The following is a 60,948-nucleotide window of genomic DNA, read 5'->3' as shown; positions in this document are numbered from 1 at the left end:
TATAAACTATTTAATAGGCACCAAAGTTTTCAATTCTAAAAAGATACCCTGTGTTCTTTTAGATCTAGCCATGTATCCTGATTGTGTCTTTCCCCAACAAAACAAAAAAAACATACTCCACCTATGGTTACCGTATCATAATAGCGCGAAGAAAACAAATATTGGCATTCAAATTTGAACAGGTCTGCTATGTAGTAATTTTATTAATATCAATCTTTCGCACAGGCTTTGGCCTTTTTATCATGTAATTCTGTAACCAAAATCATTATATTTTCATTGTGTTCAATGAATTGTGAGAATGTGATCTTTGTTCAGTGCATCAGTATTCAGAACTGCACTTGATCAACAACATCGTTATTATAAGAGTCAATGTATAGAAAGAGGGAGCAGTATCTGTCAGAGAGAAGAAATGTTATGAAAAGCTTGTGATGTGAATCGTCCAGTCAGCAGAGACATCCAGGGAGAGGGACTCCAGGGTCAGTAGACAAAGCTTGTGGTTGTAAGTGAAGATCACTTTTCTCCCATCCCCTCCTGTATCATGAAACATGAAAATGTTTGTATGACTGATTAATATTTACAATGAAAGGCAACAAATACACAAATTACAAATCATGCACATGGTCTATAGGCGATTTCCATGTTCCAAAAAGGTACAGGATAGTGGGATATCACAAGAAGGCATCCGCATTTTAAAAACCTCTACTGAATTGATTAGAGAATGGCGAAAGACAGATCTCTCTTGGTGGGGACGGATTAACGCGTTAAAAGCTTATTTAATTCCGAAATGGACTTATTTGTTTCGGACGCTTCCTGTAAAGATCCCAAAGAATTGGTTGGAAATAATTCATACCTCTTTTATAAATTTTGTTTGGAAAGGGAAAATTCCTAGGATAAATTCCAAACTATTGGGTGCCAAACCCAAAAATGGGGGAATGGGATTCCCTCTGATTCAACAGTTATATGATGCAAGCATCTTGTTACATATATCTAAAATCCATCAGCAGAATATTAAAAAGGAGAGATGGTTTATAATAGAACAAAATGCCTTGGGAAACACCCACCTCAACAAATTAGTATGGTCTATAAAGGATAGAGATACACTATCCCAAATCCAAGGGAAAAATATGGTCTTAGAGGCAATCATTCCAGAGTGGCTACGTATTAAAAAAAGATTAGGTATTAAAGGAAAATTGATAGACTCATTAAGTATAGACGTGCTAGAAAAAACGATTGATAACATCTCTCTTGCTCAATGGACAGATGCTGGTATACAATCAATATCTGAAATTATGGTACAGGGAGAATTGATTCCCTTCCCAGATCTTGTAGAAAAACTGAATCCCTTTTCTCCATCCATATTTAATTACCTAAGGATCAAACATTGTATTAAAAAACACGTAGTTTGCACACAAAATGAAACCCACAAGAGAATTGCATCTATTTTTAGTCTTACCAAACCTATAAAATTATTATCAAAATGTATAGAACTGATGAGAGTAATTGAGGGTGACTTATCTACTATTCTGGTAAAAGAAAGATGGGAAAAAGATCTAAATATCACAATTGCAATAGAACATTGGTTAAATATGTATAAACAACTCCTTCCGAGAGTCCATGATCTTTCATTATTAGAGACTCATTACAAAGTCGTCAACAAATGGTATAGAGTCCCCACTAAAATTGCCCATATGTTTACTACGTGTTCTAATATCTGTTGGCGTTGCGGGCAGGGCGAGGGAACCTACCTACACATATGGTGGTCCTGCCCAATAGTGTTTAAATTTTGGGCAGATATTTTAGATTTTTTGAAAACCGTTGGTGATATAAATCTGCCGAACTCACCTTTATTTCTTATTCTACACCAAGGTTGGCCCCCAATGTCTCCGATTCAGTTAAATCTAATGATACACACTTGCTTGGCAGCTAAGAGATGTATCGCCAGAGAATGGAAACAAGCTAGACATTTTGTTTGGTCTCATTTTGAGAAACAACTGTTGTATCAAATTACTATGGAAAGGGAGATCTCCCGAACTCTCCATATATCTTCAAAAAAATTCTGTTATTGGGACACATGCCTACAAAAAATCATTGGATCTCGCTCTCAACTGACCTAGTAGTCCCCCTGATGTCTGGATATTCCTTGCCTGCGCCCCAGCTCTATCTCGTTGAATAGTGTCTTTTATTATTACTACTTCTTTTTTTTTTTTTTTTTTTTTTTTTTTTCTCTCTTGTTCTGCTCTCTTTGTGGTCTGTTGATTACATAGTCGACTGGGGGTAGATTGATTGAGTACTTTCCTTTTTTTACAAATGTATACCTTCATTCAGCTTGGGACCCTGACAGCCAATATATATTATCGTCTATTTTCTTTTTTTTTTTTGTTTCTTTTTTTTTTTTTTTTTTTTTTTTTTTTTGTTTTTTTTTTTTTTTTTTTTTATTACATAAAACAAAAACAGGACATATAAATGGTTGTTGATTTAACATATATGTCATACTTATTACATTCTTTAAGAGAGAGTGCAGGTCCGGCTAGTAGAAGTTTTTAGAGAGAGATCAGGAATTATATTTCGTTTAAATGTTCAGGGGTATCTCAAGGGATTTTGTTATTACATTAGATATATCTTTCCACATTTTTTTTACTTTCGTTGATGAGTTTAGGATCCAACTAACTTTTTCTTCCATTATTATTTGGTGTTTCACCTGTGAAACTAATAAGGCTCTAGACAAGTCTACATCTTGTTTCCAATATTTAGCAATTATTTTTTTAACTGCTAAAAAACACTGTATCGTAAACGTTTTCTGGGTCGCGGTAAGAGAAGGCCAACTTTGATGTATCAATGCTGTTGTTGGTTCTCTTTTAATTATAATATTCATAGTGTATTTTAGAAAATCAAAAGCTATGTCCCAAAAATTTCTAATTTTTTTACAATGCCACCACATATGCAGATAGTTTCCTTCTTCCATTCTGCATCTCCAGCATATACTAGAGTGTTGAGGATATATATGGGATAGTCTTTTAGGAGTTAGATACCAGTTATTACAAAGTTTAAACTGTAATTCAAATAAAGACAAATCTCTTACAGCCTTGGAAACATTTTTGAAAGCTTTATACCAATCCTCTGGATTAATCTGAATTTTTAGTAGGTTTTCCCATTTTTTTATAGTTTTATATTTTTTTATCGGATACTTTTCTGCTTGAAGGGCATCTAGGAATCTTGAAGCACCTTTTTTCATTTTCTTTTGCTCTAATATCTGAATCGCTTTAATATTTGCTGATTCATTGTCTAAGATACAATGATTTTTTAAGAAATTTTTAACCCTTAAATATTTAAATGTATCGTCATTTGATAAATTAAATTCAGATTTTAATTGCTCAAAGGGTTTCACACTTGTCTTAAGTACCAGATCTCCAATATAGTTAATTCCTCTTTTTTTCCACTCCGAAATAGTTAGGTCGGCCATACAATGTTCTAAAATTTTAATATCAACTTGTCTGGTTAATTTATTCCAGAGACCTAATTTAGTTTTTAGTTTTGTCCAGCTAGGTATTAGTTGGTTCAAAATCATATTATCGCTGGTTATAGATATTTTTTTTTGTTTGCTTTCTTTTTGTATCCCCCAGACAATATAATTTAAGTCTCCTTTAGTGCAAGATTCTTCTTCGATTTTATACCAAGTTTCTTGGTTGGCATCATCAAGCTGCATCCTAAGAATATGAAGGAGGACATATGTTTGCTGGTGTATTTTAAGAATTGGAGCTCCTGTACCTGCCTGCGAGATCTTCTTCGCCATTATATCCATACTGATCCTAGGGATTTTCCCTTTCCAAATAAAATTATTAAAACTAGATTGAACCATATCTAACCAGCTGCTTGGAATTATTAAAGGAATTAATCTAAATAGGTATGTCCATTTTGGTAGAAGGTAAGATTTTAAAGCATTAATCCTTCCCCACCAAGAGAGGCCAACCTGACTCCACTCTTTTAAAATTTTATTAGTGAATTTTATTAGTTTTAATACATTAACTTCCATAATCCTATCTATATTCTTGGGGATCTTTATACCTAAATAGGTTATTTCTTTTTCAGAATCGTTAAATTGGTATTCTTTTTTAATTGAATTTTTTGTTACTATATCTATATTTCTATATTGTATCATAGATTTGTAAGAGTTTAACTTATAGTTAGAAACTTTGCTATATTTTGTTAATTCAAGCATTAAGCTCTTTAAAGATGTTAAAGGATCTGTTAAAGTTAGAATAACGTCATCAGCATATAAAGAAATTTTTGCTTCTTGATCTTTAATGGGATAGCCTTTAATCTCTCTATTGTTTCTTATGTTAATTGCCAGAGGTTCTATCGATAAAATGTATAGTAATGGTGACAAGGGGCATCCTTGTCTTGTACCATTTTTTAAGTAGAAATAATCAGAACAGATATCTGAACCCACTATCCTCGCAGAAGGATTTGTATATAACATTTTTATGGCATTCGATATCCAACCTGTGATCCCAAAGGTTCTTGCTGTTTGTTCCATATAGCTCCAGCTTACCCTGTCAAACGCCTTTTCGGCATCGAGAGACAGGGTAATAAGAGGTAAGTTTTTTTTATTGGATCCGTCTATTATGTCTATAAGACGTCTTGTATTATTTCCAATATCTCTATATGGAACAAAACCAACCTGGTCACGGTTGATTATAGTTGGTAATATTTTCTGGAATCTATTAGCCAAGATTGAAGAGTAAAGTTTAATGTCTACATTGATCAATGAAATGGGACGGTAGTTACCAGTATCTGTGGGTGATTTGTCTTGTTTTAAAATAGGCAATATATTGGCAAATAACATCTCATCAGGGCACTTCCCTTCTATAGCCATTTGGTTAAATGTTTTTGTTAAATGAATGGCTAGTTCAGACTTAAGTGTTTTGTAGAAAAAATTTCCGAAGCCATCAGGCCCTGGAGTTTTATATTTTACCAGATGATTGATTACTTTAGTTACCTCATCCTTTGATATAGGTTTATTTAACAATTCCCTTTGTGAGGCTGTTATTTGAGGGATGTCGGTATTATTCAAATAGGATATAATGTCATTTTCTGGAATGGATGTTGGTAAGTTATACAAATCATGGTAAAATATCTTAAATCTATCCGTTATGTCGTCTGGAGTTAAATAGGACACGCCATGGTCTATAATTTTTGTTATTTTATTCTTAGCTCTGGTCTTTTTCAGTCTATTAGACATAAATTTATCTGTTCTGTTGTTTCTATAGTATAATTTGACTTTCAATTTCTCCATATTTTTAATTACTTTGTCCATCTCTATTTGATTAATATTCTCCTGTAACATTTTGATTTCTTCTGATTTACTTTTAGTAGGGTTTTCCTTGTTAGCCCCTGATAACTTATATAAGGTTATATAAAGATCTGCTAAAGCTTTATTTTGTTTCTGTTGATTTTTTTTTAATTTTATAAAGTGCCCTCTGATGACGGCCTTATATGCACACCAAATAGTTTGTGCAGTTATACCTTCCGTTTGATTTTCTTGGAAAAAATGTTTTGTTGTCTCCAGAATATAATCTTTATTAGCATCCTTATACAGTAAAGAATCTTCTAGTCGCCATGTTTTTTTCGGTAACAATAAATTTCTGTCATTAAACTCAAAAAAGACTTGACTGTGGTCTGACCATACGTTGTCTTTTATATACGTTTTTCCTATTAATTTTTGCATAATAGAGTTGCCTAAAATTAAATCTATTCTAGAATAAGAGCAATGTCTTTTTGAGAAGTGTGTGTATTCCCTAACACCTGGGTGCATTAACCTCCATAGATCGTAGAGGTCATTTTTTCTGATTTCATTACTCATTGCTCTTGCTTCTTTTTTTAGTCTTTTGTCTACCATATTTGGTCTCATTAATTTTTTGTCCAGATCAACATCCAAAACACAATTAAAATCCCCTGTTATCAGGAGATTACCTTTTTTAATTTTTTCTATTTTTGACATTATTTTGGAAAGAAGATTAGACGGAGCCTTATTAGGTAAGTAAAGATTTACAAGTGTAAATGTTATTTCATTTATATTTACTATTAGGATGATATATCTACCTTCCTTATCCCTTTCTTGGTATTGAATATCTATATTTAATAAATCAGAAAAAATAATTGCTACTCCCCTTTTTTTTTGAGTCGTAGAAGCATGGACAAATCTTGAAAAAAATCTCCCTCCCCATTTTCTGTTGTCATTATCTAACCAGTGGGTTTCTTGGAGGAAGGCAATATCAATTTTTTCTTTTTTTAGAAACGCAAATATTCTGTTTCTTTTAAATGGTGTATTTAGACCCTGAACATTCACTGATACGCCTTTAATCATCTTTTACAAGATGTATAAAGGGAATATTTCCTGATCTCCCCCATCCACAGTCCTCCTGCACTCAATTAACATCAACCATGTAGCAAAAGACAAAAACACATGACATTTAAAAACTAGTACCTTGAGAATAAATTCAAAGGTTCTCTCCAACATATTGGACATGGCTCTTACTATGCGAGTCATGACTCTACGAAGATAACTGAGCAAAAGTCAGCAAATTCGGTCCTGAGATCCAAAAAAAAAAAAAAAATGGAGCTCATGGCAGGGGAGATTTAGGGGATTAAGCAATGAGTAGTAGAGAATGAAGGATTATTCAGATATGGTAACCATTATGTAGACAAAAAAAAAAAAAAAAAAAAAAACAAACAAAAAAAAAAAAAAAAAAAAATTAAATAAAAAAAAAAAACTCTGTCTTATGAAGACATCCTAAATAGTCTACATATTATAGTATAGTATTAACCACAAGGAGATAGTTTTGACATTGATCATACGATATGTCAAAGGTATAAATCAATTAATTTCTAATGTTATAAAATAGAATAAGAAAAAAAAAAAAAAAAAACAAAAAAAAAAAAAACAACAACAAGATTATTTTGCATTAGTGCCCTCATAATGTGATGAGGATTATTCGCCAAGCAATATCCCATGTAATAAGATGTATATAATAGTGGTATCATTATATTAACAATTATTCTTCATTCCTTGATACCGTATGTGATATAATTATAATTATAGCCTAATAGTGTTCAAGATATACATTGGATATTATACATATAGCTCTCCAAAAAAAAAAATAATAATAGTGTAAATCAGTTAATTTCTGATATTATATAAAATAAAAAAAAAATAAATAAATAAAAATTTAAAAAAAAAATAATAACAAATAAAAAAATAAATAATAAAATAATTAAATAAATAAATAAATACTGGAATCGTTTTATACTAATACTCTTATGATATATAAACAACTATTCTTCATTCTATGGTATCGTGTGTGATGTAGTGGATAGTATAATTATAACCTAATAGTGTTCAAGGGGTACGTTACATATAACTCTCCAAAAACATTGTGTTTAAGATTAATAGAGAAAAAAAAAAAAAAAAAAAAAAAAAAAAAAAAAAAGATCCGTGTATTTATAGTAATAGTGTAAATCAGTTAGTTTCTGATATTATATAGGATAGGAAAAGTGCTGGGATCGTTTTGTACTAGTACTCTTGTGGTATGTAAGCTACTATTCTTCATTTAATGATACCTTATGTAATAAATGTGTAATATAGTTATAGCCTAATGGTGTTCAAAAAATACACTAAATATTGTGCATATAGCTCCCCAAGAACAGCTATATTAAAATGTGTAAATAAAAAAAAGAAAGAGAAAAAAAAAAAAAAAAAATGTAAAAAATAAATAAATAAATAAATAAAAAAATAAATAAAAAAAAAAAACAACAACAAAAAAAAAAAAAAAAAAAAAAAAAAAAACAACAAAAAAAAGAAACAGTGTAATTGTGGTAATAGTGTAAATTAATTAGTTTCTGATATTATGTAGAATAAGAAAGGTGCTGGAATCATTTTATACTGATACTCTTGTAATATGTAAACTACTATTCTTCAATCAGTGATACCTTATGTGATAAGTGTGTAATATAATTATAGCCTCATAGTGTTCAAGAAATACATTAAATATTGTGCATATAGCTCCCCAAGAACAGCTATATTTGGAATTAGTAAATAAAAAAAAAATAAAAATAAAAAAAAAAAAAAAAACCCAAAAAAAACAAAACCATCAATAGAGCTATAATGTGTTCCCCAGCAGCCTTAATACTCTACTTTATAACATTATAATGATTATATAGTTATATGTTTTAAAGTGGCGGCTTCATAAAAGTTTTTTTTGTTCCAACCAATTTTTCAATTCTGCAGCTTGGTAAAAAATAGTAGGATGACCTTCCCAGATAATCTTAACTTTCTTTGGGAAGCCCCAACTATAAAGGATTTTATGATCACGTAGAATTTTTAATTCTTCAAAAAAAGATCTCCTCCATGCGCGGGTCTGAAAGGATAAGTCTGGAAAAATCATGATGTTTTTATATGCATTATCTTCTGTATTCCTTTTCCTATTTGCTTGTAAAATAAGTTCTTTATAAGAAAAAGATTGAAAATAAATAATAACGTCTCTGGATGCTGCTTCAGGGGCATTTTTAGGTTTGTTTAAGCGGTGATATCTTTCCATTTGAGTATTAAGTTGCTGAGTATCTTTAACCATAACTTTAAAGAACTCTTCGAGATACATTTTTAGTTTATCTTGAGTTATTGATTCTGGAATATTCCTAATCCTCAAATTATTTCTCCTCATTCGATCTTCAAGATCACTTATTTTATCTTCCATTATGGATACTTTTTCTTCCAGCCCTCTCATTACATGTTTCATCTTTGATAGATCTTCTATGTTTATTTCTATAGCCTTTAATTTGTCAGTTAGTTGTTCCAGTTTGGTATTCAACTCCTCAGCATTTTTATTCATCTGTGTTTTTAGAACACTTGCTTGAGAGTCTAAAGATTTTTTTAAATAAGTTTGAGATAGTGTTAGAGGCTCCGTTAAACTTTCGGAGGAGTCATCCATGGATGAGGTTTCCGTGTTTTTACTTGGTGATTTATTTTTTTGTTGATGTGGAGAAAAAAAAGCCAGAGTTGAGGCGGAGGATCTTTTATCTGATCTCTCCATTTTAAGTTCCTTTCTTTCTTTCTCTTTTTTTTGCTGCACAGTCTGTGAATTTTTTGGAGGCATTATATTTCTATATTTTTTCTTCTATTAGATTTATTCTTAGTCGTGAAGTATATCTTGGGGTATATAGGAACTATATGGACAATTGACGTTATTACTAATTAAATTTCCAAGAAGAGTTCACATAAATTCCCGCATTTCACAGGTTCGACAGATTTTCACGGTTCGTAGAATTTATAAGGTAATAAGCAGAGCAAAACAAAAGAAGAAAAAAAAAAAAAGAAAATAGAAAATGCAGCCAAACTACAGCCAAACAGTCTATGACTGAACACAAGAATGGAATGCATATACCGGGGGTCAGCCTGATGTCATGCGTCGTCAGTCTCCTTCTCTCCGGCTTTAACAACCTCCCGGCATTCCACAAGTTTCTCCACTCTCCCGATGTTATTCCCTGCTGAGGATTTTACGTGGGTCGCATAGGGTCACATGGATCTGGCAATGTTGTAGTTTTCCGACCATCAATCAGGTTCGACCATACCTCAGGGACATCAAGGGCGTCGAGGTCAGCAAAATCGCCTTTCTGCAGCCGGCTATACAGCAGCACAGCGGCGTTATAGCCGTTGTCCACCATCAAACGCCATCCCCCGTCCTCTTTCTCCTCATGCTCCAGCCCCAACCTCCCCGCCTCCTCCGACGTGCACGTCCATCCGTCACGTCATCACGTCCCCCACCTAAAGGATCTGCACAAATTCTCTATTATCGTCTATTTTCTATTGTCCAACACAGAGGTTGTTTCTCTGCGGAGGTCTATGTTGTCTTTTCCATTTATGTATAATAAAATTCAATTTAAAAATGAAAGAAAAAGAAGGGAAAAGAGAAGAAGGCATCCGTCTTGTGCCTATTCTGCATCCAACACTGATATTTGCTTCCTTCCAGGACACTCAGCTAGTGGGACTTGGGGGTGTTATGTCCTTGAACCTGTACTGACCGAGGAGACTTTGGAGGAGGCTCAGATGTCCTGTTCCTAACAGCTAGATGCTGAGAACAGAAGAAGAGCTGAACAAACAGGTTTAGCTGTAACTAGGAGCATGGAAACAACCGCACTCTTTGAGATTCCAGTAGATACTCCACTTTAAAAGAGTCACAGGGTAGCCTATGAATATGAGTTTTGTACCTGCACTATGCACACTGATTTTAGATGGTCGTCTTTTGAAACCCAACATTAGCACCTTCTCCAGAATGGACTCTGCAGAAAACTGACCTTTTTTGTCTGCAGACCTGAGAGATGAGAGAAATGGAAATGATGACAGAAATGACTGCAGCATTTCCTATTAGTACTAAGGTGCACTATTAGTTAACAATCACAAGAAACGTTAAGCATTGGTAATTGTTATTACTAGCAAGAACTGCAATAGTTTCTCTGTGTTAGAGATAATAGTGTGGATAGCCCCTGCCTTGTACTTAAGGAAAGGTGACCCATTTGTTCCCAAACAGCATGTCTGTGCCATCTTTGTCCCCAAACAGCATGTCTGTGCCATCTTTGTCCCCAAACAGCATGTCTGTGCCATCTTTGTCCCCAAACAGCTTGTCTGTGCCACCTTTGCCACCAAAAAAGATCAGTAGGAGTGAAAATCCTAGTGGTGTGTGTGGGGTTTATCTGGAGGAATTCTGACCTTTTACTGAAATGCACTGGAAGGCCATGTTTACGAATGAGCAGAAGAAGACAAAAGAAACAAGAAAGAAGAGAGGGGGAGAAGCAGACAAAGAAAGAAGACAGAAGCAGGAGGCAAGAATAATGCAGATAGATTTGCGGGGTGCAGAAACACTGTTCTTTATTTTCTATTCCAAAAGAACATGGCAAAGGGCTGCCTTGGACCCGTGTAAGGGCCGGCTCTGCTTAAGGTAATGACTATATTCCACATGCACATTTTTTTCCATTTCTCTCTTGACATGCACCTCTGCCACATCAGCTCCTACTGTTAGGCATCACTGGGGATTGAACAGCAACCCTGCCTTTTTGTGGGCACTATACTTAACCAGCAGGTGGCTTTAGGGTTGCTGCCTCCCTATTGACTGTGGCTTCATGCTGCCTCTGCCTCACCTGGGGCTTGCTAGGTGATCATTGCCCTATAATCTTCCTCGGCATGCTCTGCAGACCCCTTGGTGTCCCAAAGCTAGTGTCTACAGATGGCGCCACAGAGAAAGTGAGAGGCAAAGGTAGACAGCCGTCTGCAACTGGACACAGCAACACCTGTCTGTCTTGAACACAGTCCCGAGACTGATCCAGCCCTTGCACATGGACTCCTACCTGACCTGGCACCCAGGCCACTGACACCTAGTTCTCCGTTGGACACCAAAGAAAAATACAGTGATATTTGTTCCCAATTTTTACATATCCAAGCCCAGTGACACAATTTATTTTCTTTTGTTTCTCTTACCTGCAGGATAGAATATTTTTCTGGAAGGTGAACCTTCTGTGGCTGAACATATGTTCATGTAGATACTTAAAAGAATGTCCATCATCTATAAACAGCTCTCCGTCAGCTGAACCCTTGAATCAGAGGATACACACAGTATTAATATGTTTTATTAAGATAAATATGTCCATGCTCTACACAGAAAAATACATGATGCAAGACTTAACGGGGCAATTAGCCTTCAATTAACTAAGTATATTAATAGTTGCACTGCAAAGTAGGCCCACAAGTGCTAAAATACTAAAATATGATAATGGTATTAAACTATTATGTAAACACACTGGAAAGCTATTGTATTTCAACTTCCTCTGAAGGCCACTTTCCAATGATTAGGAGAAGGAGATAAGCTCGTAAAACCAGGACCTGCTTCTGTACCAGTTCATCTTAACATGTGCTAATCTTATTGCCATATTGTATCCTGGCAATTATAGTTAGAGTTAATTTTCACTATGCCTATGTTGTAGTAGCAGTACTGAATCTGCTAGTGTTCTATAAACAATTGTAATGTAATTAAGGGGATGCTGGATTTTTATGCCTCCCCAAAGAAACATCTAAATTCTGTGTATTAAGTCACTATGTTTGTGAGGCCATGGTAGAGACATAAGGCAAGCAAGTAAAAGGTCATGGCATTAAGTGAGGAGCAAAAATATGAGAACAGCCAGCACTTGCTATCCTTATGCCTTCTGTCTTCTTTCACTCATTTGGGGTAATAAGTGCTGTATTTAAGAGACATTGTGTATAACAAATAACAAAAGGTAACAAGAGACCATAGTTCCAGCATTCATGTTATAGGGTAAGAGACGGACATCTTGCCTTGGAGTCCAGAGCTATGTGTAACTTGTAAGGACTTCCCTCCATCCAGCCTGTTGATTTTCCCACAGTGCAGTGCATGGGTATAATGGAACCACCTCGCTGATAAACTGGAATCTGCAAGACAGTTTAAGGAATTAAGCACAAAATATAATTCATTAACCACCATGAAGTTTCCATACTGGGTAGAGGCTTTTATTTGTACAGGAAAAAGGCAGAATCAACGTTTTTCACACTATGGACACTATCCTTCTGAGCTAATCCACTTCCCGGCTTCTGCGGACAGTGGAGGTCATGGACAGGTTGGGGGTTCCCTTCATTTTCCCTTTACCTGCCAGGGAGCTGTATAATCAATGGAGGTGTGGACTCCCACATGGCCACACCATGATACGCTGCAGCTGGGAGCTGCAAGGTAACTCCAGGGCCAGCCCAAGACACTGTGCTGCCTGGGTCCAAGGAAGAAATGCTGCCCCTTACCATAAACATGGCTACCAAAACCATGCTCACATTCATTATGCTACATCATTATTAATAAATTCACTCTCTCATGCTCTTTCACTCAGGGCTACTATAAAGGGGGTCCAAGTGGCCTGGCTGTCTTGGGGGGGCCTGCTTGGGAGACAAAGTCTTCTTCTATTTTTTCTAAAAGAAAAAAAAAACAATTGGAAGAATGGAGGCTGTCCCTGTGACTACATCCTTTTGTGGAAGTGCACCGGGAGGCCAGGTTCACGGAGAAGAAGATGAAGAAAGAAGACAGAAGAAAAAAGTCAGAAGCAGGACGCAAGAATAATGCAGACAGGTTAGCGGAGAAAGAGAGGTACAGAAACACTTCTCTTTCTCCACAACTCTATCCCGAAAGAACATTGCTTGAGGTGACAAACTGCCACCTGTGTCCTTCAGCTCTTCAGGAAAGGTCCCAGCCCTCCCCACCCCTAGGCACACTCTCACAACAAAGGTGTTCCTTGAAACGTTGGAGGTATTGTATGTGAGCTGCACTCACCTCTTCTAAAGTTACTCCCACTTTCTGTTTATGAGGCCCCCTGATGCACTCGTAGTTTCGAAAGTTGTACCAGCGCTACATACAAGAGAAGATTACAAATGTGAACAAGGCATGCCAGACAGCCATCATGTGCAAAAACATTCAATCTTAGTCTTGTTATTATCAAACTAGTTATTACCGTATTGTTTACTATTTTATAAAAATTGGGAATGTAGTCTTTGGAAATAAAATAAAAATATTATTATCCTGATGGGTAATAGCAATAGGTTATTAATACTGTACCTCTCCAGAACCAGGAAACAGCACATCCAGAGAAGAGGTACCAGAATCCATAACTGGCACAATCAAAAGGGCACTACCTGGGAGAAGACACATATCTGACTGACTTGCTGGAGTTAAACAATACGCTTGTTAATGCAGCATGGTCTTTACTATTAAGATTTTAGATGTTTGTGATAACATCTAATACGCTTTTAGTGATTAGACTATATGAAAAGGTGGCGGGTTGCTGATATATGGGGCTGATATGTCATGACCTTTACCAACAAAAAGTCGCACCCATGAATGTGTATTCAGTACTCTGATTGCAGGCTTATAACAGAGTTGAGGTTTGGTTCTGACAGCAATGTCCTGTTTGTTCTTAAAACACACAATTCAAAATAGTGCCTAACAATAAGAGCATTGGCCTGAATGAAAGCATAATCTTTTCTCCATATTTATTAAAGGGATATTCCAGTATCCCAGGCAGCTGGTGCTTACCTTAAGAGCAAGCTGCAGCTCCAGAGCTGCATAGGAACGTCTTCTCCATGGTACAACATTTCATGCTGCATTTTGGATGTTTTAAGAAACACTTGAACTTGAGCATTTGGCCGTATCTGCACAAGGGGTTTGGATAGACACCCCCCGAGAGTGCTTGCCACGCTAGCGCTGGAGCTGACAGGTCGTAAGCATATTACTTGACAGGAGATGTGTTCTGTCAAGCATGGCAAATATATGGCAGGGAAAGAGACAAATGCATTCTGCAGAATCCCCTCATGAATTTGCAAGGGGGAAGATTCAAAAGAGACCACATAGCTTTCATAAGCATTAAAAAGTGCATATAATGGTTAGAGTGTCCCTCTAACCCTTTCAGTGCTAACCACGTATGTGATATGTGATTGAAAAAGTGGATCCCAAGAGGCAACCAGGTATCTCATATGTAGTGGCATTGTAAGGTCCTCTCTCCTTGATCACTTGTTGACCACTTCTGTAGCATAGTGTAAGCTGCCGATCAGCTCCCGAGTCATTGGTTTCATGTGTTCTGAATTCTGCCCTTGTTTACTGGTACAGGCCCGTCTATCTTGGTCTTGGTTCCTCCTAGGTCCTGATAACATTAAATAGGAAGTAGTGCTGCCATATAAACTACATTCCAATTAAATCTGCATGTCACATTGATTCTCATGGATGACCAATGATTAAAATGTGAATTGTTAGGTTGTTTTTTAGGATGTTTACTCTTTATTTTCAATTGTGGGGCCGATTTAATTTGTTAGCTCATGCAGTCTGGAGTGTGCAGTATGTTGCAGAATTAGGTATTTACCTACCTTGTCAAAAAGTTGAGCCTATTACACACAAAAAATGTAATTGTTTGTGGAATCTGGAAAAACAAGCCTTTCAAAAAGATCTAATAACACAACTCACCTAACATGTACTGGTTCTCTACATCAAACGTTTCTGGGTGCTTGGGAAATTCTGCCCATAGAGGCCTGCAAGTAATGGGAAACATTATTTAATTGGTGGTATTGGTGGTGAAAGTGAAGGCACTGGACACAGATATTATTATTACCCACCTCATCACTGGTTCAGCATTCACATGGGCCTGGTAGAAGAGCAAGTACCAGTATGGAAGCAAAATATAGCGTTCCTCTATGGCCTTCCTAATCAAACAAGTGGTGCTTTCTCCAAATAGCCAGGGTTCACGGCGATGGCTGTCACGGATAGAGTGCGCACGGAAGAAAGGTTGGAAAGCACCAGCTTGGTACCAGCGGACAAGGAGCTCAGGTTCTGGGTCACCAAAAAAGCCACCAACATCAGCTGTGAGCAAAGTCATATTATAGAAAATTATTTAATGAAGACAACGGAATAATCTGCCCCTCTAGCAGCCTCAATAATGGAAGATAATGGAATAATCTGCCCCTCAACTCTTAGTTGTAAGTGTAGCACTCCCTGTCAACTGATCTACAATTCCTGTGTAAAAAGCCTTGAATACTCTATAATTACTGTTTACAGAACCTGGCTAGTGTCCTCGCCTTGACTGATACTGACCTCAAATTATCTGTTAATCCATTATACAAAAACAGTTTGCTCAACAAATCCTAATCAAAATCAAAAAGTTTGTGCAAAGAACACATTTTAATTCTGGGAAATAGCTGAATGAAATGTATGTGTGTTTTTGTTAGGTCTCCTAGATTGATTTTTTTTTGAAAGTGCTATTCAGAATTTGATAAACATCTAGTATGGAAACCATTACCAAAACAGGTTTAAGTTCTAGACTAATGAGATATTTTTAAAAAATTATTACAAATACATGAATGCCTTGCCACTTACCTCCACAGAAGGAAATCCCGGTCACATTCAGGGTGAGCAGCATTGGAATGGAGATTTTCAGGTAGTCCCATTCTGCCTTGTTGTCTCCAGTCCAAACAGCACCTAACATAAGATACAAATATAATGATTTACACAAAATCAAAAAGAACGATGTAACAGGAAGGGGGTTATTCATTGTCCACCATTGCACAGAACAGCTAGCAAAGCAGCTATATACCCACTATTAAAATAATAAAGACTTGCTAAAAAAGAACAGACCAGCCTAATATTAAAGTCAATTGCAGTTGGGAGTCTATTTTGCATCAATTGGTAAACAATTATATCTAGAAAATTAAATGTTGGAAAATAAGGCTTTTGAAGGCAATCGGAGAATAATATGAATATTGTATTTGCGAGTTAAGCTGACATTGTGCGGTAAAAGCAAGGAAGGAAAAAGGAACAGTGAAACATATACACAAACATTTTATATATATAAATAATGTGTAAATGTATGTTTTATGTAGTCTATTTTTTTGGACCAGGTACCAAGTACATACCAAGTGCACATCTGGCAGGGACAGCAGCGAGAGAGGTGAAGTCTGTGCTGGCTGAGTCTCCCAACCTTCTCTGCTGATCACTTTTGCATCTCTCCTTTCCCGCAACTCACTTTATCTCTTGTCTTATATTGTTTTTCTGTCTTCTTTCCTCGTCCACTTCTCCCCGGTATCAGCTCCATTGACCAGTCCTTCTGGAGCGCTTCCGCATTCCCCCATTCCTCCAAACGGGGGAGAGGGAGTACACAGAGACACTGCGCTTTTGAGGAAGCACTGCAGGAGGCCTGGTTAACAGAGCTGATACCAAGAAGAAGCTGACAAAGAAAGACAAGAACAAGAAAAGGCAAGAGAAGAAGCAAAACTGCGGGAAAGAAGACAGGGACACAGAAGTGGTCGGTAGAGAAGGTACGGAGAGCCAGCTGGCACAGACTTCACTCTGCACGTAGATTTTTAAATTCCATTGCCAAGAGAGTTAACGTTTGCCCGGCAATAATGCCCAAAGTGGTTCACCTCAGTTAACCTACGGGGCAGTGATAGTTGGTTAAAGGGCAATACTGAGCTGATAAATGTTATTTGCTGGATGTTAAGCAGCAAGGGTAGTTGGACGATGTCCAAAATGCCAAAATGGAGAAGTTATGTGTGAGAAAAACCTTATGATCCAATAGCTTGTAAAACCACCTTTCGCACCAATAACTTGTAATCGTTTTCTGTGTGACTTTATCAGTCTCTCACACCATTATGGAGGAATTTTGGCCCACTCCTCTTTACAACGTTGCTTTCTTAAGGTCCCACCTCAGCATTTTAACCAGGTTGAGGTCTGGACTTTACATACTTCTGAGACGGTCAGACAGCACCTTAATTGCACGAGTAGGGTTACCACCCAACACCCTCAAATGTAGCAAAGAATCACTAGGTGCTCAGCCATGTGAATACATTAGTGTAGTTTTATTTCCACAGGAGTGGCGTGGCGACGTTTCAACCTAATAGGGTTTTTCTCAAGCCATGAGGTCTGGACTTTGACTGGGCCTTTGATTCTGTTGTAGATTTTCTGGTGTGCTTGAGATCATTGTTCTGTTGCATGACCCAAGTTAGGCTTTAGATGGGCAGATGGCCTCACATTTGACTCTAGAATACTTTGGTATATAGAGGAGTTCATGGTCAACTCAATGACTGCAAGGTTCCCAGGTCCTGTGACTGCAAAATAAGCCTGTGCTTGACAGTTGGTATGAGGTGTTTGTGCTGATGTGCTGTGTTTGGTTTTCACCGAATGTGCCGCGGTTCATTATGGCCAAACATCTCCAATTCGGTCTTGTCAGTCCAATGGACATTGTTCCAGATGTCCTGTGGTTTGTTCAGATGTAACTTTGCAAACCTAAGCTGTGCTGCCATGATCTTTTTAGAGAGAAGAGGCTTTCTCCTGGCAAACCTTCAAAAAAAACATTTCTGTTCTATCTTTTTCTAATTTTATTGTCATGAACTTTAACATGTAACATGCTAACTGAGGCCTGTAGAACCTGAGGTGTAACTCTTAGGTTTTTTGGCAATTTCCCTGAGCATTGCAATGTCTGATCTTGGGGTGAATTTGATGGGAGGTCCACTACTGGGAAGATTGGCAACTGTCTTGAATGTTTTCCACTTTTGAATAATCTTTCTCACTGTAGAATGATGGACTACGGAAATGGCCTTATAACCTTTCTCAGATTGATGGGCAGCAACTATAGCTTCTCTGAGATCTTTGATTATGTATCTCATCATTGCCATTGTGTAAATACACACCTGAATGCTCCAGACCAGCAAACTGCTTTTATAGAGGTGGTCACACTTGCTGATGATCAATAAGTCAAAGGCACTTGATAAGCAGCATCTGCCTTCTTCTTAGTATCATAATTCATATGGAAGCAGTAAAGATTGACTTAGTTTTTCTCACATGGCTATGTATAATATGTATAATATGACATGCGTTGTTCATCTCAGAGTGTATTTACCTAATTGTTAGACCTGACAATAATGAATTATTGTAACAAGTTGCTTAGTTAGGGCTATAGATACCCTATGAACCCTTCGTCTGTCCCTAGGATAGTCTCCAGCCTCAGGAGGCTAATAGATGGATCCTTGTCTTAGATCACAAAAGGATTGTGAAGAACAAATTAAACATTTTATTGTTGTAAAACATAACCTTATATATCCACATAATTGCATTACCATTGAAAAACAGGTACATGTAGACAACCCAACCTTAATTCCCTTTTAGCTACTGAATCTCCACCTGGCAGCAATCCTGTTAATGGGATTAGTTCACACAATGGAGTTCATGCCTGGGATATCTTTGTTTGGCAGTCAGGCTGGAGCCATCTCAGTTATTATGTCCAAATATGTAAAACCATAGAATTCAAAAAGGGTGTACTTTCACAAGACTGGATGTAGGGTTTTGGAAAAGTGACAGGTCTGCTTCAATTCTTACTTGAATTAAAGTGCCAAAGGGGAAATGAATGAACGGCTTCTGTACATTTGGTAATCCAAGCATTAAACCTAGAACTGTTTTCTGTTAAATTATACATGTAATGCTCACTTTACACCATAGCTTAGATGCCTCAGCTGAAAATGAACATGTCTAACGTGAAAATCCAGAAACCTACCATATCTCTGGGAACCTGCAAAAAAAGACCTTGTAAGTACAAACGGTCTTTCTTGACCTCCGGACCGCTGAGTCAAACCTTCTGAAGTGGACATTTGCTACAGGAACAAAAAAATAATATGTAATTGAGCACTACGTTCACAAATGTTGGAGAGCTTGTTGTAGTAATTATTAGGAGCCACGTGCAAAAAAAATATATGATGTAACACTGTTGCTTGAGGGACAGAAGTCTCGCCAGACATGTACTAGTTACTTCATCAATCTTTAACACAGTTTCATAAATATTTTAAAGTCAATGCTGATAAAGTCTGTTCCTCTTTCATTAGTCATAGTGTCCATGACGAAAACCATTGTTTCCCACGCGACGGTATAATATGGAGTCAGGGCTAAGATAACAGAGCTAGAACACATGCAAGTAGCTGATTTGCAGCAGCCTGGAAACATTACATTACATTGCAAAAATTAGAACAGTTTTATAAAAGCGGACAGTGCAACATTTTTGAAAAGTAATTTATAATCTGGTAAAATGTCTCATATATTGCGCTTTAAAATTGTTTTCTCGTTAAAACTGATTTAACAGCCCTGTTAGGTTATGTCTCATCTTGTTATCTTTCAGAATATTAAACTGCGGTTGAAAAATCGAATGCATGTGGCAAAAAAAGCACTAGCGTCCATATAAAATCTCCAGTAGGCATTAAAAAACAGGATTTTTTGAAACATGAATTCATCAAATCAAGGCGAGCTATGCACAACCTTTACATTTTATTTTACACATCAGTGTCTTCTGTACCTGGTAGAATCCATAGAGGTTATGGACGTCTCGGTGCTCCCAGCCTTGGTGATGCAATGCAGACTTCGGCATCGTGACCTCCGATTCCTCAAACACAGAGGGCTCGTTCATATCATTCCATACAAACAAGATATTTGTGGACCCCTAGTACAAAGTTTGACACAATGGGACATCAGATGATCATTTGTCCAACACTACCTGCTCTGCTAATTTGTACTTCGCTTACTATCCTAAAAGTAGAGCAAAACACTCAGCCGCAAAGGGCCTATGTTCTAAACAACAGCAACTGACAGAGACGTTTTCTGTCCAAGCCACAGCCACAAAATCGGGGGGGTAGATCAGGATCCCCAATGTGCTGGTACTCAATGGAGCGGTTACAAGGGAGATCTCAGATCTCTCTAATCAGCCCATTTACACTTTGGGGGCTAGCCTAAAACAATACAGCCTCCATAAAAAAGCCAAGGGTGCTGACCTGAGTCAGCTGTAGGGAAGCTCCCAAGGCAAGTGGCTAACAGCCTAGCCAATGGAAGGGAAAGCAAAGGCTCTAAGCTGTACCTATTAGCCAGGATTTGCTTGGCTATAGCATTAGTTCATACGATTTCCAGTAGAAGTAAATAACCAGGTTCATTTCCTAATAAATAGACCTGCCATAGGGCATGGTAGGAATGAGCAGATTCCATTACAAGTTCTCTTGAAATGTTTTGTTAGCAAAATAAAGATACAGATCATAATATAATGGTGACATAATCATAATGGCACTTACTTTATAGACATCTAGCGCAAATTGAGATGAATACCAGTCTCGTGCAGCCGGGTTTGTGAAATCCAAGTAACTAGAGGAACCTGAACCAAAAGGAAAACTTTAGAGATTAGAGCAAGGCTGGAGCGCCGCAACCTCACACGAGTTGTAGGTCTTAACCAAACACTGATGCAAAAGTGGGATTAGTCCAGTTACCCTGCAAGGGAAATCACCCCATAGACAATGCAAGTAACAGGAGGCCACTTAACACAATTAGAAGGGGCCACAATTCAATCTTACACAATAAAGCTCTGGAATGGACTCCTATGGACCACACGTACTGTGGAGACCTTTAAGAATAGACTGGATTACATTTGGTAAGAAAGGGTCTTAATTACACATAGTATTTGTTAATCAAGGGAGTTATTCTGACTGCCCATGGAGCCGGTAAAGAATTTCATTCTTGACAAATCCAAATTTTATTTAAAAGTTTTTTCTTCTTTATCTTAAAAAAGGATGATCTTGAAGGATATATGGTTTATTTTTCTTTAAGCTTACTAGCTATTTAAAATCTGGTTCCGGACAGACCCACACTGAAAATGAAATATGTAATATGCCGATCATAATTAGGCTTGCCTGTTGAGAAAGGGGAAGAAAACCTTGGAATATTGGCACACTTTGGGTGCACGGGTGAAACTTGGTGGCATGATCAACATATTACATTTAACATCAAATGTAACTTAAAATGTAGTGCTGCTGTACCTTTAAATTACGTAACACCTAAAGGGTTATGTTTTTAACAACTAGAATATGTAATATGTAGAGAGAGAGAGAGAGAGAGAGAAAGAGTTGATAATTATTATAATCAGTTGCACATTATAAAATAATCTATTTAAAGTGATGAGCCGGGGCTGTCCACCTGACACTTCAAGCTGGCTGAAGATGACGGGGTTCACAGCCTGATATTGTCATTGTTCAAATACCAAAAGTGTAAAATGCAAAGTCAACATAAAGAAATGTTTACATGCAATTGCAATATGGGTTATTGTATATGTAATTACTATGAATCAACTGACATTTTAGAAAGAGGACTTTATATAATGTTTGTTGTACGTTTGTTATTGGAGAGGGCATGAGGTGAATCTGCGTGAATACCCGGTACCCTTAATGCTTGCCTGCTGCCAACTCTGCTGTAAGGTGGGTTATATAACCTTAGAAAAGAATAAGGCATACTTCTCACCTGGCCAACAGTTTCCCACAAAGTCCTGTCCTTCTCTCGTCTTCACAAAGAATCCTTTATCTTTGGCTAAAGTATACAAAGTATAATTTGGATCGACCTTAACGTGAGGATCAGAAATGACAACCAGCTAAAATGCAAAGAAGGCTTTTTAAAATGTGAATAGGGACGGCAAAACAGCAACATTTTCAGTAATGTCCATAGACAAAAAAAATCTTATGTATACAGATACTATGTTTCAATTTAAAGGGGTACTAAAACCAGCCTTCCTTTTGTTACCAATAGGCTCCTTCAACTCCTGAGGCTGCCAGCGTTCCATACGCACACAACTCTTTAAAATGTGACTTTTAGTTATTTTCATACATAAAATAGGCATACTGTAATGCTGATTGTATAAAGAGAAACTTGATCAAGTTTGGACAAGTTTAAGGATCCTGAAAATTGATGTACAGGCTACGGACCATTTTTAATGCATGTTAGAAACGACCGGCTGGCTTTCTAATCCTTATAGGCTTGGGTTTCTTACCTTGCGTCTTTTCTCGCGTAGTTTTTCCTGCATCCGTTCTGGACTGTGGAATCTCTCCGGATCCCAGGTAAAATACCGCTTCCCGTCAGTGTGCTCGATATCTAACCAGATGACATCATAGGGGATGTTGTGTTCATCAAAGCCTGAATCCACTGCCTCCACATCGGCTTCATCCTCATAGTTCCAGCGGCACTGGTGATATCCCAGAGAGAATCGCGGAGGGAGCGACTGAGTGCCTAAAATACACATAATTCTACTGTAAACCCCACAATCCGGTGTGCCTGGTTTCAAGAGATTCAACATGTATGATAAATAAGTTAACATATAGATATAAACTAAACCATTACATAAAGGGTCATTTGCCGGCAATTTTGATAGCACAATGTATAGAATTTCTTTGTGTTCGTGCACCAACCCATTTTTTCAATGATTTTGTTGTATTAGGACTCTATTACTTCTCCAAATATAAATCTACTGCCGTAAACCTAAAATATTTTATATATATTGTATATTTTTGGGGTTAGTAATCACAAAATGTTGTAGATTTATTGAGTGGCGTAACTGGTGGAGGTATACACTAATTTGTTGCTTACTTGTATGTACAGATGGGTAATTTCAGCAACTCTTCAAAATGTTTATTAAACTGCTTTTTTGGGTGTGTTTTACTTTTTGTGTATATTTGCAGGTTCCGCAAAATAAGCCCTCCATTTTACCAAACAGGGGCCTAATTGATTGAGTCTGGAGATTGCTTTACATTGCAGGATAGTCTCCGTGGATTAAAAGGCAGCATAGTCGCACTGATTCAGCTCCATGGCACGCAATGCTCTGGTTTAACTCCTTAGATCCATGGTAGGACGGGACTCGCAGAGATTGGGGTACTTTAATGTAGCTAAGAGGTGGGCTAAGCAATATATGGCCATATAGTGTCCTCAAGTACCATTTGTTGGGCGTGCGCTGATTCCTTGCTTTGTTAGCTCGGAACAATAATTAAGACAATTACCTGTCAACTGTGCATACTGTTTGAACACATCCTGAGGCGTAGGGCCCATCATCAGGAACGCATCCACTATTCCACTCTCGGACATCCATCTGACATTTAACTGGGGGATGGCTCTCTGCTTTTGTGTGCGCGCTGAAGCCTTGGAGAAGAACAGATAAAGATGTTAAGTCTGGAGCACTTTATTCCCAAATTACATTCAAGTACGCAATGTGTGATTGATCTTAAACACTTTACCATATAACATATAGATTGTCTGGCTGCTCCTTTACTTTTGGTATTGGCCCAAACTGTGCGTTATTTTATATTCATCATAACCTGATTCTCATTGCATGTACTTCTGGATAAGGTGGCTACTATAAATCATCTACATTTTCTTTGGATTAAAACATAACGAATGAAAGCCAGAGCCTAGGCTTGACATGCACATTTTGTCTTTGCAGCAATGTTATCTGTACGTTTAACACCTGGAGAGCTGCCTTGGAGTGGATTTCCACCAGTGTCTCGGAGGAGTTTAGCCAGAAGACGCCACAAGTGTGTGAAGGTTTGTGAGCCAAGAGAAGGGGCACAGATCCATATATACCCATTTTGTCAGCTACACGGTACCCAAACACATCCAGATTGTACAGACGATATGCCTCACTCTCCCTAGAGGTAAAAACAAAAAGACATAGGTACCTATCCAAACCAAATGTTATTGTGGGCAAATAGGATTGTGCCTCAGTGAAGACAGCATTGAGAATTAGGGCTAACCATAGATAACATGTAAAAAATACATAGTACAGTGCTGGCTACCAGTTTTTAAGGCAGTAAGCAAGACATTGATGTCTATTTACTAAAGGGACCGTTGACAAGAGAGCTTGTAGAGTGTAGTGTCAGTTCCTTAACATTATGAAGCCCCACAGCTACAGGAAGAGCTTGGCTGCTCCTGTATAATGCATAATTAAATTAGTAATATTTCTCCAAAGTGTCCTCACCCATTAAATGATGCATTATGCCGGATATGCTGCCCTAGATGGAGAAACCTGCTGGCACAGGCCCTTCATAATGAATAGGAAAGTGAGAGTGCCAAAACCACAATTCTCCTGCAAACTCACCCTTTAGTGAATAGACCACCATTCACATGACTAGACATACATATGTGGTCCCTCTACATGTTTCGCGAAGAGGCTCTATAATTGGCTGGTGATTGCTACGGTTCCATGGCAGTCTTCTGGCTTTTGATTGGTGGGGGGTGGTATTTAAATTTACCCAATCCCTGCCAGTTCTGCCCACTCCTGGCTTGATCTCCCCTATACCTGTCCTTAGTCCATGGACCAAAAAGGAATTTTGGTCACAATTAACCAGATTGGTATTATTGTTTATATGAAATTGCCCTATTAAAAAAAACCAATAATACTACTTACTGTATTCTCTCGAACATAGGCCATTTCCACAAAAGAGCAGAGCTTCCGCTCACACTCACTCCCAACTGCAGAAACAGGGAGAGGCTGTCCCAGTGACTACGCTCTTTTGCGTAAGTAACCTAAGAAGCCCCCGTTCCTCCAACAGCTCGGCTCTTTTGCGGAAGCGCGCCAGCAGTCAAAACTGAACCCAGGGAGACAAGCAGAAGACAGACAGTGGAAGATACATGAAAGAAGTCAGAAGAAGAAGATGCAAGAGAAGAAGCTGAGCCGCATGAAAGTTATTATTTTCTCTTTTGGGGCATATGCCCTATTCTGCCTTATGAGGACGGCTGAGAATGACACCAATGCACATGTATACACGATAAATCAGTTCCATCCAGGAAACCCTTATGAGGCCACAAACACAAAGGCTGTAGGGAATAAATCATCTTACCCGGTGTCTTGTAGTCTGTGAGTATCTGCATGTTCTGGAATTCCGTATACATATTCAAACCCATGCAAAGAAAAATCCAGACCCACTGAGGTTGGCCCTGTGTGACATGAATTGCCAAGGTGTTCAATTGGCAGTATGAGCATTTTTTATTTTATTTACTGTATAGTAATATGTAGTTTTACCATTGGCTTTAATGTCCAGAAAACTTGCAAATCTTTCTTTCCAGAGTCCAGACTCATTCTGGAACAAAAGAAAAAAATGGTAGACCAAGTGAATCATATAGAAGCCTATGTGGAATGTACAAACAAATTAGGGTCTTATATTTAATAATATATCAGGGTTATATCAGCTTAACGCTTTTTCTCTAATACTTGGTGATATTGTTGGTTAAACATCCATCCATTCATTTATGCTGTGGTTTTCAGTGCAGATAGCTAAATGTTTTATATTCAAATATATATCAAAAAATACATTTTAAAGGAACAGTCAAAAGGTGCAAAGACGTAACACAAAAACATGAGAATGAGATTCTATAGCTGTGTGCATGAAGCTATTTTCCCAACTGACATGGCTCATCTGTTGAAATAAGGATACATGAGTTCCATAAGGTTAAGTTCAACTTAGTTTAAAGACCTTAAAATTAACTATTAATGAAGCACATGAATCTCTTTACTGCATACAAGGTTCTTTTACTTGCCATCAATCAATATCATTTTACTCAAAAACAACACACAAGCATGGGGTGCTCCCCCTTTAATCAGGAAGGTTTATTAAAATGTATTACAAACGCTGGCAACAATCTTATTGGGAACAACCAGTGTACACTTCCTCATAAGTGTGCTTTGGGTCCCAAAATACCCTAAGCTAATCAGGTCACTATAGACCCAGGTTACTAAATAGGTCATTTAAAATGAATTAAGGAAGATCCAGGAAGCCCTGTAGAAGCCAAGCCAGGCTTCAGCTAGTCAGGTGGCTCAATCACTACTAAAGGTCCCACTGAGCTAGAGAGAAGAACCACTGTTGTCTACTAAATGTGATCTTGAAACAGGTACAGCTGGGAAATTTCTGAACCCAAGAACAGAATATTTCATATAGCAGGACTGGGCAACAGCTGGCGATGGGTTATAACGCCCATGGTTTGTATGGAACATGAGAAAGTGACCTATTACAAAAAAAGGTATATACATATCTTCTTCTCTTTACCTGAGCTGAATCCTGAGAGTCGTTTCCCACACTGAGAAAAAATAAAATAAAATATAACAATAGAATTAAACTAGAATTAAGCATCATGTCGCAACCCAAGAAATGTCAACACAGAATGCGCACATTTACTGAACAAATAATTGATATGGAGTGACGGATGTGAGTTCACAACAGAGTTCTTGTTTCCTGGTGTGAAGAGCTATTTTATTGTCGGTCTAATGTGAGGGGTCTAAGGTGGATGATTTTGATTGTTCTTACATAGGAGATCCTCCAGGGGAAGAAGCTTTTCAAAATAGTGTGTGTTATGTTTCTAGATCTGTTATCTTAGCCCAATCCACTAGACAAACACCATGATTCCTTTTCATATCGCCTTTGGGACACGATAAAATGGCTCAATCTTAGCCAACCAAAGAAATCTATGGAGGAAAGATAAGATATTGGATAAGCATTCTCTATGGATCTTCCCCTTTCATTGTAAGCAAGCTTGTGTATGAAACATTGTAGTCTAGGGCTATAGGTTAAGCAGCAGAGGATAATAAAGTGAAGGAATTTAATCACACACAGGATAGACATAAGACCATCTTGAATCTAAAATAAGAGGTTTGCGTCTTTACATCGGGAAAACCCGACAGACTTGATGGGCTGAATGGTTCTTATCCGCTGTTTATGTTTCTGTGTTTCTATATCCACGATACAGCGGACACGTTCTCAGTTGGATATATGCCAATTTCTCATATTCATTTATTTACTCGTCCCCTGAGCTGTAGAGCTATATATATCCAGGAAACCGCATTCGTCCATCATCACCCATATGCCATTAAGTTTGCTTTTCCATCTAGCATATGATTTTACTCTTTTCTACTAGTTTTTCACCTCCCTGACTTCTGTTAAGTTCCACTGGCTTAGCAATGTGACTATTTTTATAGCCACTGTTTAGTTAGTTTTGGGTTTATTGTAACATCTCCCCCTTGGAAGCCATGGAAAAGAGTGTCAACATAGGTGATGGGTTCAGAACAAGTGGAGGAACTCTGTTTTCCTGAGCTATATAGTCCATAATGTTTAAACCATATATCTGACAAAATGTTTAAATAATCAGAAAAATTAAACATAGTTTTGTGCGGGTGGAAAGTCCACTTAATATCGTGGCAAAATAACACAAAATCATGTTCTCCTACCTTTCCTTGGGTGGGGAAAGCAGATGTTCGAAGTACAAAAGTCCCTGTGAGTTTACACTGATAAGGGGCTTGTTCTTGTGTGTTATGGAGATGGAGAAAGGCTGAGCAATGATGTGTAGCTTATATACCCCATGTGGATATTCCAGAACAACAATTCCTGATTCCCGTTTGGACACAACCAGCCTGAGAAGAAAGAGAATTACATAAATAAACACGTAAGTAAAATGAACAGTTTGTTACATCCATTTAAAATACATGAAACTGGTTGCCATTTGAACTGTGGGACTATTGGCCAATTCTGCCAATTCCCACTTATATAGTGTTTTATACCTGATCACACCTTACATCATGGCAGTGGTCTTTTCATTTATTTTCTTTACATGTATGTGAGCTGGACTGTATGGGGATGAAACCTCCTTCACTGTGTATGACAGCAAGCTAAGCTTAAAATGCACTGTTTAGCGTTTACCTACTAACCTCTCAGTGGCCGGCTCTCCCACCAACACATCAGGAACCTCATATCTTGGCCTCAATGGAGACACCTCATTGATTTTAAGCCTGAAGATACCACCCTTCAATGCAACCAACTCTACATGTAGAGGAACCTGCACAGGAACATGATCATTTTAGTTGTGTAGTTTATGCTTAAAGATGTAATATCTAGGAAAGAGACCGAAACTAAAATATATTTGGGGCATGTACCTTTAGTGCCACTCTTTTTGGGGCATTGTGACAGACAAAGTGCCCTTTGTGTAGGTTCCATTTTTGACCATGTTCTATTAATTGTCAAGAACCTTATCATGTAGATGTATATATCTGTGACTCCGTCTCATTGGGAAAGCAATACTTTCGGATTATGTATTTTGATTATTAGGTTGACAACCTCTATATTCAGAAACGGCACCATCAAAACATTAAAACCTCTGTCCATTCCTTTCAGGTAGAGTTTATGTCCTGTTGTCTCAACAAATGTCCCATTGCTTAGGATTGCCAGCAGCATCTTCATGCATGGTGGCCAAATTGGGCACTGAGTATGGAGAAAAGGGGGTCATGTTGAGTGCTCCTTGGACACAAAGCTCAGTGATGAGGGTGTGACATCGTATGAACGGCGAGTGACCTCATACACATTTAATGGTCCCAGCATGGAACCTTGGAAGGTTGGTAAGTACAGTATCTACCTGGTATCTACCAGGAGCAAAATGTTTTAGTCAGTTATACATTATGAGAACAATACCCACAAATCTCAGTGTCAGAAGGCTGGCAGTTTAACACATGCTCACCTTGGTTTCCTGGTGAAGGATTTGAAAAGTTGCACCTGAATCCTCAACCATCAGAGTATCCAGATGAGCGTGATAAAGGGACTGACCTGGTGGTAAGCATTTCTGCCTTCTGTACAGAAAGCATACACAATATCTAATAAATCACTGAGGACATTGTCTATATCAATAATCAATAACCTTAAATAAAAAAAAGAATGTCAAACTGCACCGACAGTATGCATTTTTTTGGGGCCATTCACCCAAAAATGTTTATTTACTATAACCTGACTGCCCCAAGTGGACCTGTATGTCTGAGGATTAAAGTAAAAAACTGTACTGTTAAATTGTTACCTGTAAAATCCAATCTCATTGCAACTCTTGAATTTGCTCTTGTCTTCAACAAGAACTCTGGAATTACAAATATATTGGTATTAAAACACTATTCTGTAAAGTAATGGTAGCTCTGATGGATTTGGATTTCTTACACTGTTTACAAACCCTGGGGTGTTTCAATCCATGATGTCATCATAACTTGAAAAAAAAATGTGCTTTTTACTATTTGGGGAAAATACATATGTAACATTCAAACACCTGCTAATGTAGTAATTTTTACATATTTATTTATAAAATTGAAGGGATTAACTCAGATATCAAGTTCAACATTTGCAATTTATCGGAAACTTAGTTCAAGACACACAAAAGGAAAATCCACTTGATCCCTTGCTACATTCTAAGAAGAGGTATTTTGTTTGAAAATTCTTATCAATCACTTATTTTTATAGTTGGGTCAGGCAGCATAGATTTGGCCTGGCCTAAAGCTTGTATTATTACAAATACACTCAAGTAGGACCGCAACTAACGATTATTTTCATTTTTTTTCCAATTAATCGGATAAAAAAAGAAATGTACATTTTTCATTTATTTAAAATAATTTAATAAACAAACAGGATGTTAAAAACAAACTTGTTTCTTGTTTTTATTTCCCAACCTGCCCCCCAGGTATGCACATAGGAGCCCAGGCTTGCCACAACGCCTCCCAGATATGTCTTTTAGCCCCCTGATATGTCACTCTGCCCTCCTCACATATTCTTTATACCCCCCTGATAAGCCACTCCGCCCTCCCCACAAATGCCTTATATACCATATATGCCTTATGCCCCCTGATATGCCTTATATCCCCCAGATATGCCACCCCGTCCTCCCCAGATATGCCTTATACCCACCATATGCCATAGCGCCTTCTGATATGCCACTTGCCCCCCCCAAATATGCCCCTGTGCCCCCCCGATATGCATTATAACCCCCTATATGAGGTCGGATTATAAAACCAGGGGTATTTTTCAGAGCATTTGCTCTGAAAAACCCTCATCTTATAATCGATAAAATCGATTCAAGTAATCGATAATGAAATTCATTGGTTGTTGCAGCCCTACATTTAAGCAATGGTACTCCAATTTGATTTATAAAACCCTTTCAGATGCCAAAAGTTTTTTCCTGTGGTTTGTTATGAAGTTCCAGGACATTAAGAATACTTATATATACATACAGTGTGTATATATATATGTATATATATACCGGTATATATATATATATATATATATATAAAGACAGACTTGGGTAACTCAGTAAGGCGAGGCACAGCAGAGGAGGGAGCAGGGACTGTATGTCATTGCATTGTTTTCAAATGGAAGAGCTCAGTAACGAATTCAATGGCTTTTTAAAGCTAAATTAATGGCAGAACATCCACTTACCTTCAAAGTAAAATACACTGTTGAATATAATTGATTAATAACCAGTGTCACCCCCTAGAGGGAATTTTACTGCGATTAACCCTTTAGGCTAAAAGCCATTTGGTTGTCGGTACATACCGTGCGTTGATGCAAATATCAGGTAATATAAATGATACAGAACCTGTGGCCGGTGACACTGTTTACAATAGTATGGATACCGCGTCGATTTGGACACTCATACATTTTCCTTTCTTTTTAAAATGAAGGCAATTTCCAGTCCGAACAGAAACAAAAGTCAGGGTCAGACGTTAAATAAGTTTGGAATATATCTGTCCCGACCCGTATTTAGTCCGGGATAATGTATATCAGTTTTTCTAGAGCTACAGCTGAAAAAGCCAATCAAGGTAACAATTCTTCATACTCTAACTCAGGGCTGCTCTGTACCCTCAAGTTAAACAGTTTATACTCCAAACGTTATTTACAAATTTTTGATATGCAAGAATTATCATCCTGTCCACTGAGTCTGTGGTACCGTGGGCTTTATTATCTAGTGTATGTATATATATATATATATATATATATATATATAGTGCTGTTAAACAATATGTCCTACCAGAGAACATAGATATCTGATTATCACAGTCAACCTATGCTTTGCTGACACTCAGTAGGTTAAAGGTTGATCATTACAACTCAAACTGAACTGTAATGAAGCTTGGCGAATGCTATTATAATAACCCCCTCTCCTGCATCGATAGCCCCGCTTGTCTTACCCCCCTAGAAGGTCATCTGGTGTAGAGGCCTGCCGAGGAAGTGGTGCAGACTCTGGGGAGCTCATAGTGTATTTGTGTGTCCCCTCTTCCAGGTTGTGTACTTGTTCCTGTAACCTCAGCAGTGACATCTAGTGGACCTGTATGTAACGTATGGTGAGTAAACATCTGGGGTGTCCAAGTACATGTCACTTTACAAAACTATTCCAACATAGTGAGAAAACGTGCAAGAAGTATGTCGGGCAACTATTGTCATCTCGTCCGTCATACAAGACTGGAGGTCTTTCTTTTATCGTGAGCATGACCTGATCCAAGCACTGCTTCTTGGTCTTATGTGCATACATGGTAGATCACGTGTCAGCGTTGGAAGCCTGTTCCAATGCAGCTTCCTTAGCAGCTGTGTTCAGGATGGAACTTTTCTCTGATCCAGATATCAGAAACCTACTGACTGAACCAGGGTGCCAGATCATGGAAGGAAGGCACTATATAAAACCTGCAGAGTCTGCCCCAAACCCCTTCCACAAGCTGGCACAGAGAGTAACTACAATGCCTTTGTTTTTTACCCAAAGTAACAGCGATATAAAAAAACCCTACCCAGAGGTATTAAAAACACATCAAGCGACCCATATGCACTTGTGTCTACAACACTAAGTCAGATAATTTCTAATATTTATAGATTATTTAGGTGCTTTATTGGTATGTATGCTGGAACTGGATAACTTGGGAGATCCATTCTTGAGATGAGTTTAGAATGAGAAGAAGCCAGTGTTATCCCGAGACAATACACCCAGTGATTTACTTTCGAGACCTGTGCGTGACCAATAGGGGTAGGAAGACTAAACCCAACTTCTAAGCTGATGTCAACTCCCTAACCTGTCCGACCGGCATCCATTCAATTGTCAAGATGCCATTGCGTCCAGTACTGAAATCCATTGGAAGACTAAGGCAGTGCTGATGGGGACCATGCACCAGTGATGACCATGTTACTTAAATGAACCAATGTCTGCTTACCAGCCAAGTTCTATTGACTTGCCAAAGGGACACTAACCATGCATCAAAAAACTAAGTGCGCAGCACTGTGACGTTCCAAACCCCAACCATGTTACTCCATGTTTTTTTGGCATTATTCGGCGCGGTGGCTGCTGTCCAGGGACTGCCCTGACCATATGAGGACTGTTGGCAGCAATAGGTCTTAAAGTGGTCTTATCGCCGTAGACACCGAAAGAAAGGAAATATTGGCTTTTACAGAACCATTTAATAAACATCAACAATGCATTATTTGTGGCAAATCCTCCGTTAATTAATTTTATTGGTGATTTGGAGATATCGGCCAAAGCTCTCCATTGCTTTTGTATATTTGCCCCAGAGATGCTCCAGCCTCTTATTGACGGTCACTTGCCCCCGTGTGGCACTTGTTTGTGACACTACATCCACCCGGTATTCTTAGCGTTACGCAGCTGCTCCAGTAAGAGACGCTTCCCGTCGCCTCTCACCCTCCTTCCCCCAGTATCCCTATTGATTCCGGTGACGTGTTGCGATGTTTCTACGGGAAGTGACGTAGGTCACTTCAGTTTCAGTAGTTGCAGAGATGGCGGTCCTAGGTAACCGGAGCTCGCTGCTTCTCGTGCTGACCACCTTGTCGCTTATGGCAGGGGATGTCCAAGGAACTGAGCCTTCTCGCTGGAGGATCGCGGAGCCTTCGGTGGGTGTGAGAGGGCGGCGTGCCAGTAGATATGATGGCGGCTAGTGATGTGTTACTGGAGTTTATGTGTATTGGTGCGAGTCACTGTTAGATGTGATGGGGTTTATGGTGCGATGCGGTGTGGCAGTGACGGGTAGCAAACGCTTGTGACATAAAAAAAATTTGGGCAACTGAGCCTCGGCTAAATGCATCTCTCTATATACACTGTGAACAAGGAAAAACATCGGCCGCTAAACTACGCAGGCAACAAAGACATAACAGGGTGTCTGCGGTGTCGCCCCCTGAGCCGAGGGTCGCTGATTCCATTTCTTTCTGTTTTCACAGAACGAGTATTTCTCTTTCGGAAAGATCCTTTTCAAGAACTCCACCATCTTCATCAAATGTGAGTATGTGAACGCTTCGCCGATATAGCAAAAAAACCCAAAGGAAGCAGACAGGTCTCCGCGAAGAATAAAAAATCCAAACTCCCAGCGTTCATAATTATTTCTTAGTCCTGTGATTAAGCGCTAGGTATAGAGCGAAACGCGTCGGACGTATTTCTATCCCTCTATCCTTGGGGTGAGTCTCCCTGCTGTGTTGCCATTTGATGAATACTGATATGCAAGGCTTGCTAGTTTTATACCAATATGACAAATATAAAATCCTGTACAAGTGAAGCTAACCATTTTTACCTATAATATTTCAGATGTTTCCTAAGCCTACTTTTCCTCAATGGTTTTGACACTTTTCCAAGTTTGAGTACATACTGGTCTTGCTGAGCAGGTTTTTTTTTTGTTGACATAAGAGTTTAGTTTTTTTTTGTTTTTTTTTTATTTGTTTGTTTTTTTTTTTTACTTGCCTTACTTACACGGTACGGCTGAATAAACCGAGAATAAATTGAACCAAGATATGACTAAGTGCGTTGGTTTAGACGAAGGCAAACAAAGTCTTAAGATCATGATAATTTTACCAAGAAAAGGGGGGGGTAATGGAGCCTAAAGCAGTAATAAATATCATTGGATGATGTAATTTTTACATTAAAAAGTCAATGTATTCCTTTATTTCATAACTACTGTATTGATATGCTTGAGTTTTTCTTATTACCTTTGCAGCGACACTCCAGTGATCTCATACAGTAGATACAATGCATCTGATAGCTGTGTGATCCCCTTAAATGTTGATGGTGTTAATCAGGATATTCTGCACTATCCTCCCGTATGCATTTGTCCGCCCCGAGCTGTTTTCCTTGTTCTCGTATCATGTGATATACTTACCTCTGCTGCAGGGTCACAAGTGGTGTGACTGGGGGGCATATTCAGACCCACGTGCACAGAAAGCACTTCCATTGTTTTCAATGAGCGTGCTTTCCTGCCACTGATTGGCTGCTTCAGGCAGGCAACCAGTCAGCGACTGGAGGAGAAGAGCAGCTGCAGCTTCTACCTCAGGCAGTTGCTTTCTGGTTTGTGAAGAACACTTATTAAAGTGGTCTGACAATCCCATTTCTCCATGTCTCTTTTTGTCATAGTTGAAGGTGACCAGAAGATGTGCGACCATTCTCTGAGTTACAACATCAGTTGGTACCTACGCCACTGCAATTGTTATAACGAGCTCTCAAACTTTAGGGTAAGTATGCGGGGCACCTTGCTTGCCTATAAAAGTGCCATCCGTGTTACCCACTTCCTAAAGTATTATTTGCCCCGTGTGTATCAGCTCTGCGTCCCCTTTAAGCTATAGTTTCTTGGGTATATAGCCCTGATGCCGTAAAGCAGGGGTTCTCAAACTGCGGCCCTCCAGCTGCTGCAGGACTACATCTCCCATACTCCTCAGCCAGCCCCTTAGCTGAAGGAGCATTATGGGAGATGTAGTCCTGCAGCAGCTGGAGGGCCGCAGTTTGAGAACCCCTGCCGTAAAGGTTGAGGCTGAACTACATCTCCCATGATTCTCTGTCTCTGCAGAGGATTACTGATAATACTTGAGCGACAGTCTTCTACGTTTTTGGCAGACGTTTTAGGCTACCACCATGTATGGGTTTTAAACAGAATGGACGTTTTCTATCTTTCAGAAAGAGCAGCCCGAGCAGTATATATCGTCTCCTACGGTGGTGCAAGGAGGTTGGACGGGATCGTATGCGGCTGGCTCTTTCGTCGTGCAGAATTGTGTGGAGCTTTTCAAACCCATGGTACTATTTGTTTTGGTTTTTTAAACTTTCTTTTTTTAGATTTTGCCAAAACAAATACGTGGAAACTGGCGTGACACAGCAAGCCACGCACCCAGACAATATATAATCAGCGTCAAGAAAGAAAGCCAACTTGTCATCCATGGGTCAACAAAAATAAACTCAATTTAAATAAATAAAAAAAAACATTCAGTCCGCGTAGACGTCACCTATGTAGATGCCACAAATCACATACTTTCAGATGCTTCTACCCATTGTGCTACTTGGTTTATTGCAGGTTGATGAGGTGACTTCGTATTTGTAGCAATCGAATAATATGTGCATGGCCAGTTTCCCAACATTAGAATTAATATCCTCGGGGAACATTTCCATCATACATGGCCCATTGCACCCCTCTAACGTTTACTAGACATTATTGGGAAAACACAAGCTAGTGGAGATGGGACATAAAACCATCGTTACTGAATCATTTTAAGTACAGTGGGAGACCCCCAGACACATTTTTACCAAAGCTCAATGGGGAATTAGTAAACTTGAATCACAAGTATAGCGCAAATATGACCAAAGAATAAAACTAAATCACAAAGGGGATTTGTGAAAAGGTTTCATGATTTTATGTTCTTGGCCATACGGTTTAGAGTTTTGGAGCGGAGCATTGGATCTAACTGTAGAAGAGGCAATTGTATTACGAGCTGTGATGGTTTGGAACACCCATGACTTTTCTCACTCACTCTCTATCCATCCGTCTATCTTTCGATCTGCTGGGCCAAGGTCCAGTCGTGGTTCTTGGTGTCATTTCACGCTGTATGTAGAACCGCTTGTTGGGCGTACACACCGTGCACATTCTCCTCTGGAAATTACTGATGTAAGAAATGTATCAAGGCAGAGTAATAGAAATGGGAAAAATATCGGCTGTGTCTTCATACTCTACCGGATGGTAGCTACATTTTCTCAATGCATGTACTCTTATTTTTGTCCAGATGTTCTACAAGACCTACAACGAGCCAACGTACCTCTATGATGACAAGCACGAGGTAAGTATTTTGTTGTGGACATTTTCGATGTGGTGGGCATCTTGCGAAGTATGTTTTTTTTTTTTTTCTTCTTCCAGAGGAAAGACAATGAGACTGTAAAGCCGGTGTCTACTGAAAAACCCGTAAGTACTTTGACCGTGCGATCACCGAGTCCCAGGGAATGGCATGTTTAAATCGCCTCTGATTTTCTTGTTAGGCAATGAATGCTGTCATTAACACGTGGCAGGACGGTCCATACCTATTTATTGCCCGCGTTATGACACAAACAACCCAGGAGGGGGCGCCGAGAACAAAAAGAAATGAACCTGCCGCTCCAGTTGTCACTACTACACCCAGTAGCAAAGACAACACCTTCACCAGTAAGTGTGATGTTTGTGTTTCAGATATCCACTAATAGGAAAAGATGCGTAATTGAATGTCGATACCGTTATGAGAGCCTCTCAAGCCATCGTGTACTTTAGTGCATATGATCGCTGAGTGGTCACTTTAAACGTTTGTTTGGTTCGTCATGCAAATGCGTGGGGAGATTATGCAGAATGCCACGTGTGCATTTGCCTCTTTCCCTGCCCCCCAGCTCTAAAGCTTGGAACAGATGTGGTTGTCATAAAGAGCCTGTACGTTATACTCACTGCCAGCCGGCAGCGAAGCAAGGTTTCCAGATTGTCTGAGACCCTGTGCGCATGTTTTAAAAGCTCTCCCTTCGCCTTTATGGTTTTTATGTGATTAAACCTTGAGGAACGTTAGTAATGACTGATCTGCTAAGGTATATTTCCCGGACATTCTTTTGTATAATATGATGTCCATTGAATAGTATTTAGTGATCACTCCCATTAGTCAAATTCTCTACTTCTCATCCTTATTGATAAGAATACATTTGGAACATTAAATTGCTTCTCTCCATTTGTGCCATTCTCAGTACCAATAAACCATCCTCTGATCTGATACCGAGGGCACCTCTTACACTTATATGCCTCTCAGAGAAGGGGGCACCATGTATATATATAAATAGACACACGGCTCTTTATTTTCCAGTTTTTGCTTTGTCTGGCTCAGCCTACATATATTATGCTGTTATTGTCCTCCTTGTAGTTCTCTTGTTCGTTCCTTTCTTCATATTGTGATCGTTGTGCACTTTTCCCCAGTGATTGTGGAAGTGAAAGGACCTTATGAATATCTAACACTGGCTGACTACCCGCGGATGATTGTAAGTAAAGTGTTCATGTATTGGGTGATGTTGGGCAGCATTTCTTATTTTTAGATGGCATTGCAGTTTCTGAACAATATATATAACTGACAGTAACATTAACACATATTAACCGCTTCAGGACAACCGGTTGTCCTTAAACCCATTAATGACCATCCATTACATTGTACATGTACGGTCTTTGGTGAAGGGGTTAAGATATAATGGTACAAAAGGCAGTGCGCTACAGTTTGTCAAGAAAGGGCTTAATGTAAGGGACGAGCTTTAGTTACTATCACGGTCTATGTTTCTGAACAGATTTTTCTTCCTCTGCCCGCAGTTCTTCATGGTCATGTGCATCGTATACGTGCTCTTTGGCGTTCTGTGGTTGGCTTGGTCTGCCTGCTATTGGAGGGACTTGCTCCGGATACAGTTCTGGGTGGGCGCCGTCATCTTCCTGGGCATGTTGGAGAAAGCTGTGTTCTATGCAGAGTTCCAAAACATCCGTTATAAGGGAGAGTCAGGTACGACGCTTGGTTAATGGATGGCGGGATGGGTTTAGGGATGCACCGAAATGAAAATTCTGGACCGAAACCGAAAATTAAGGCTTCACTTGGCAGAAACCGAAAATTACCCCCCCACACACACACTTTTATTAAAAAAAAAAAAACTTTTATTAAAAGTAACACACCAAAATTGGACAAAAAATTCAATAACATTGATATGAATATATATATATATATATATATATATATATATATATATATATATATATATATATATATATATATGATTAACAGCAATCACACTCCTATCATGCCCAGACAGCCAGTACCTGCTTGAACCTGGGCATGATAGGAGTGTGTTTACAGGCTCCCTATGCCATGCTACCCCCCTCACACTTACACATCCATGCTATCACACACACACACTCATTCACAAACATTTATTCACTCATTTACTCATTCATTCCCTTAATCATGCATACTTGCTCATACCCCTCCCCCACCCCCTTACCTGAACTGCAGATCTCTCACTCGCAGACTTGTACAGGGGCCCTGTTGCTTTCGTCTGTGTTGCTGTGCGAACAACTTCTCTCGTCTGGCCCCCGGAGGAAGAATGAACGGAGCAGAGTCATGTGACATGCATTCATGACTCTGCTGGGTTCCTGCTTTTCGGAAGCATTACAGATCTAAATGTGTTACCGTTCCTATACGTGTCGGCTGAATAACCAGAAATCATGTTTTGGTTTTCTGTTTACTGTCAGTTGAAGGAGCAGTTATCCTTGGAGAGTTACTTTCAGCTGTGAAGCGATCGTTGGCGCGAATACTCGTCATCATCGTCAGTCTGGGTTATGGCATTGTGAAGTAAGTGGCATGAAATAATAAAAAATAAAGTAAATGTGAATACACATACAAACATGTTTACACCTATGTAAGCTGTTGGCTACAGGTAAACCCATTCTCTAAGTAATCTGATTTTAAAAGGTATTTATTTAAGCCTTACTCCCTAAATCGCTATGGAAATGTCTTAAAATTTTCCTTCTAGCACATTTATTTACCGTAGGACAATAGAGAGTCTGGCATTCAGATTATTCACTATTCACATTTGTCATTAAAGCTGAGATTTAAAGGGACCACACAGGTAAATTGTCCACTACTCCAGTATTCACAAAGAATCCCAAAGAGTCTCCAAACTGAGTGCATCTGGTGTACTTGGCACAGACTCAGCGGAGTGACTGCCAAGGCTTTTTTCCCCACTGAACTGACTGTATTTAAGAACTGTAAATCCCCCGATAAAACCATTATTAGGGGTTATTCTCTAGACACTTTCTGAAAAGACGCAACCCTATTTTTAGATTTCAAACGGTTCTAAATGAAATGTTTTGTGAAGGCTTCTATGTAAAGTTTTATATTATTACAAGCGTCCAACATCAAAATCTTAAATGATAGGACTTTCAATGTCTCCTTTTTGACAGCTAGAGAAAAGGTAACGCTTTTTAAAGTGTACCAAATGTTGATGGTGCTGCTCTGCACATTGTGTAATAAGAATACAATATAAAATATTTAATACATGCAAGAACACATATGTAATATAATTGTGTGTGTGTGTGTATATATATATATATATATATATATATATATATATATATATATATATATATATATACACATACATATTTCTGAATTTCCTTTGTTCTCTATTTATTTCTGCTGTTTGCTGGAAAACTGCTCACAAAAGATATAAAGAAAACATGATTAATAGTTTAATGAATGAACGTGGTACTTATGATCACAATAATTATACAGTGATATAAATCCCCTATGGAGGCCACCTAAACCATGTCTAAGGATCTCTTTACTCTTTTAGTTCCCTTGGTCATTAGAGACCTGTTACACGTATGTTTCACGCTTTGAGCGCAGTGCGGGGATTCTACATACTGCCGGGAGGCACCTACAGCATGTAGCGTTCTTATAGAAAAGGACCTCCCAAGTGTGAAGTTAGGGCAGCCCCGATGTTCAGGTTCTGCCCCGCGTAGATGCCCCTTGTGGGGGATCCAGTCTGATCTCTAAATACAGCCTTAGAAGCGCCATTGCTGGTACTGTGAAACGCTCATACCCTTCCCGGAAATAATTATTTCATCGTGTAATATTAACCTCCATGTATTCAAGAGGGCAATCACAATAAGATCAAACCGTGAAAAATACAATACACAACACCATTTGTATCCATTAACATTTATAATCATTTTGGTTTGGGGAAAGGATAACGTTCAGGGGAACAGAGGGGAAATAAAGAGAATAAAATATATATTATAACAGGGACCGTTGTAGGTCTGTAATGATGAAATAGTAAGAGGGTGAAAAATGCAACAAATAACCAGCTAGATTTTGGGCCATTTTCATTTATTATGAAGTGGTTTTGATTTGGGGAGAGGATAAAAGGAGGGGGGACGCTGCGAGAATCCAGGGAACTTGGGGGTTCAGCCTCTTGCATGAGTTGGACAATTATCGGCATGGGGAGCCATTTCGAGACATATCTCTGCTAACGTCATCCTATGGACGTCCTCGTATGGGTATTTCAGAAATATTTAATTCTTCTAACGCGATATCACTTCCCGTGCTGGTTGCGTTGTCCGTTATTTCCATCTCCTGTTCCGTTTCTCTGATCACATTTGCCTTCGTTTATCTGGTTTAAAGTATCCGTTTATTCTTCATCCGTTGGTGATCGTATTTAGCAACTGGTATGGAGTCAACTGACTGTTCGCTCCTTCCATGCGCGGCCAGCCAGCCGTTCTGTAGAATGTGTGATTATGCTACATAAGATGAAGGCTAATCTGTTTATGTATACCGTTTACTGCACATCCTATACCCGGGTTCTGGCTGTAGATAGATATGTGTATGTATATAGTGAAAACCCGGGTATAGATTGTGTATGTAATCATATTTAATAGATTATCGTGTTTCTGTTATAATTTTGTTGGCTGGTTTTGTTTGCGTTGGATACGGTGTGTTGGTATGGAGGATAGTTGTCGGTTCTACTGCTCTATGACATCAGAGATGGTGAAGCGCACTCAGCAGTGTAGATGAGGAACGGAGCAGTCCGTTGCTACCTGCTGCCTTTTGTAGTGTGCTATTGACTTCAGTGAGAGAATATAGAGATGGATATATTAAAGGAGGATTGTTTCAGAAATCTGTATTATAAAAACATCATCTTCTACGGCGTGGAAGAGAACGAGCCGCCTTACGATCCCGGCTGCGAGGTGGATGACGTTCACATGAGGACGGTATCCGAAATAAGTCTGGAAATGGGTGCAGATCTTCCCAGTGCAGACATGGAGCCTCCTTATGTGCTTAACTACCGGCCATACGAAGACGTGCACATGAGAACAGTGTCCGAAATAAGTCTGGAAATGGGTGAAGATCTTCCCAGTGGAGACATTTGGCCTCCTTGTGTGCTTAACTACCGGCCGTATGAAGACGTGCACATGGACACACTGTCGGATATCGGTTCACAGCTCAATTACCACCAACACGAGAACGATGTGCACGGGAGAGCCGCCTCCGAGATCGGCGTTGAAATGAGCTCCCGCTCAGAGACTCTCTCCGCCAAAATGCCAAGAGGGGGGAAAGCAGCCAGATTTTTTAGAAGGCTCTTCAAGCCGAAGAGATTCAAGGCCAGCTTCTTCTGCGTTTGCGTCTGTGGCATCGAATAACGTTCCCAAGAAGACCTGGGAGATGCTGAACCCCCAAGTTCCCTGTGATTCTCCTCCATGTATCCTTTCCCCAAACCAATATATAATAAATAAAAAATGACCAAAAATATACTGGGTTATTTGTATTTTTTGCCGTCTTCTCTTACTATTACAGATGGGGTAGAATTGAAAGGGCAGAGAGAGTCAGGCCAATCATTTCCCAATTTCATTCCTACAATAGAAACATTGAATTTGACAACGGATAATAAAAATCTGACTGCAGCAAAGGCTCAAACCTTAATCGGTTGTTGGGTTTGAGATTCAGGAGCCATATGCCTATCCCATGCATGTTTGTTTCCTCACTGTATTAACCTCTACCACTTCTACTGGGGAGATGTTCTAGGTATCTCCCGCCATCTCCGTTACATATCATCTACCTGCATCCACTACCTGTGCACCTCGCAGTATTTTTAACCATTTTCTCTTGAATTGATGCGTGTGCCGCATGCATTTAAAATAAATAATAACAGTCCCTTCATTTGATCCATTGATTGAATACCTACCTATTAAGCTGCACGTCCAGCGGGCGCTAAACGACGGACGTGGTGAGTGTCGGGATACTATCCAGTCCACTGACCACCGAACAATGGCGGGTGGTTCATACGGCAAGTCCACGGCTGGTCTGAGAAGAACAGTTTGCAGACGTGTCGGTCTGCCTGGGATTTATAAGATGCTGCCTTCTTGTTCGTACACAAAGCCCTACATTTTAATTCCTGCGCGCACATCTGGCAAATTATTGAGATATAATCGTATATAATCTGAGTTCATACCGAGTCTTATCTGATTTGTAGGCCACGGCTCGGCGCTACTTTGCATAAGGTGGTGATGGCCGGATCCCTCTATCTGCTGTTTTCTGGTATGGAAGGCGTTGTTCGAGTCACAGGAGTAAGTACATCTGAGCTTAGCACATAATAATCATTTAATATTATATTAGTTTAATTGTGTATGATTCCGCATGTCCTTTTTAAATGATAACGGTAATTGGGTCCAATGGCAAAGGCCGTATTTTATAATATTATTGTTATCATTATCATTATTTTGCTGGCTTTTCACCCTTCTGTACAGGGAAGGAGGTGGTTGCCGCAGTCGCACTATGTAGGTGCAGTTGCCCTCTCCTTACCGGTATCGTGGTTCCGTTTCACGTTAACTGAGATCGGATACGTAGAAGGCTTGTTAACATGAAGCCGGCAAGAGCAAGATTATTCTCGAATTGCTATTTATGAAGCGGCTGCGCTTTTACTCGCTTGATGGTTCCATCTTTGTTCACGTTATTCTTTTATGAGAGTTTAAAGATGTTCTAACTGAAACAATAATGGTTTCTATAAGTGCAACTCTGATTAAATGCTTTCAGATGTGATCTTGTCACTTGCTTTACGTGGTATTCGCTTTGCTTTTTGTACATGCGCTATACATTTTGCAGCATGCTGCACTTTATTGCATGTGCGATGGTATAAAGTCTGTGTGATGTGATGACAAAGATAGGCTTCTTGTCCAGGTACGTACTTCCCAAATAATTCCATTAGATGCTTTCATTTATTAATAGAGTAAAGTAGTGCTGTACAATGCATGGGCGTCTACCTAGGTCAGTCATTCACTCGTTGTACAGCGCTGCTGAATATGATGGCGCTATAATACTGGAGTAGCGGTGGGGCCACACTATGTCTTCAACGCCTCCAAATTCCGCATGCGATTGCTTGGAAAGAACAGCGTGGCGCTTAATTATCTAAATATTGGCCAATTAGTTCTCATCTTGAAATACCTTTAGTCTATTAACGCATGGATGTTCATTTCTGCATGGAACGCGAATCGCTGCCGATCTCACCCGGCGCGCCTTGGACTCTCTCACACGCGTGCGCTCACATTTATGTCCGCACCCCACTAACGTCTGCTTGTGACATTAATTCCAGATGCTCGTTCCGCTCCAGTATTACTTCAGTACCATGGAGTTGATAGCAAACTTGAGTCTGTCATTAATCGATGCCTGCATTATCCTTTGGATATCCTTTCTTTGGATGGATCCCATCACGAGCCTAATCTTGCTTTCTCCTCCAGTCGTTTAAATATAACGCTTTTGCTCTCCTAGCATGAATAAAGAGTAAATAAATGGAAATGGGAGAGAACTCATGTTGCCGGTAGTAACTCGGTCAGACAGATCTTGAGATATACGTTTGGTTCATTCTGCTGGGCCGCACAGATCCAGTCCCCTGGATGCAATCATACGTTTTAAATATTAAAAAAAAAATCGGTTTTGAGTTTCATAAAATGAGTGTTTGAGCACAGAGAAGACCCGTTCAGGAGCGGATTTAGGGCATCTATTGAAGAAGTGCGCACCTTGGCAGAATAAAATATATTACAGAAAAAAACATGTATTTTCATATTCTTCTATCGCTATTGATTCTTATACTGTTTTGGTGATGTATATACTTTAAAAAAAAAAAAAAAATACTATCTAGATGACCAATTTAGGGTTACTTATTCATGTTAGAATTTATATAGCCATTTCTTATTGCCAGAGGCTTCCGAACAGTAAAAATATTAGGACAGGCGAGAAGGTATTTTTTTTTCTAACGCCATGAAAAAACCACAGCTGTTTTTCCTTTTTGTCCTGCCAAACCTGTTGCTTAATATATTCAATTACTTAAAAATCCAAAATTATACATTTTACAGATTTTACAGTCCCCGTAAACTTTGAATGTCACTAAATGATAAATTAATTATTAATTAAATAATTCTTTTGAGAGGTTTTAGCCGAATGAGTTGTATGGTAATAGATGCATTAATAAGAAAACTATATCGTTAAAGAAAATCAATAAATAAAAATAAAAATATGTATTTGGACCACTTTAAAAATAAGCCATTTGTGTTATATTGTTGAGTTGCAATAAAGCAGTTCTGGTAACTGGGCTTTTTGATGGGATCACAGTTCTTATGTTATAGAGCGCAGCCGGTTGCTACTAATAGACAGGTCTTTAATAAATGTGGCGATTCGGGTTTAGAATGATGGGTTTTGGTTTTTGCCGATACCAGTCACCCGTGAATTGCATGGCGTCGGTAAGTTATTATGGTCTGGATGGGTCGGGGGGCCGTGCATCTCCTCTACCCCGGAAAGCAAGCTATTAATGGTCTCTTGTGTCTTTATTCCGTGCTTTATTCCATGCTTTAGGCGCAGTCTGATCTTGCCTCCCTGGCTTTCATTCCTCTGGCTTTTCTTGACACTGCCTTGTGCTGGTGGATATCCTTCCCTGAGCGTTTTTCGTCTGTCCTGGCTTATTTTGCTGTTTCTTATTAAATTGCCTTACCGATTTATTTTGATCTTGTGATCTTATGAATTAACAAAAGGTTTAGAATATGCTGTTAAATTACAATGTTACTTTACAGAAGTAGAGTGCAGCTCTGTTTGAACCACCACCAGACTTCGTATGGGTGGATGAATTATTTACCAATTAAGATAAAGTTGTTGGCCTTCCTCTTATAATTTTTCTTTTAAGGGGATGGTTTCAAGTACATTGATGGAAAGGCATATTACTAGAGACTAGGAAGCCATATTCATCCTTATGATGGCGTATTCATTATTATTGCCAATGAATAAATCCATTGTGATGACGCTTTCCTAAATAACTGTTATATATATAATATAATTATAATATAAATAATGTGTATCTTGGTAAATAGCAATTTAGTTCAACGTCCTATATACATTTCTTATTTACTAAGACTTGACTGATGTTTCTGAGGCTGCAGTTGTAACATTCAGAAGGATAATTGGCACTGCACCATTAATCTTTACATATGACGAGACGTGTGGTGTTTTAGCCAAAAATGCCGTAAGGTTGTTCTCCCTTTTTTCCATCCTTCTGACACCAATATCGGCAGCAGGAAATTCATATAAAAAAAGCAGATTTTTTTTTCTGTGTCCGATTTTATTCACTATTGGGCACTAACGTTTTTATTGATATGATTGTCGCATATGCTAAAAAGTGATTGTTTTCCGGCTCGTACATTTAATTTCCTTAACCCGCCGGCACATCTTCATAAGCCTGACGCAGACCATGAAGCTGCTGAGACTGCGAAGGAATGTGGTCAAACTGTCTCTCTACCGGCACTTCACCAACACGCTTATCCTGGCCGTAGTAGGTATGTCTCTTTATCTATACGTTCTTTTCTTCATCGCACTTGTTTAGCAGACCTTTACCTACATTCGTCCTTAGTGTATCGTTTTGCAAAGTCTATCTGTCTTTGGTCCGCAAATGTGAAGACACTTTTTGTTTCAGAGAATTGGAAATGACCTTGTTGGCGGTGGAATATTCTGGCCTTAGCAGGCCGCGCGTAACGGGCCGATTGGGGTGATTAAAGATTTCCCCAGAAACTGTCCCAGATAACCATAGAGGTATTCAGCACCTCCTAATGTGCCGTGTGACATATCCCAGCGCTCTGCCAGAGGCCCAGAAGCATCCCTTCAGCGTGGTTGGCCTTTGGGTGCTACTTTGGGTAAGGTGTTGGGCACCTACACCCAATAGTACACCCGGGCTTGGAGTCTGCTGATGCACATCGATATATCAGATGTCATTTGCAGTTCACTTCCACATAGTTTTCCAGTCGTTGGCCATAGGTACTCCAGAGGATATTTTACTACTTAAAGGTCCCCACCAATGAAGAAAGCAAATTAATTTTTTTGTTTTTTTTAGTCTTTCTTTTATAGAAATACATACACAAGGAGAAGGAAGATTCTTTAAATATTAATCGATTAGAGTTTATTCTTAATCAAGTCTGTCTGCCTAGAGTTAATCTGTTCATTTTTTGAAGACATAAGTCCCAATCGAGGGGTTTTTGTGTGACTTTCCCCTCTTGGTCACCACACAGAGCTGGTCCTTTATGACAATGCTGATGAAGTCCATTCCTCCGCTTTAATTAGTCAGAATATCCACCTGGATAATTACAACTAAGCCGTTCTATTATTTGCCACTTGAATAACGAGTCAGGTTTGTCTGGTAGATCGGACTAAGATAACGCAACCAGAACACAACACAAAGAAATCGTCACGGTATTTTTAAAAATGTTTTTTCATCTGATGGGAGTTCTTTGTTGAAGAGGAACACCAGCGATCATAGGCCTGGATGGAGCACAATATTCACATATACATTAGATTGTGCGGAATGAGTTGTCTTTTTGGTGTATTCTTCTGTAGCATATATATTAACCTGTTTATTTTCAGAATTGTAGAGACTTAACATCAAAATATATATTAATGAAAATGACTTTGGTAAACATTTGCTGTGGGGCGGGTGGTTACCTAAAATTTGGAAAAACTACACTTTGGTATTGATATTCCTTCTTATTAACCATAACTAACCATAGATCTCTATTAATAATGTGATGTTTCTTTTTCTGCAGCATCTGTTGCGTTTATTGTATGGACTACTATGAAATTCCGCCTGGTGGATTGTCAGTCGGTAAGCTTAGTGCGCTCTAAACCCTCACATAAGGCAATAAATGATTGTTTTTCTGGGCCATGAGGAATTGTATGTAAAAATGACATAACGATGCTCAGGGCCAGACCGGGCACGTAAAATTGTCCCTTGCACTTTAAGGCCAGCGGCCAATAAAACGAGGTGTGCCCACCTGCGGGATACAGCGGTCACACACAACACTCTTAAGCTAGTAATTAATAATATTTCTTGAGATTCTAATCGTCGGCAATATCTGAATTTGGCACCCATAGTGTGGCTTCAACAGAATTGTTTGCCTTGCAGGACTGGCAGGAGCTTTGGGTTGATGACGCCATTTGGCGTCTCCTGTTCTCCATGATTCTTTTCGTCATCATGATCCTTTGGAGGCCATCAGCAAATAACCAGAGGTGCGTAGAGTGAAGAGATCAGTTATTTTATACCATTCACAGTGCTGCGTTTGGTGGTATTTTAGTTACATTTATTATTACTGGAAATGTAATTTCTAGTTTATTGGTTTATATAGTAAATGGGTTTTGTATTTTTGGGCACTATATGCTTTTTACTTTCCTACTAATCGCTAATAATGTACTCACGCAATAATTTCATATTTATATGATCGCTATCACGTAGTAGAGCTTTGGGGAAACTCAAAACATCCCGGTAGAATGTCCTGTGTGTTCAGAATTAAAACGCATCGACGATAACTCCTAAAAGTGATTCCATTCCTCTTGCTTTGTTTTAAAACATCCAACTTTGGTGTGTATATAATATATATATATATATTGTTTTTTAAAGAAAAGCACATTTTGTTCATTAAAACATAAAATAGATAAGAAATACAGTATAGACGTTGTTAATGTTGTAAATGATTATTGTAGCTGAAAACGGCAGATTTTAAATCTTCATAGCTCCGGTGTTCCAACGGCACATTGTGTTCAATAATCCAAGTTTACGTTTAAAAGGCTAATTGCTCATTTCAAGACCATTTTGCAATTATGATAGCGCAACTAGCAAATGTCCTCATTTTCCATGAAAACCCGCTAAATGACCCCAAACTTTTGGACGGTAGTGTATGTGGATCTCTCAATCTTTTCCATTTGCTGCTGGGTTTTGATGAGCAGCCTTTTTACACAGATCACTTGTTATAGCGTTTCCGTTTGTTAGTAATGGATTTAATTGTGATTTTTATGGGATCTGTCTATAATAGCTCCTCGTTTACGCTGTAGAAAATATACTAAACTGCAAAATAAAAATAAAAAATGGATTTAGTTAAAATCACCACTTCTCATTAAGCATTACTCTTGTATTTATTCCAAAGCATTTAAAAAAAAAAAAAACCCCAAAGGGATCTGTTTTCTTTTCATTATCTCCACCATGTAGATTTGCCTTCTCTCCACTGACTGAAGAAGACGAAGATGATGAACAGAAGGAGCCAATGCTAAAAGAAAGCTTTGGTAGGGAGCTGTATTTAGGTGTAATTTGGGGATTTAAATGGGACTAGCGGGCGCCAATCACATATACCGTATTTCCCCAAGTATAAGACGCACCTTAATTCTGGGGGTCGAAATTTTAAAAAAAATATCTTACAAAAAGTTATTGTACTGGCTGCCTGGGCATGATATGAGTGTGACTGATGTTAGCTACTAGCCATTGTTAGCAATCGCACTCCTATCGTGCTGAGGCAGCCAGTACATGCACTCCCTGCGGCCCCTACACATTGATCTATGCTAACACACACACTCACACTTACATTTACTCCCTCATCTTACCTGAACTGCAGAACTTCTGCTGCGGCTCGCAGACTTCCATGGGGGCCGCTGTTTCCCCTCTGTGTTGCTTGAGCAGGAACAGGAACTGAGCGGAGTCATGTGATGTGATGTCATTTACGTGACTCCACTGGGTTCCTGTGTCGCTGCGACGGATCAAGAGACGCTGCTGAGCAACACAGGTAAGCAGCGGGTCCCCTTTCCGGACCCCATTTTTAGTAAAAAACTATTTAAAAAAAATCTACCACCACTGTATAAGACGCACCCAATTTTTAGACCCCAAATTTTTCTAAAAAAGGTGCGTCTTATACATGGGGAAATACGGTATGTGAACTTCCCATAAATTGCATCTAAAGGGTGTGAAGGTTATACCAGCTTAAGTCTTCACATCAAAGATGTTCATTGATTTATTTTTTTTACCATCACAGAGGGAATGAAAATGAGAAGCTCAAAGCAGGAAACAAATGGAAACAGTAAAGCAACCAAAGCTGTAAGTATAACATTTACGTTGTCTTTATTAGTGTTAAGCTTTTGTTTTTTTTTACTTTACATAATTAAAGATTACTTACATTTGCTAGCTAATATTAACTTACTGATAGTGGTGAAATCCTATAAGCATCCCTTTATTAAATCTGCCATATTGAGGTCTCCAGGCGGCTTTCACCTGAGTAGAAGGTCTCAAGACAAACATCCGATTAATGAAGAACAAAGCCCTAAAGGAGGTCTAAGTGTTTATACTTTCTTAAGGTGCTTATGTACCAATGATATAAATGTGTTTTGTATTGGGGTATCCTGTATGGTTTTAGGGTCCTACTTATTATAGGGTTGTTACTATTTATGTATTCAGGTCTTGTGTATTCTAGACTAGGGCGGCAGGTCTGAGGGATGGCCGTCCCTCTGAGACCAAACCAGGGGCAGATCACCCTATTGATGAGTTACTTAATTTACGCTACGGAGGACCATATTCCCGGGCACTGCTCTTCCTTTATAGGTTGAGGGACGGGGTATGAAGCATATGCTGGCACTCAGCAGTCAGGACAGCCGCTTCGTAGAGGCGATACTCTGGGTAAGGTCGAGGACGGCAGTGGCGCTGTTTCTAACTCATTTTGTGACCTATGAAGAGTTACTTCCCCCTTCTAATTTGTGTTTTCCCTTTGTGCCCTGATTAAATGTTCCTTTACACAGGCTTTTTGGTGACAGTGCCCAGGGTTGCTTGTTCTTGTCACTGAATTTAGTTGAACCTAAAGTTAAAGAAAAGGTTTCTAAACGAATTGTAAGAATATATTAAAGGAGTCCATAATAAAAGTACATTGAATATTTACGATATACATCCAGCGTTCAGGAGTCAGACTTGGCTTTCAGTAGTCGGTTCTTCTTTTGGTTAATATCCCACTGGGAAGACCACTTGAGGTAGTAGAAGCCTTAGATGTTTTATTCCTTGTTTCTGTAAAATGCCAGTGTGTGCAAACTTGTGGAGTTGCCCAAACTAAAGTTCAGAGGAACAGCCATATCTTTTTTAGGTGTTCTGTATGAAGCTGTCGTCGGCAGGACGCTCTACTCCTTTTAATGTGAAGGACCCTTATCCTGGGTGGCCAGGAAAGATCTCCCACCGGAACTCAGTCTTTAGGCGGAGGGAAGCTGAATGAAGGACATTGATGATGCAAATAGTGTTGGAAAACTACCGCTTTAAGCCAATTTTACACTATACGTGTTCTGCTGGCACTTACCGTCTAATCGCTTTTCTTTTGTCTATGAACAGGAAGAAGACCTGAAGTGGGTAGAAGAGAACATCCCATCTTCTGTCACTGATGTGTGAGTATTTTTTCTAAATCGTACTTTACTTAATCCACTAACAACGCAGCATATTCAATAAAGGGGGATCACCCTAAATATTAAGGACAAAAAAAGTGAGTAATAAAACGTAATTTTTATTGCGTATACTTAAAAAAGAGACTGGCTCGTACATGTAAAAGCTACTAAACAATTACTATTAATTGTACGCTAGTATTACTACTACAGGCTAATTGTTCCATTTACTCTCTCTTTTTAAGTATAAGCCATAAAAATCGTGTTTTATTGGTTCTCATAAGTTTTATTACTCACCTCTTTGTATATTCATGAATGTAGGTATTCAATAAAATGAATTAAATAAAGAACAGTGTAAGATTATTGCTTTAAATCATAGATCTATGTTTTTAAATCTGTGATAACAGCATATTAGAGATAGAGTGTAGAAGAATTCTTCTGACCGTTTCTCCCCCTTTTATTTGCAGAGCTCTCCCTGCGCTGCTTGATTCAGACGAGGTCGGTATTTTTTACATATATATATTTATTTTTAGCAGCCAAACCATCTCATGACAGCGGAAAGTCATGTGCTGGCACTCAGCCTGAACAATCAGGAGAGGCACAAGGCTTACGTGATGTCAAAAGTTAACTGGAAACAAGCTCTTAGCAGTGATTAAAATAATGCGATTTTATTTAATGATTTCAGTGCCCGAGTCCTTCCGTGGCCTTAAATACAAGATATATGAGGGTTGGTTGTAGTTCATTGTTTTTTGGAGGCTGCTTTAGTCTTGTATCAGAAAGTACATCGCTGCTTTCTGGGGACTTCATCGTTTTGCTATGTATGCGAGACTTAAAGATGAAATTGAATGTTTTGTAGCTATTGCCCAAAATCATTGTGTTTGGGCAAAGAGAAATCGGTAATTTATTATTTATAATTTTACAGGAACGGATGATAACGCATTTTGAAAGGTCTAAAATGGAATGAAGAGGTGGATCGTAAGATGGAGTAAGACATTGCATATACACTGTGGGGGGGGGCCTGTGCAGAACGGAGGATATTTCAGATCTGCGACATTGGGAAGAACTAAAGAACTCGCAAAGTGCTTTGGAATGAATCCTTTCCCCCTCAGTCGCCAATCTAATTTACAATACGTCCCTTTGCCTTCCACAAGACTGAAAGTGCCATTCAAGGGAGCCTTTGACCAACCTTCCCATTACAGAAGTTTCCAGAATATTTTGCTTTAGTCCCTCCAGGGTCCAGAGGAAACTTTGACGTTTTTGGCCAGCTGGCGAGCGGAGAGGTTCTATGGCTGCTTCTGCCCTTTAGGTTTACATGTAGAATTTCATGCTATTCCGCCGAGGAATTGTGATGATTTGCGTTTACTGATTACGGTGAAAGTTAAGGGGTGATAACATTACTTTTGTGCTTTCTTCTGTTTTGTTTACGAAGCACGTCCTTGTTTTTTATTTCACCAAAACTTGGTATAAAACACAGGGATCCTCGTTTGCTCTACTCATACTGTGACGCGCACCCTTTTAATAGTCCGCCATTCATGGTTTGTAATAACAAAGTTTTTTGGGCAATAAATGCGCACTTCGTCTGACTTGGGGTTCAGATCATTGGTTGGTTAAGCAGCACGATTACACCCTGCGACAACAGCTGTTTTATGTGAACAGTGACTGCTGGAGAACCCCGAAAGTCACGTCAACCACAACGCAGTATACTGGACCTCAGGAGACGTCATCAATGGGAGCCAAGTCTAATTTCTATACCGCGATGGGAATAAAGGACTGATGTGCACATCGTTAATGCAACCCCTGCCCTCTAAGCTGCATTTTAGTTTTAATGTTATTTTGCTGTTTGGGTGACATGTTTACGCTTTCTAAGTAAGTTGTGTTTTGTCATTTTTTTTTATAAATATAAAAAAAATACAGAAAAACACAGTGATGTCTCTGCTTCTTTATTTTTCCTTTTACCAAGCTAGTAACTCTAATAGGCAAGACTAAGAGCCATCGTTATGCGTGAAACACGTGAGACGTTCACCTACCGGTTGTCGAGTCCTCCCTGAGATTGGTCAAATGAGCTGAATAAATTCGGCATATCACATGCATTACCTCGCATTTATTTTCTTCAATGTTGCGGACCTAAATCCTGTTTATGCTATACGGACAGAAGTATTGGGACACCTGACCATTACACCAACAGGGAGTTTTATGAGATCACATTCGAAATACACAAATGTTAATACGTAGTTGCCCCCTCCCATTCTTCTGTGAAGGCTTTCTACAAGATTTTGGAGGGTTTCTGTGGGATTTTTTTTCCACCATTCATCCCGTACAGCATTTGTGAGGTCAGGCACTGATGTTGGATGAGAAGGCCTGGCTCGCAATCTCCGTTTCAGTTCATCCAAAAAAGTCAAGTTCTTCCACACCAAACTCATCCAACCATGTCTTTATGGAGCTTGCTTTTTGCACTGTGGCCCAGTCACACTAGGTTGGAAGCATAGCATTGTCCAAAATGTATTGGTCTGTCCCCTTACAAGCTACTCGGTTAGGAGGAAACCGGAGAAGACGGCTTGGATGAGGATGAGCTGGTCAAGTCAGGATGCGCTGTCGAGGTTGTTTAGATGGCTTAGATAGGATGCTGGTAGAGAGCGATAGGACGAAAGGAACCCATCTTGAAAGAGGTGGGTCTTCAGACAGCTTCTGAAACTTGCATACGAGGGAGAAAATCTGACAGAATGTGGAATTCCAGATAAGGGGTGCAGCGTGGGAGAATCCTGGACGCGGGAGTGGGAAGAGGTAATGATGGCAGAAGAGAGATAAAGGTCATGAGAGGAATGAAAAGGGTGGTTAGAGATGTGTTTGGATAGATGGGGAGATATATAAGGGGTGCAGAGTTGTTCTCGGGGTCAGAAGTTTAAATTTGATTCTGGAGGGGTATGGGGAAGAAATGGAACGGCAAAGGACAGAAAGATTAAGGATGGATTGAATCGGTGAAGGTATGCAGAGGGGGAGACCAGCTAGTATGGAGTTGCAATAATCCAGGTGGGATATCTCAAGGGAGTGCATTAGTATTTTGGTTGTGACTTGTGTGAGGAATGGCCAAAATTCAGGAGATGTTCTTTAGCTAAAGGCAACAGGATTTGGTGAGGGACTGGATGTATCTCTATACGATGCCCTCTAAACCTCAATCTCTCCTCTCCCCTCACCCTTGTTTTGTAGATGGGATTTGTATCAATCAGAGTCCTTATACATATCATACTTTGTGATGCACTATAGAAGGACCCCTACTGCTGGCAGTGATCTAATCGATTGTGCTTTGGTAGGAAACAGTTGAGGGTACTCATTGCTTCCATTGTCTCTTGCTGCAGTCCCTCTTCCTTTCAGCCATCGTTTGGGGTCTCTCTTCTTTGTTAAACCAATTGAAGATTTTGGTGAAAAATGGGGATGGGGGGTCCTCTTTTTTCATTTATAGAACATTTAGAAAGATTATCTCCATATAGAAATATAGCCAGAATATGCACGCACAATCCACCTCATGGAGACCGGGATGAGGTGTTCTTTATAGTGATCTATTCAATTCTGTTAAGATGTTGTTGGCCGGACTCTCCATGGTTCCATTGAAATAAATGTCTTTAGGGTTTAGGGATCCTGTGTATAAGTCTTTTGGTGACAGCTTATTACTCCTGCGGCTATCTCCTTTGGCACCCCCTGTTTCTGATATCGGCCCCCCGTGTCTTCCAGGTCCATGATCTTGATGCAGATGTTGCTCAGCGCACACTGAAGCCGGTCATGGAGATGCGCAAACCTGTGACGTGTTCCTACTACCTCATTATTATTGTTTTATATAGCGCCATCAAATTCTGTAGCGCTGTACAATGGGTAGACAGGACATAACAAGTAGTATGTAACGTAATGAATTGACTTACAGAGACAACAGGTGAGGAGGGCCCTGCTCAAATGAGCTTACAATCTAGAGGGATTTAGGGTGTATTACACAATAGGTAAAAGTTAGGGATGGAGCAGCCACACTACTAAAAGTATTGCAGGAGAGGGACTAGGAAAGGTGAGATAAAGGAATATGGGGGGGGGGTTAATGTGCTATGTTGTAAGCGTCCTTAAAGAAGTGGGTCTTGAGGGATTTATTGAAGGAATAAAGGAGGGGGAGAGATAGATAGACCGGGGGAGAGCATTCCAGAGGATAGGGGCAGCCCTGGAGAAATCTTGTAAGCGCGCATGAGAGCTAGAAATCAGAGGAGAGGATAGAAGGAGATCATTGGATGAGCGGAGAGACCGGTTAGGAGTGTATTTAGAGATGAGTGAGGAGATGTAGGGAGGGGAACCGCTGTGAAGGGCTTTAAACGTAAGAGTGAGGATTTTGAAATGAATGCTGAAGCGCGCAGGCAGCCAGTGAAGAGACTGACAGAGGGGAGAGATTGTAGAGGGGTGAGACAGTTAAGACAGAGTTACAGTAATCAAGACGGGAGATAATCAGGGCATGGACAAGAGCCTTAGTGGAATCCTGTGTTAGGAAGGGATGGTAGTTGTTAGAGACAGACTGAATGTGGGGGGTGAACGAGAGCTCAGAGTCAAGGGTGACACCAAGACAGTGTGCATGAGGAGACAGGGAGATGATGGCACCATTAACAATGAGGGAAACTGATGGGGGAATCTTAGTGTTGGAGGGAGGGAGGGAAGATGAGGAGTTCAGTTTTGGAGAGATTCAGGAAAGGTGCAGACATCCAGGTAGAGACAGAGGCGAGACAGTTAGTTACACAATCATCAGCATACAGGTGGTATTGAAAGCCAAAGGATGAGATTACAGGAAGTGTAAAGAGAGAACAGAAGGGGTCCTAGAACTGAGCCTTGGGGTACCCCAACTGAGAGGGGGAGGGGAAGTGTTACTGGGGACAGACGCTGAAGGTACGATCAGAGAGGTAGGAAGTGAACCAGAAGAGAGCAGTGTCACGGAGACAGAGATCATGAAGCATTTGGAGGAGAAGAGGGTGGTCTGCAGTGTCAAAAGCAGCAGAAAGGCTCAGTAGTATTAGCATGGAGTAGTGGCCCTTGGATTTAGCGGTGAGTAAGTCATTAGTAACCTTAGTAAGGGCGGTCTCAGTAGAGTGTCGAGGGCGCACTCCAGATTGAAGAGGGTCAAGCAGGGAGTTGGAGTCCAGAAACTTAGTTAATTAGATATAAACAATTCTTTCCAGAAGCTTGGAGGTGAAAGGAAGCAGAGAGATGGGACGGTAATTGGAGAGATCAGACGGGTCAAGGGAGGACTTTTTCAATCTTGGAGCAATGGAAGCATGCTTGGAAGAGGATGGGACGGATCCAGTAGCGAGGGAGAGGTTGAAGATGTGAGCTAGAGTAGGGACAAGAGTAGATGAAAGAGACTGGGTGAGATGGGAAGGGATCGAGTCAAGAAGAAGATCATGTACATCATCTTCAGGGACAGCAGAGAAATGAGTTAATGTAGTGAAGGGATAAGAGGACAGTGGGTAGGGGGGTGAATGGTCAGAGGGCGGGTGAGGGCAGGGTGGTGACTGTGCAGATATGTCATCTCTGATAGTTTGAATTTTATTATTGAAGTATGTGGCAAAGTCAGATGCATCATCCAATTTTCCCTCTGTCGATCTGTTGCCTCCTGGTCTGCGGTCCTTTGTCCTCCTCCGCATTTCTCAGAAGAGGACCACTTCTCCCTCATAAGTCCTTCTATTTTGTTTGGGGTTTTTGCCGTGAAACAGGCATCTACTTTCCCTGAAATCTTTTTGAATTTCTCTCAGGGCATCTTCCTGTAACAAAGCGAGGACACCATTTGTCGATGTGCTCACCGAGCATCCATACGTCTTCGATGCCTGACTTTTTTTTTTAAGGTTTGTTCGTACGATTCCATCAAGTTACAGCAAAATCACTGTATTCGGTGAAAAATTCTCTATCCGAGAAAGGAAGTATTATCAGTGTTATAAATAAACTTATATGTCTGAAAAATGAATGGAAACAAATAATTAGAAAATATAGATATATATTTGGAATATTTAATTATATATATGTATGTAATATGAGAATATAATTAGAATGTATATATGTAATTAGAATAATATTAGAATATATAATTAGATAAAATATGTATATAATAGAATATATAAAAATTAGGTATAAACTTTGCTAAAAAAGGGAAAAAGAGATTTTCTCCTGAGAACAATAACATCTGCTCCCTCTGTCTTATGAAAAGCAGTACTTGTCACTAAGTAAAAATAAAAGTCACCTGTGTTCAAGCCACTGTGTTCTGCTAATGGGGCAAAGGGGAGGCACAGATACCTGGGCAGAGTGAAGTCTGATGCTTTGGGTTGCTGTCTCTTTGCCCCTGAGAGTTCCCAGGTATGGTAAGACATAGCACTCTCTCCTTACTCAGTAACAGGCATGTGAGTGACAGTACGTGATGGGAGTTGGAGTCCTTGGCTAATATTGTCCTCCCGTAGCGCACGATCTTCCCACGGGGCGGGGTTTATGACCGAATGGGCGGGGCTTTGTACCAGGAAGAAGTGCCCAGTGTTTTTGCCCTGTGTGGGAAGCCGTCGTTCGCTTACCGTACCCTCTTTAACTATTTTCGCTTCGCTTTCGATATATTCAGCGGGGTTTTGATCGTGAGGGTCACCCGGTTGCCTAGGAGAGCCCGAGGCCTGGTTGGGAGCTCTAGGCCGCAGCTGCTATGCATGACGCTTTTGAGCCGGTGCTGATTTTGGAGAAGCTGCCCTTGCAGATAGAGTGCCTGGCAGCCTGGGGTAAGAACCGGGGCAAGGACCGGGGCAAGGGGGTTATCTACCGGACATGAGCAAAGCCATAGTGACAGCTTATTATCATTTAGTGAACTGTGAGGGTTAAGCTGAACTTCCGGCGGGGATATCGAGTGACAGGACAGGGTTAAATCACTTGTATGAGGGGTTTGAATTGAGGCCCAAGTGACAGCAGACAGCCTTTACTCGCCTTACTCAACATTATTATTATTATTATTATTATTATTATGTATTAAATTAACTCATTAGTGGCATTTGATGTGACGTCACGTGATGCTATGGAATCTCGGGTGTGACACAATACGGCTAATTGTAGCATTACGTCATCACTCATTTCTCTGTGTCATTCATTTCTTTGTGTTTTGATTATTTTTGTTTGATTGTGTGTGTGTGGAATGCTATGTCTTGTTTATTATTATCAGTTTTGTTTTTGTATGTGTGATGATTACAAATATTTTTGTTTTTGTAACTCAGGATGTGTATTGTTGTTATTTAGTGACCATTTAATATACTGAGATTGTGTTTCTCCCAGAATCCTTGCTTTACCGGGTAAAAAAAAATAGGGTAGAAAAAGAACACAAAATAGATGATTTTAGACAAAATATTCCGAGAATATCCAAATGAAAACCCTAAAGAATTATGCATATCAAACGTTAAATAATATCATTTAATATAATTATTATGTAAATGTATATAAGCAAAAATAGAACGCTTTTTAATAATGGATTCCAATACAAGGAGTCATATTTTTTTGTACAAAGTTATAATTAATACAGAGGATTTTTACAAATAAATTCTCTTCTTTTTTTCAGAGGAATGGCTTCTCGTCGGAACAAAACAAGGGCATCTCCTGTTATATCGTGTGAAGAAGGAGCAGGGTGAGTGTTTTTGGAATACCCAATAATAATTGATGATTTAAATAAAATGAAGCCTTTCAGTCTGGTGCTGAATTTCCATCTAAAATCCAGACTTTTGCTAAATGTAACCAATTAAAAAAAATTATCGTTTTTAAAGGGGACACCATGTCAATTTAAAGGGACCTCTCAGCTATCACATGCACTAAAGTGGATATGATTGCTGTAGTGTCCCTTTAAAGACAATTTAGTACATATTTTTTGGGCATATTCATCAAATATTACTTATTTGTTTCTAGGACGCAACCAGTTTGAAGTTACTTTGGAGAAATCAAACAAAAACTTTGCAAAGAAGATTCAGCAGGTAAGGCATCTGATTTGGAAAGTAACTAATATGCGTGGGGATTGAATCTGCTGTCAATCACTTTATATCACGATGGCTTCCAGCTCTGTGAGTTGTGAGTTATAACAGGTCATCATTAAGCAGACATTAATTATAGGGTCTTATGTTGATTCTGCTGCTGTGGAGTCCTTAAGTTTCTCGTAGTTACTCCTATGTATTTCATATTTTTGAAGGCTAAGCTCTTTAACTTTTCTGTCTGGATTGAGTATTTCTTTGTTTCTATTTCAGATTCATGTTGTTCCTCAATTTAAGATCCTCGTCAGTTTACTCGGTGAGTAAGGGTGCTTGAGAATTTCCTGTTGCCGTTCATATTTTAAATGTTGCTATTGCTTTTGTAATGCAGGGCTCTTGCGTATATAACTCATTCTTCTGTCTCTCTTTGGGTCAGATAATAATGTTTGTGTCCACGACTTACTGACGTTCCAGCAAATGACTACGATTTCAAAGGCCAAGGGAGCCTCTCTGCTTTCTTGTGACCTTCAAGTGAGTATTTGTTTCCTTTTTTTCCTTTTTTTTTTTGTAGCAGATACTTGGCATGCAAAAAAGCATTGATAACAAGTTCCGCTGCATTTAATAGTCATGGTATATATTTAAAATAATATATACTTTCCTGAATGTTGCCGCTGACTGCCTGCTGGCCAGAACACAGCAATCTTAGATAATTGTGGAGACGTATGTTCTGTAATATCCTTTCTTCTCTCCGTTTCCTAGAAAATTAAACAAATAGATGACCCACAAAGTGACTTCATTTTTAGAACAGCTAATGAAATGATTTTTCTTCTTTAGTGATAAGACCACATTCTAAACCTTTTTTTTTTTTTTTTTTTTTTTTTTTAGACATAGTCCCTATTGCCTCTAGCGATACCTTACTATTTTTTCTACAGGCATGTCTAGAGCCAGTTGGGGTGATTGTAAAACATATATTTGGGAGATACTGTAATTCACAATCTTTTATGTAGATCAAAAAATCATAATTCGGTTTAAACCTGTTCCAAAGGTGTCTTTTTTTCTGATTGAAGGGCCTACATGCCAAAACGATTATCCATCCAATATATTGTAGTTTTGAAACCGTCATCACTGTCGTAGATTTATTGTCTGCCTGTCATCTGTTGCACTTATAGAGCGATACCACCTCAATGCACAGCATCTGTAGTTTGTTATAGAGTGACGTAATAATGTTCTGATTTCTAACACGCAAAAGGACTTTTTCTCTCCGGTTTTAAGTAAATAATATGTGAAGGATGCATAGTACTTTATAGAGGCTTTGCATGTTTCACTTGAATCTTCTTTCTTCCACTGTTCAGGACTCCGATTCAGATCTGTGCTGTAATCTGATATTCTGGAGCTTCTCTCTTATCCCCTCTCTCTCTTTTCATCCTTGCAGCACTCGGCCTCAGGAGAGGAGACATTGAAGATGTGTGTGGCTGTGCGGAGAAAGTTACAACTATATTTCTGGAAGGACCGTGCATTTCACGAGCTTCAAGTAATCAGCCACTTTTTGGTACCTTGTGGAGGTTAGGTCAGAATGCTTCTCAGAGTGTATATAACTCAACCATTTCATATATTATGGGAAGACATTCCTACCATAAAAGCTTTCACTTTCACAAATCCTTCATTTTACCGTTAAGTACACTGAATTCACCAATCCAGCAGATTTCGCTGTTTATTTCTAATAGTGCCAATGTTATCCTAGAATGCAGATTATTATGGTGTGTGCGCGCCCGTGCATGTATTGCAAGGATGGTCATGCAAAAAAACTACATGGGTTACAAAAACTACTCACCTTAATAATAAAATGTGCGCTAAACTATGACTATATGCATATGAATTATATATATATAATATAGGCCAAAAATGGTACTAAAGTAATATAATAGAAACTTTTTTTTTTGTTTACATCTTGCAGGGAGACTTCAGTGTCCCAGATGTTCCTAAATCCATGGCATGGTGTGATAACTCAATCTGTGTGGGATTCAAAAGGGACTATTACCTTATCAGGGTGAGTAAAAAAATCTACGTATAACATAATATACATAACCCGATTTTTTTTAAACAATCTGTGATTTTTATTTGGTAGAGGTGAGTAAAAAAAGAAACTGGGCAGCAAGAGCTAAACCAGAGCCCTGTGCCCAACTCGGAGAACTGAGCTTTACTTGCACACCACATACGGGA

General features: G+C 39.2%; 3 protein-coding genes across 4 annotated transcripts in view; 2 read left to right on the top strand and 1 right to left on the bottom strand.

Moving 5' to 3' along the window:
* Window positions 1–412: 412 nt before the first annotated feature.
* Window positions 413–31,523, bottom strand: LOC149284053 (neutral alpha-glucosidase C-like). The gene is made up of 24 exons (XM_089497229.1): window positions 31,396–31,523; window positions 29,244–29,300; window positions 28,914–29,022; window positions 28,111–28,238; window positions 27,634–27,816; window positions 26,459–26,489; window positions 25,438–25,495; window positions 25,256–25,352; window positions 23,884–24,064; window positions 23,420–23,558; window positions 22,420–22,655; window positions 21,897–22,023; window positions 20,681–20,760; window positions 19,918–20,061; window positions 19,129–19,225; window positions 15,960–16,061; window positions 15,203–15,446; window positions 15,054–15,118; window positions 13,656–13,732; window positions 13,374–13,448; window positions 12,377–12,490; window positions 11,525–11,637; window positions 10,261–10,364; window positions 413–528 (listed from the first exon to the last, which is right to left on the bottom strand). The coding sequence occupies exons 1-24, from the start codon at window positions 31,521–31,523 to the stop codon at window positions 413–415; spliced, it is 2,805 nt and encodes a 934-aa protein (XP_089353355.1).
* Window positions 31,524–32,980: 1,457 nt separating this feature from the next.
* On the top strand, window positions 32,981–51,704 carry TMEM87A (transmembrane protein 87A). The gene is made up of 18 exons (XM_089497228.1): window positions 32,981–33,094; window positions 33,419–33,476; window positions 34,599–34,696; window positions 36,230–36,283; window positions 36,480–36,642; window positions 37,426–37,487; window positions 37,807–37,990; window positions 38,734–38,833; window positions 42,513–42,606; window positions 43,647–43,718; window positions 45,747–45,855; window positions 47,113–47,171; window positions 47,472–47,575; window positions 48,549–48,622; window positions 49,363–49,424; window positions 50,694–50,746; window positions 51,208–51,238; window positions 51,663–51,704. The coding sequence occupies exons 1-18, from the start codon at window positions 32,981–32,983 to the stop codon at window positions 51,702–51,704; spliced, it is 1,533 nt and encodes a 510-aa protein (XP_089353354.1).
* A 5,730-nt stretch (window positions 51,705–57,434) lies between these two features.
* Window positions 57,435–60,948, top strand: part of LOC149284051 (vam6/Vps39-like protein) — a 15,291-nt gene continuing 11,777 nt past the window's right edge. Inside the window, exons 1-7 of one of the 2 annotated variants that reach the window (XM_089497185.1) lie at window positions 57,435–57,507; window positions 58,332–58,397; window positions 58,673–58,737; window positions 59,005–59,047; window positions 59,165–59,259; window positions 60,161–60,259; window positions 60,683–60,775. In XM_089497185.1, the coding sequence (XP_089353311.1) occupies window positions 57,435–57,507; window positions 58,332–58,397; window positions 58,673–58,737; window positions 59,005–59,047; window positions 59,165–59,259; window positions 60,161–60,259; window positions 60,683–60,775 (534 nt within the window). Of the gene's footprint in view, window positions 57,508–58,331; window positions 58,407–58,672; window positions 58,738–59,004; window positions 59,048–59,164; window positions 59,260–60,160; window positions 60,260–60,682; window positions 60,776–60,948 lie in introns of both variants that reach the window. The other variant, XM_089497186.1, reaches the window with a different exon arrangement.

This window comes from Sceloporus occidentalis, unplaced genomic scaffold, assembly GCF_023333645.1.
Source record: "Sceloporus occidentalis isolate IW3139 unplaced genomic scaffold, rSceOcc1.0.p SCAF_100, whole genome shotgun sequence".
In the NCBI taxonomy this organism is placed as follows: domain Eukaryota; kingdom Metazoa; phylum Chordata; class Lepidosauria; order Squamata; family Phrynosomatidae; genus Sceloporus; species Sceloporus occidentalis.
This window is presented reverse-complemented; position numbering and strand designations above follow the sequence as displayed.

Excerpts from the sequence above, each read along its gene's own strand:
- TMEM87A (XM_089497228.1), top strand. The coding sequence starts at position 32,981 with ATGGCGGTCCTAGGTAACCGGAGCTCGCTGCTTCTCGTGCTGACCACC. Across the intron at positions 38,834-42,512 it reads CTGGGTTATGGCATTGTGAA|GCCACGGCTCGGCGCTACTT; the intron begins GTAAGTGGCATG and ends TCTGATTTGTAG. Across the intron at positions 42,607-43,646 it reads GCGTTGTTCGAGTCACAGGA|TATTACTTCAGTACCATGGA; the intron begins GTAAGTACATCT and ends GTTCCGCTCCAG.
- LOC149284053 (XM_089497229.1), bottom strand. The coding sequence starts at position 31,523 with ATGTCACTGCTGAGGTTACAGGAACAAGTACACAACCTGGAAGAGGGG. Across the intron at positions 20,761-21,896 it reads TGTGGGAAACTGTTGGCCAG|GTTCCTCTAGTTACTTGGAT; the intron begins GTGAGAAGTATG and ends CTTTTGGTTCAG. Across the intron at positions 13,449-13,655 it reads TGTTTCCTGGTTCTGGAGAG|CGCTGGTACAACTTTCGAAA; the intron begins GTACAGTATTAA and ends TCTTGTATGTAG.